This window comes from Nicotiana tomentosiformis, chromosome 5, assembly GCF_000390325.3.
Source record: "Nicotiana tomentosiformis chromosome 5, ASM39032v3, whole genome shotgun sequence".
NCBI lineage: Eukaryota > Viridiplantae > Streptophyta > Magnoliopsida > Solanales > Solanaceae > Nicotiana > Nicotiana tomentosiformis.
Genome location: NC_090816.1, coordinates 112,367,078 through 112,439,166, shown reverse-complemented (window position 1 = coordinate 112,439,166; position 72,089 = coordinate 112,367,078). Strand labels below are relative to the sequence as shown.

The window sequence follows — 72,089 nt, the reverse complement described above, 5'->3', positions numbered from 1 at the left end:
CAACCCAATCTTTACCCATTTGAACTCAACAATCTTTCCACAAACCTTATTGGTACGTGTATATATAAATAATACTCTTACACTCAAGAATCATACTTCCAATCACCCATCTTTACCCAAACTCAAAATTGAAGACTAGGGTTAGAAATTCTTACCTCTTTGAAGCCCTAGCAAGATCCTTGTGAAATCTTCATACCTTGAACAAGAATTGATGGACAAATGACTAGGTCTTTACTTTCTCTCTCTAAGATGCTCTCACCTCTCTCTAAAATATCAGATGAAACCCTTCAAAATGACCCCTAATAGTGTTTTATAAGAATGGGGTCGAATTTATAAAACCAGAAAAATGAAGCTTTGAAACACACTCTGCAGTATCATATGCGACCGCATAATACTTCTGCGGCCCACATAATGGGTCGCAAAAAGGCTCTCCGGAACTGGGCAACACTGCTTCAGTCTACGGTCATTATGTGGCCAGCATACTTGTTTTGCAGTCGCATAATGCACCGCAGAACTGGTCTGCGGTCGCACAATGCGCCTCAAACCTGATCTCCAAACTTGGCCTAACCTGCTTCACTCTGCGACCATTATGCGGTCCACAGAGTGATTCTGCGGTTGCATAGTAGGCCGCATAAATGTATTTTTTTTCCAAAATTTTCCTTTACTTACCAGCGCGATTGTCATTAGTCAATAGCTGTAGATTTTAGATTATTAATTATATAAACCTCAACTGTTGATCCTCCTGAATATCAATCTAGTTACAAACTACGATAATACTATTTAAATCCAATCCCTGTGGACACGATATTATACTATACTATCTTTGACTAGCGAGCACAATTTAAGTGTGTGTTTTGCGCTTGTCACTTCCCGACAGGGATATTGACTTTGGTATTGACGTGGTGCCGGGCACTCAACCCATTTCTATTCCTCCGTATCGTATGTCACCAGCTTAGTTGAAGGAATTGAAAGAGCAGCTTCAGGAACTTTTTGATAAGGGGTTTATTAGGCCTAGTGTGTCGCCTTGGGGTGTACCGGTTCTGTTTGTGAAGAAGAAGGATGGTACTATGCGGATGTACATCGACTATAGGCAGTTGAACAAAGTTACAATCAAGAACAAGTATCCTTTGCCGCGCATTGATGATCTATTTGACCAGCTTCAGGGAGCGAGAGTGTTCTCTAAGATTGATTTGAGGTCTGGGTATCACCAGTTGAAAATTTGGGACTCGGATATTTTAAAGACGACATTCAGGACCTGTTATGGTCATTATGAGTTCCTTGTGATGTCTTTCGTGCTGACCAACGCCCTAGTAGCATTCATGTATCTGATGAACAATGTATTTCAACCTTATCTCGACTCGTTTGTCATAGTGTTCATTGATAATATCCTGTATACTCACGTAGCCAGGAGGAGCATGCCCAACATTTGAGGATTGTGTTGCAGCGGTTGAGGGAGGAGAAGCTTTATGCCAAGTTCTCCAAGTGTGAGTTTTGGCTTAGTTCAGTGGTGTTCTTGGGGCACGTGGTGTCCAGTGAGGGGATTTAGGTGGATCCGAAGAAGATTGAGATGGTTCAAAGTTGGCCCAGACCGTCCTCAGCTACGGAGATTCGGAGATTTCTCGGCTTAGCCGGTTATTATCGTCGCTTCGTGGAGGGTTTCTCGTCTACTGCATCGCCCTTGACCAAATTGACCCAAAATGGTACTCATTTCAGGTGGTCGGATGAGTGTGAGGAGAGCTTTCAGAAGCTCAAGACTGCCTTAATCACAGCTCCAGTTCTAGTTTTGCCTTCAGCTTCAGGTTCTTATATAGTGTATTGTGATGCTTCTTGGATCGGTATTGGGTGTGTCTTGATACAGGGAGGTAGAGTGATTGCTTATACTTCGCGTCAGTTGAAACCCCATAAGAAGAACTACACTGTTCATGGTTTGGAGTTGGCTGCCATCGTTCATGCATTGAATATTTGAAGATATTATCTCTACGGTATGTCTTGTGAGGTATTTGCGGATCATCGGAGCCTTAACACTTGTTCAAACAAAAGGATCTAAATTTGAGGCAGCGGAGATGGTTGGAGCTGCTAAAAGACTATGATATCACTATTCTGTATCATCCCGGGAAGGCCAATATGGTGGCCGATGCCTTGAGTAGAAAGTCAGTGAGTATGGGTAGCCTTGCATTCATTCCTGTTGGTGAGAGACCGCTTGCAGTTGATGTTCAGGCCTTGGCCAACCAGTTCGTGAGATTAGATGTTTCGGAGCCCACCCGGGTTCTAGCTTGTGTGGTTTCTCGGTCTTCCATATATGATCGCATCAAAGAGCGCTAGTTGATGATCCCCATTTGCTTATCCTTAAGGACACAGTTCAGCACAGTGTTGCCAGAGATGTTACTATTGGGGATGATGGGGTGTTGAGGATGCAAGGTCGTTACTACTATGCCTTAGTAACATGCGGTCTTGATTATGACACATGAGGAAAGTAAGAATAGTTTTTAAAACAAATTAAATGGGAAGACCAGCATGATTAACCCTTTAAATACTCATAAGCTAACATATTTGGGCAACTAATTAATTACTCCCTCCATCCCAGTTTATGTGTCATAGTTCGAATTTCAAGAGATAAACTTCTTTATTTTGATGGTGAATTAAGAAATATAATATTTAAGTTTAAATTACATATTTAGAAAGTACATAAAAAGTAGTGTAAGTCACAATTATTAGTAGCGAATAAATCGCGGTCAAAGTTCGTATTTGACGCTCTAAAAGTGTGAGATAAACTGGGATAAAAGAAGTAAATGCTTTACTAAAATGATTTGAAGCCTTTGGTTACTATAATTAGGGGTGTACATAGGTCAGATTGGTTCGGATTTTTCAATTACCAAACCAAACTAATGGTGTTGGCTTTTTAAATCTATAAACCAAACCAAACCAAACCAACAAAACCAGGTTTTTCAATCTCGATTTTTCTCGGATTTTTCGGTTTTTTTTTCCGGAGGTTTGGATTTTTTTCCGACAAAATCTTTATAGCACAAAATATGTAACTTGTGCTCCAAATATTTCTTTAGTCCTAGTAAGATACAACTATACAATATATTTTCCAAGAAAATAACACAATAATATGAGATAAGTCATAACATTATACTAAAATATTCAATAATAAAGATAATAAAATTGCATAAAGCAAGTATTTCTAATTAATAAGTCATAATAAAAATTAACATAATCCAAAAATACTATATAGATTATGCTAAAATAAGTACTATTAATTATATAACTAAATACTAAAGAAAAAGATAAATTAAGTTATGCATTTTCATTATAAACCAATGTAAAACTAAAAAATAGATATCCAACACTATCATCATTTCGAGTGTTGAATTAAATTTGTTTTGTTAGCATTAATATTGATTTGAACTTTGATTGAGTTACTACATTTATGGATTATAAAATTTACTTACCGCTCAAGAATGTTAAGTAAATTTGAAATAATACGTTAAAAGATAAAATTGTAAAAAAGTTTAAGAAATATTTATAAATTATATTATAATAGATATTTATATGCATAAAATATATTTAAAAATTGTATAAATATATTATGGGGTTGGTTTGATTTCGGTTTGACTTTTTTAGTTAAAATCAAACCATACCAATTATGACCGGATTCTTTTTTCTAATACCAAACCAAATCAAATCAAACCGCAATCAGATTTTTTTTCCCGTTTAATTCGAATTATCGATTTGATGTAATTTATCGGTTTTATTTGTACACCCATACTATAATAAACATATACCTATGGCTAATAAGTAACTACCCATGTGACTTCACGTGATGGGCGTTTAAGATTTAAGGGGACATGAACATGAACAAAGTACATTTAATTTCATCATTATTTTAGGACGACCAGCACCTACTTCGTATTGCTTCCTTTGAAGATGCTGCTGTACTGAACCATCTTCGACAAGGATTTCGATTTCCATAGAATACAAGTTAGTAAAAAATGACTCCACCTTTTCGTTGATTTTTATTTGGTTTGGACAAAGGTGCTTATAGATACAGCAACAAGCAAACATATAGTATACCATTTGAAAACTCGTAAGGGTTGAAGTCTCTCACTCCCGCTCCCAATTAGAGGTGGCAAACGGGCGAGTCAGATCGGATATTGGAGGGTCAAAACGGATAATGCAAAAACAGATAAATTATCCGGTCCGACTCATATTTAATACGGACAAAAAACAGGTTAACCATCGGATAATATGGATATCCATATTATCCATGACTCCTTGAATATGATCACTTTTGGTAGATTTCTTAGTCTCCCAAACTTGAGGAACCCTCAATTTGAAACTTTACAAATGTAAAAGTCAAACTCATAAGTTTTCTATTTTCTAAGTGGATAATATGATTGTTATCCATATTTGATCCGTTTTTGAAAAAATTCATTATCCAACCCATTTTTTAATAAATAATATGAGTGAATAACTGTTTTCTTTTAACTATTTTGCCACTACTACTACCAATGTTTCCAGCCTTGAATCTGAAGATCAAACTTCCAAGAATTTAGCAAATGGATTATTAGTAATCTGAAGTCTGTCATCAGCTATGGACCATATAGGACAAGTCATTTGGAAACCATTTAAAGAAAAGGAAATGGTGCTTTTGACAAGGCATATAGGTAAACTGTTTATTTTAGTTTATTAATTGTATTGGTTGATTAGAAAGACCCTCTTATAATTGAATATTATTAAGATAGCTCATGTTGCCACAAGATATAATAATTATAATGTTACATCATATCTACTCTACTAACTAAAAATTATATATCTAGCTGAGACTTGTTTATCATATATCACATTGAAAATGAGGATTTGAACAGCCCTTATCTCATCTGAAAAGTGAAAACAGCCGCATCGACCCTCTCTTACTAAGATAAGTCAAAATATAAATAAGTAAATATATGAAAAAATGCCAATTGATTTGATATATATATATATATATATATATATATATATATATATATATATATATATATATATATATATATATATATATATATTTACCGATTATACTACACGGCCACCCCAGCGCTATACACGGCTTTGGCCTAGGAGCATTAAATAAGCCATCACCTTGAGCTGTCTCTTCAAACATAGTTAAGGCCAAAATCACAGCATAATAACAATTATAATTAAGGCAGAGAGATTCAATTATCAGACTGTATCAACTTGGAGTGACCAAAAGGAAAAAACGAGGGTCTGGATTTATAAAATGTCTCAATATAGCATTGCAAGAAAGAGAGGGGCCATGCTCTTGTCACGTGCCCAGCATCCCCCTTGATGTGAACTATTCATGTTGGTGAACTTAGTCAAAATCACATTAATTTCAAGTCGATTTTTGGGGTCTATTATCAAATTTTCAAATGTACATTGTTTATTGAAGGACAATTTCACTGATTCCTTATCATTTCTGATAATATTGTACGGATATATATTACATTTCTCTGCACTTACAGTGTTTAGTAATTTTACACTATCACATAAAACTGACTTTATATATATATATATATATATATATATATAACTTTTCATGTTAAGCATAATACAGTAATTACCTCTAAATTATAGTGAAAACATGCATCTATAAGAAGTTAATTACGCTGATAGTGTCAAAATACTTTAGTCGAATAATTTAAATCCTAAGTGTAAAACATATTACTACCACTTAAGCCATTGACATATAGAACTATCTTTTTTTTTAAAAAAATATCACTAAGTTAGCGATATATATGAGCAAACCTCGTTGAATAATTATTCAAGCTTCGGTTCATTTACTTTACTAACTAAACCGAAATAAACTTTCAGTAATTGTGATACTTCTTAGGTATTCACTAATTGAGATGATGAACACAAAAAAAAAATTACGTTTAGCAATTTTACACTTAATGATTAGATGTAACTTCTCCAGATACTACTAATATCCTAATATTATTACTCTAATAAAAGCAAATTTGGTGTCATTTTCACATTTTTTGGCATATTATATAATTAAATAAGAGTCTGGAAGTTTAAGTAGCCATCTTAATGAAAACTCAAGACATTAAACTGGGGCCAAAATGCAATCTCACATGGTTATGTTGGGGATGTACAACACTTTCTCTTGACAAAGCATGGCCAAGAAAACAGAAGCTAAGACACATATTATGATGGGTGATATGGATTTTGTCTTTCTTGGAGATGATATATACCCCTCAATGATGAGTCATGTCTGCTAAGTTTAGAGAAGGTCTTCTTCCTTCATTAGTTAGGTGCTAAATGCTAATCATCCTCCCGGATAAGCTATTGATTATCGTCTTAGTAAGACATTGTCTCACTAACTAACTAATTAGACACGAGCCCGGCCCCTTCTCGAGCGAATTCCGATCCACCTTTTACTCCTTAGCCAACATGGTATAAGCAGTCGTTTTCAACTATTGTTTCCCTCCCAAAGGCAAGTTAATTCTTACACGTTACTTATCCGTCCGCCACTAAAAATATCACTTCCCGTCCTACTTGTATGTGTTAAGCATGTCACCACCATTTTGTTGGAATTATTGGTGTTGGTTTTTCTGATCCTCATGCTCTCACAAGAATGATTTACAGAGCACAGGAAGAAGAAAAGAAGATGAAGGTTTCAATGGTCTCAATAGAAATAATGAGAAGCTTCCGAAAAACAGTAAAGTACAGGAGACTAGGGATTTAGTCTCTACTTCTACTATACACACTCATCAGACTGTGGAGCAGCCAGAACCATTGGATCAAATTTAAAGGATAATAATCAGAACTATTAGATTGTGTTGGGTCCAAAATGCAAGACTTCAAGCAAGACACGTGACACTGTTATTGCCAAAGGATCAGGCATTGCTGGAGTATTTCAACCGTCTGATCCTTATTCACAAACCAACAAATATTTCTGAATATTGTACACATGGTACAATAGCCGTATAAGGACTGTATAGGATACATAACAGCTGTATATAATTTGGACTATAGTATATATCCAATAGGAGATGTACAAATATATGATACAATTTTTTATTTTTTTTGGTCAGAATACTTGTATAAATACATGTCTTTACACTAATGGAAACACACAAGAAAGATTTTTCAAATCCAATCTCTGATTTCTACATGGTATCAGAGCACTAAAATCTTTCATCCTCTTGTTGATTCGTTCTCCATTATCTTATTTTCTCATTCCAAATCTGAAAAATGGTTGGATCATCTGAAGTCACTTCTGGAAGCACTGGAAATACTGTAGCCGCTGCAACAAATGCAACACCAGATCACAATCATCCCTTCTTCCTTCATGCTTCAGATTCACCAGGAATGAATCTGGTAAACTCATCCTTCAATGGAAAGGGCTATGGAGGTTGGAGGAGATCCATCTTGATTGCTCTTTCTGCAAAGAACAAAGTGGGATTCATAGATGGATCTCACAAAGCACCAGATTCAAACTCAACAGACTTCAAATTATGGAGCAGATGCAAGACACGGTCATTTCATGGCTGCTAAACTCATTGCCTAAAGAGATAGCTGATAATGTGATTTATTCAAAGACAGCTAGGGACTTATGAAATGAACTTGAGGACAAGTTTGGACAGTCCAATGGAGCAAAACTTTACCATTTTCATAAGGAACTGAGTGATTTGGAGCAAGGAATAAATGACATAGCTGGGTACTTCGCCAAAATCAAGGGTTTATGTGATGAACTTGATGCCCTAAACACTAATGTGAGCTGTTATTGTGCATGACAATGTGGAGGTATGATAAAAATGTGTAAGTCTCTCTAAGATGAAAGGCTGATCCAGTTTTTGATGGGTTTAAATGATACCTATGGTCTAGTCAAGAGTAATATTTTGATGATGTCCCCTCTTCCAAGTGTGAATCATGATTATGCACTCTTAATGCAATACAAAAAATATAGAGAGGTCTATGTGAACTCACAATACCCTGGAGATCCAGCATCTTTCTTGGCTGCAAATCACAACAACAGTTTCAGTCAGAAATTTGGAAACTATGAGGCAAAAGGAAGGAAAAACAATATGATATGTTCTAACTATAAAAATCCAGGACACTCAGTTGATAAATGTTACAGGATAATAGGGTTTCCAACTGACTTAAAGTTTACCAAAGTAAAAAAATTTTAAGGAAATATGAGAAGCGATGCAGTCTTCACAGGAGAAGGAGAGCAGAGATAGGGGCCAAACACCTTTGATGGTGGAAATGGGGGCCATCGGATTATTTAGGAACAGTATGCACAGCTCATACAACTTTTACAGAATGTTAATGCCAGCCAGCCAAATGCTTCTGCCCCTAGGCAGCAGTAAATGTTGCAAATTGCGCTGGTAATTTATTCAAAAATTTAATTTCTAGACTCATTCATTTCAAACAAAGGACTTGGATTTTGGATATAGGTGCAATGGAACAAATGTGTTTTGATTCAAAAATTTTTCTACATCTGAAACCTCTAATCTCTCATAAATATGTCAATCTTCCTAACTCTTTCAAGGTTAGGGTAACAAAAGCTGGTAGTGTCATTCTTAATCCTCATATCACTCTAAAGAATGTTCTGTTTGTTCCTAGCTTCAAATATAATTTTATTTCAGTTCAAAGATTATGTCAATAAGTAAGATGTCTGCTATTTGTTTTCTTCTATTGGTTGTTTGTTGCAGGGCCCTTTAATGAAGAGGCCTCTGGAGTTTGGTGAAGCTAAGACATGCCTTTATCTTCTAGAGTCTTTTATCCAGCACCCTAAGAAGTTCCATTCAGATTTTGTTACTTTATTATGTAGTCAAGAACAATCTAGTTGTCTTTCAGTTTCTAGTCCTTTTAAAATTACTGTAAGGAATGATTCTGATGTAAGGTTATGGAACCTTAGATTGGGGCACATGCCATTTTCAGCAATGAAGAATATTTGTTCAAAACCTTTTTGTCCTTTTCATTTTGATTCTACTTGCAATATTTGTCCAGTAGCAAGGCAATCTAGATTACCATTTACATCCAGAGAAATCAGGTCTAAGAATATTTTTGAATTAATACATATTGACACTTAGGGACCTTATAAGGCATCAACATACAATGGATAAAGATATTTCTTAACTATAGTTGATGATTATAGTAGAGGCACATGAAGTTATCTTCTGAAAACTAAAAGCAATGCATTTTTTCTTCTAAAGTATTTTCTGGCAATGGTAGAATGACAGTTCAATACAAGAGTCAAGGTAATCAGGTTTGATAATGCTTTGGATCTTGGAGGAAGTGCAGAATCCTCTGATTTCTTTGCTTCTCAAGGAATAATTCATCAAACATCATGTGTTCACACTCCATAATAAAATGGAGTTATGGAGAGAAAGCATAGACATCTACTAGAGGTTTCTAGAGTTCTGTTGCATCAATCTAAGGTACCCATATCATATTGAGGGGAATGTTTGCTGACTGCCACCTTCCTAATTAACAGATATCCATCTAGGATTCTCAGAAACAGGACACCTTATAAAATATTATTTGGCAAGGCTCCTTCTTATTCCTTCTTAAGGAGATTTGGTTGTTTATGTTATGCTTCAACAATTTCACACAACAGAGGGAAGTTTGAATCTAGAGCAAGTGCATGTGTTTTCGTAGGGTACCCTTATGGGAAAAATGGTATAAATTACTAGATTTGAAAAGCAAGAAGATGATAATTTCAAGAGATGTGCGATTCTATGAATCAATTTATCCCTTTTCAGGTTCATTCTCACATTCACAAAACTTGTCTACACCTTTCATCTTCAATCAAGAAAGTCCAGCAGATACACAAGTTGAGATCCCTCAAGCTTCAGATGTCATAGATAGTGAGCTTGATAACTTAGTTCCAGACCTGAATAATCCTGTTGCAGATGAATCCTCATCAACTAGTTTTGAATCCACATTATCTCATGTGTCACCATTTAGGGAAACTAATGATCAGATCCCTAAAATCAATTTGAAAAGATCAGATAGACATCATAACAAGCCAGGATATTTAAAGGATTACATATGTAATTATGTGTATTTGATGAATTGACTAATTCATGTTTTAGTCAACCTATTAGTACTTCAACCTATTCTTTTGCTGCATTATCAATTACAAATCAACAGGTTCTGAACTCTATTTTTAATGTGACTGAACCAACTAGTTTTTCTCAAGCAACTTTACACCCAGGATGGAAGCAAGCAATGAAGTCTGAAATTCAAGCACTGATTGACAATCAGACTTGGGAAGTTGTAAAGCTACCAGAAGGAAGGAAAGTTTTGCCATCTAAATGGGTGTATAAGGTGAAGCATAGATCAGACGGAAGTATTAAAAGACTAAAGGTAAGACTAGTCATCGGAGGAGATATTCAAAGGGAAGGAGTCGACTTCAACGAGACTTTCACCCCTGTGGTGAAAATAACTACAATAAGATGTATCTTGACAATTGCAGTCAAAAAGGGTTGGAAGATCTCCCAACTAGATATCAAATGGTAATAAATTTCTCAAAAGTCAAATCCCGCTCACATAAATATCCTTCAAATCCCGATCCCCGGGGTCGTTTACTCAAAAGTCAAACCTTGTTCATCTTTTTCAACTTAAAGCTTCCGAATTGAGAATTTCTCTTAAGAATCAACTCTGAACTTCACGAAATTTAATTCTAACCATACGTACAAGTCATAATTTTTTTAAAGTAAAGCTACTCACGGAATCAAACCGTTGAACGACGCGCTAGAGATCAATATGATCGACCGGGTCGTTACATTGTCCCCCACTCAAACTTACGTTCATCCTCGAACGTGCAAAGAACTACTCCAAAATTGCCCAAAATCACTGTTTGGCACCACACACGCCTACCCGTGGCACCACAACCCATATAAATACATTAGCTCAAGCCAGACTGAAGATCCTTCCTGTTACCTTAGCCCACAAGCCTTAGAACAAATTCTAAAATCTAAAATTATCTACGAGACCTGATTCTAACATACGAACACCGTATCAATCTCAACACACTGTACCAAATATGATCATGCACCCATGCTGAAACCACACAATGCACCATATAATTCATATGCCCATAATAACATCCTCCAGCCGTAGAAGCTATAAATTCACTAACCCGATGGCCATTGTATATCTCATCAAGCGTATAAGCCCTGATCCAACCCTCATAATATTGCAACGATGACAACGACACGTGGAAGCTCATATCCACTTACCAAATCAATACATCATGGAGTCTCTCCGCTTGCAAGAACCATTTCCTCACTCTAAACCGATTTTTGACATTTTCCTCCTAATATACATTATATAAATCCGTTTGCACTAATCTCAGGCCCGACAACCTCGTCTCACCCAGTACAAGCTGCTCGACCAAGAAGCCACATAAAAAACCATCTAAAATCTCATACGACGATAACAATGCATCAACAAACCACAACTCGAATATTACCAATTAAGGAAAAATAAACTCGGGTAAAAAACTATCCAGCCCGCATAACAAATAAAATGGCCCAACAGATGCTATGAACCTATCTCAGAGATGAGAAACAAGGCACACAAAATAAGTATAAGGAACCGTACTCAACATCTCACAGTTGCGGCGTGCAACCCGATCCACACATGATACATTGTGGCGTGCAACCCGATCCAAACATGACACCGTTGTATCATGCAACCCGATCCAAACATCATACCCGTGGCGGCGTGCCACCCGATCCACACATAATAATCAATAAGGAAATACCTATCAAGCCATAATGCGCATGCCTATGAAATGCCCGAATATCGACTACAAGCATGCCAAGGGCACAAATACAACCATGGGGAAATGGATAGCGCTACTACACTCAAGTAAGACTAAGGTGCAATAAATAACCTGCATCTCGAGAGCCATCTTGCTCATATAACACCATAAGCTATACGGAATCACAACACATGTGCGAATAATCAAGCCGCCTCGCAACCCATATGGTATAATAGAGTATTACGTAGAATAGCTGACGACAAGAATAACATCCAACGTGCGAACACTCCTCTATAAGCAATGCTATGTTGAATGAACACATCCAACCTGATGTAGAGCATACATTCACATTATATCTACCAACGGACCTCAAGACGATTCCGATCATCCCATACTGGGCCAATAACCTTTCAAGGATTCACAATGACCCTATTCATGGCACATACAAGCAGTCGTCCAATCCACAACAAACTCCCACAGTCTACAACCAAAGGAATATAGCGCCTCTCAGTCATAACCTCTCCCATGGGCGATAATATCAAAATCTTCATACTTGATTTCAATCTCTAACAATCAAATGACTAACACATCACACTTATACGATATTCCGATTGGGTGTACTCCCATAACCTTATGCACTAGGTAGTAAAATCTAAATATCAATGGACATCAACCATGCTATTTCTATAGTAATAGTCAAGCATCCGTATTTCAATACCCAACACTTCTTCCACAAAACAGACCATTCTCATCCTGCCAAAAATAGTGCCAGCATACTCTGAACATCTGAAATCCTCTCCCGCTCCTCCGAGCTCATGACATTCTTATCAAAACCGAACCACAACCTTGATCCTTAACATTTAATTTCCATACCACTCATTGCACCTATCATGTCGCTATGCGAGAGTACAAGAATTTCATCATAACCCTTGAACCACCAGTAGACAAACACTTCATTAGCTAGAACCTCTTTCACTCTACTTATTTTAGAAAAACAATTGCAACACACTATTGAATTCCCATAAACCGCAAAAATGCCAACCTTAAGTCGTGGTGTAAATCGCCATAACACTTTCGGGATCCATTTACACATAATAAGGCCACCATAATCAAATACCTCCAAATCAATCAAATTACAGTGGCTGTCAGGCCCGCACATACAACCATGAATCACCTGTATAGCCTTAACACACCAAAGGAACTGGTCATTTCAATAACTATGCTGATTCAAACCATTACTAACTAACTCAACTTCTTCCAATTTACTTTCGACTTGCCTTTGAAATAATAGTTCTATTCAAACACACAACAGACCTCAAACAACTCTCATCCCAAGTGCTCCAAATCACAAGACCACATCATCTCAATACCCATCATCTATTTCATACCCTCCTCATGCACTCAATAGTATCCCCAACTGATACACCCATTCTGAAAGGCCTCATGCGAATCTGAAGCTGTTTCTCCATTTCTCCAACTGTCACAACCCAAAATAGAGCCTGTCATGATGGAGCCTAATGTGGTACTAGGAAAGCCAACAACTCAATAAATTCCAACACTTTTAAATAAAAAATGAACTAAAACAAGTTTGAATAATTAAGGCTTTCATAAACTGGATAAAAGGTCAAGACTCAACTCAAAAATTCCCAAAACCAAGGTGCCACTGAGTAGATGAGCATCTATACAACACATGTCTGAAAATATTATCTATGAAAAGCTGAAACTAAATACATAAAGCTAAAAAATAGGGAGGGAGAGTCTAGGTCTGCGGACGCCGGGCAGCTACCTCGAAATCTCTGAATGAATAAGCTGCTCAGATAATCAGCACCCACCATGTCCGGAAACACCTGGATCTACACACAAAGTGCAGGGTTTAACGTGAGTACAACCAACTCAGTAAGTAACAAGACTATCTATTGGACTGAAAGTAGTGACGAGCTTCACGGGTGCAGTTCAATTACAGAAATACAGCACAGGAAAGTAGGCATGCTCTCAAGTTCGACATTTAAGGCCAAAATAGTTAAATCATGTCAAGTTCAATTGAAATAGGATATAGTACATCTCAGTAACTACATGACAATTATATATGCCAGCTGAAGTACAACAATAATGAAATAAGGTACAAACTCTCAGAGTAACAGTCACTTAGTCCTCCCATTCACTCCAACCTCACAATCACTCATTCCTCACAATCCCTCAATCCTCTCAGTCGCTTGGCACTTGCACTCGCACTCGCTCTCAGTAGGTACTTGCACTCACTGTGGATGTGGAGACTCAGGAGGGGCATTTCTAGCCCAAATGCTATAATAAGCCAATCATGGCATAAATCAAAATAACATGCTTCGGCGTGCAGCCCGCTCACATAAATATTCTCACAATCAGGCCCTCGGCCTCACTTAGTCATTAATCTCTACAATCTCTCGGGCTCTCAAGAATCATGATAATCAGCCCAAACAATGAAGATATAATGAATCAATAAAGGACAACAGAAATTGAGATGGAATATGTAGTAAAAGCTATGACCGAGTACAACATGATAGTTTAGCAAATAACTCAACATATAACACGACTTCTGTGGGTCCCTAAAGTACCAACACATAGCCTAAGCATGATTTATAACATGGCTGGCAGCTCAATTTCTTTAACACATGATGAAAATACGAATAACGACAAGATATATCAGCTATGTAGTTCCATGGAATCGACCAAGTCACAATTCTTATGGTGCACGCCCATACGCCCGTCACCTAGCATGTGCGTCACTCAACACCAATCACATAACATATAATTCGGGGTTTTGTACCCTCAGAACCAAGTTTAGAAGTGTTACTTACCTCAAACTGTGCAAATTCTTACTCCAACACGCCATTGCCTCGCAAAACGGCCTCCGAATGCCTTGAATCTAGCCACAAACAGTTCGATTCAATCAACACGATCTAAAGGAATCAATTCCATAAGAAAAATACTAAGTTCTTAATCAAAAGTCAAAAAGTCAACTCAAAAGACGTCCCCGAGCACACATCTCGAAATCTGATAAAAGTCACAAAATCCGAAAGCCCAACCAAATTTATCCAAATCTGACACCAATTCGATACCCAAATCCCCAATTTAAATTCTCCAAATTCCTAGCCTAAACTCCCAAAATTACACCTCAAAACCATACAATCTAGGTGGGAAATTCAATGAGAAAACATAATTATTGAATAAATTTAACCACAAGTGACTTACCTCAAGAATCCCTTCGAAATCCCTCTCAAAAATCGCCTAATCCTGTGCTTGGAATGTTCAAAATGAAGAAAATCACGGAACCCTCGATTTTAATACTTTGCCCAGGCTTTCCGCACCCGTGACAACTTAACCGTAGAAGCGACAATCCTTGCGCTTCTGCAGTGAACCACTGGAACAAGCCTTCACACCTGCGGAAAATACTCCGCTTCTGCGCAAACGTAGGTGCGGCCTTCCCCTCGCTTCTGCGCTGACCCCTCGCTTCTATGCTCAACCTCTCCGCATCTGCGACCATGCATGTGAGAAAAATCCTTCGCATCTGCGACCACAACCTTCCTCACTCCTAGCCGTACCTGCGCTTCCCAGCTTGCACTGCGACCAAAGCTCCGCAAGTGTAATTGCACCAGATGACTCTATCTACAACACCCCTTTTAACTCCAAACTTGATCCGATAATCATCCGAACTTCACCCGAGGTCCCCGAGACCTCAACCAAATATACCAACAAGTCCTAAAATACGATACGAACTTAGTCGAGCCTTCAAATCATATCAAACAACCCTAAAACCATGAATCGCGCATCAATTCACGCCTAATGAATTTTTGAACTTCTAAGTTCCACATCCGATGCCGAAACCTATCAAATCACGTCTGATTGACCCCAAAGTTTGCACATAAGTCACAAATGACACAACGGACCTACTCCAACTCCCGAAACCCAATCCGAGCCTAGTAACCACAAAGTCCACTCTCAATCAAACTTCTAAATTTCCAACTTTCATCATTTTAAGCCTAATTCAACTACGGACCTCCAAATCATAATACAGACACACTCCTAAGTCCAAAATCACCCAACGGAGCCAACAAAACCATCGAAACTCCATTCTGGAGCCATTTATAGATAAGTCAATATTCGGTCAACCTTTTTAACTTAAGCTTCCAACCTTGAGACTGTATCTCAATTCATTTTGAAACCTTCCCGGACCCGAACCAACTACCCCGGCAAGTCACATAACAATAATTAAGCAGGGAATGAGCAGTAAATGGGGGAATGGGGATACAACTCTCAAAATGACCGGCCGGATTGTTACACCAACACTGCACCACAGACCCGGTGATAACATAAAAATTACCCAAGTATCCTTCACACTCTAATGCAAAACCAAGTCCTCAGCCACATAACGAACCCAAAATTCTTAGACACCTCGCTTTAATTCTTGAACCCACTAGAACAATTGTTGAGAGTTACCCACTCTAACCTGGTCTCGAATATATAAATAAACTCTAGTACTCTGTTAGCATATGAACACTCCCAAAGAAGCAATCGAATGAGTTCTTTTCCTTGTACATCACCTACAAGAAGCATAAACTCTGATTCATCCCAAAATTTGCACATGAATCGATAAGGCAAAATGTAGCATACATTCATCAAGTCCTTTTCCCGAATTACCCTTGATGTTTTCTTACCTTAGTCATAACTAATCTACCAATATACCGATAACCCGATGCTGCCAAGGCACACAACCACATGACCCAATCGTAGATGGTGGGCTCCTCCACTTAGTTTTAAACCACAATCACATAAATTCAGAGCCAACAATGACTCCTCCTCCCAAGTTACCATGATCTCTCACTGTTAACCCACCAAATTTCTCGCTATCTCTTATTAAACTTTTCATAAAACATTTTGAGTTATCAGCCGAAATCGCACATTCGACATGTTGCTGGGTAGTAAGTAGAACTCTTCGTAGGAATTTCATCAAAATCACGCAACTGCTAACCTGCTCATAGGAGATAGCCCACATGTGGAATTCCATATCGACATCTTAAAATGGCGTTACCCCGGATTTGCCCTAGGTACAACTACCACGAAATTAGTAAACCCTCCTGAGCCCATGCTCGTCCACCAGCTATACAAGTCAGTTCATTCTCCATTAGTATCAACTGAAGGTCCAACTATACTTTCCAAAACTCGAAGACATATTGTATCCCAAAATGATAACCCATCTTTCACACCCCTCTTCATTACCAGCAAACTCCTTTCCGTCATATTTAAACTTTCTCAGTATAGAATCCACCATCCCAAACAAAATTCATAGACTTAGTCCCTTGTTCACGATGACCATAATCACACCATGCTTTCTCAAAACATGTGGCTATATCACCATAAAAATCCATACGATATGCTAACATTCTCACTTTGAATTAACCATCTTCCGAAGAGAACTACTCGACCTCGTACTCGACCTACTAACCATTCAACCACCGCGACACACCTCCCACCATGTCTTTCCTCCTCCTTCCCTACCAAAATGCTGCCTCAAATCATAATCCATCTATGTTGCACCCGAATGGATAAATTGCCACTAACTCTGAGCCTCCATAAAGATCATCTCTCTCGAGCCATCAATATTAGAAACACCGATTCGACTCTAAAGCTTCCATACACCTCCATCTCTGATAACTGCTTCTTAGGTACCATTCCATAGCACTCTGTACCAAAGGCAATTCAAATGAGACCATAATCCTCATTTCGAGTCATTCACTGCCGCGACACATAAATAAGCACCCTACCATTACACTAACACTCCATGATAACAATGCATGAACATTATAATACACTGTGCGTAGCCTCTAACCGTAGACAACACTACCTTTGAAATGAGACGATAGGGCACCCTTCCAAAAGGCGACGATGATAGCTCGCCTGAATGCGTAGGGAAAAACTTCCTAGACTATATCTGTAGCGTCTTCATAACTCGTTGGTACCCAACTGATAACAAATGACCAACGTCGCGTACGAATGAGTAGGAAGGAACCGAAAGCATAAGATTCAATGAAATCATATCGCACGATGAGGAATTAAGGAAAGGGATTTCTCCTAACAGCCATGTAGCCTCTCCAAGATAATTACAGACGTCTCCGTACCGATCCACAAGACTCGCTCATGACCCATGAGACCTAAGTGAACCTAGTGCTCTGATACAATACTGTCACGGTCCAATTTCTGCTATAGGCCGTGATGGCACCCAACGTCGCCGTTAGGCAAGCCAACGGTGAACTACCAACTTAATTATTCATTCTATTATTTTTGAAATCATGAATTTTATTATATAAAGAAATTGATGCATTAAAAATTATAGATACATACAATTTAAATAAAATATAAAGTGTGTCAATATTATGCAAAAACCACAAAAAAACTTTGGAACATCCCAAAATCCGGTGTCACAAGTGCATGAGCATCTACTAGGAAGTGCAATAATAATACAACACCTATATGGAATACAAGATAGACATGATAAAGTAAATAATTATGATGGAGGCTCTGTGTGCTGCGAATCGTAGCATGAAATATAACTCACCATAAAATCCCCTCAGCAGCTGGGCCTACGCGCCCAAATAACCACCAAATGAACATGTCAGATCCTGCACATTTAGGGCACAAGTGCAGCATGAGTACGTAATTCAATGCGTACCCAGTAAGTATCTAGCCTAACCCTGGAGAAGTGGTGATGAGGGGTCGACATCGACACTTACTAGTAGTCCAATAAAATAATATAATAAATTATAAACAAATATGAAACATAACAACATCCATGAGGTAAAACTGAAACTCACATAATTCTCCAACATTTCTTTTGACAATATAAACCTCTTGAATCTCGTATTCTATATCCACAGATCAGAAATATCAAGTGCAATCTCAAACGAATAAAGAATACTATATAAATGCCGAGTCTTAATCAAATGGGGGTCTTATGAATATTCAGACTCCTAGCGGTATCATGCATGATTATGTCGAGGTCGTACGATCCGATCCAGAGTGGTGTGTACACTGCCGAGGGTCGACCATCGCGAACTAGAGATGCATCTCAATATACTGCCGAGACGTTCGGCCCGATCCACAGGAAATGAAGAAACTTATCGAATTACGGCCATTATTAACAACATAGGTATCAAGGCATGAGGTAAGCATGACTTGCATAAAGTAAATATGACTTTTACTGTCTATCAAATATCTCGCCAAACAGCTCAAGGCGATAAGGCTCAGCCTAATATATTTCCAAATCAATTTTAATCATAAGTTCAAGTATCTAAACTAGCAAATTGAGTTCAAGTAAGTCAATTACTACATGATAAAGTCCTAAGTCTACCCGAACATAAAAATGCTTTTAGCTACGTACAGACTCTCGTTACCTTATGCATACGTAGCACCCACAACTAATAGCATATAACAATGTGATACCTACGGGATAGTTTCCCCTTCACAAGGTTAGACAAGAGACTTACCTTGCTCCAAAGTTGAATAACTGTCTCTAAGACCTCTCTAACACCTCAAACCAATGCCAAATGATTTGACACTAATCAAACAATGTACGAATCAATCAAAATATACTCCAATACTCATAATTTAACAATTTATAACAATTCTCAACTCTACTCGAAAAGTCAACAAAGTCAACCATCGGGGCCACGTGCCTAGATTCTTAATATTTCAAAACTAAACATTACTCATAGCACCACAAACTCAAACATATAATTTATTCTAAATTTCATGTCCAATTTCGTGGTCAAAATCCAAAATTACCAATTCTAGGTTTTCTTCCAAAATCTCACAATTTCTACAATATCTCATGTTTAAATTCATATATAAACCGTGTATTTAACTTACAATAAGTGAAAATCACTTACCTCATTATAGATGATGAATGTGGCACTCCAAAATCGCTCCCAAGGTCGGCTCCAATGAGAAAAATGAGATGAAATAAACCAAAACCCAATTTTTAAGAAGTGTTCTGCCCAACGACCCTTCTTCCTTATCGTGAAATTATCCTCACGATCGCGAAGGCCAGCCAGCCTCGCCTAAGAAATTACTCCACGCGAACGCAAGCCCACTAAAGCGAACACGAAGGCCAAACATAGCCTTAACATACTCCTCTTTACGGTTGCATGATCACATCCGCGATCACATAGAACAACTATCCCCAAACAGGCCAGTCTCAACAACCCATCACGTTAGCCATTGCTCCCACACGAACGCGAAAAATAGCCTGCTCCAGCTCTGCAATCGTGATACCCTTTTCGCGATCGTGATATCCTTTTCGTGGTTGCAATGAACAAAATTCCACCAGTCCAGTTAACCTTTCGCAATTTCGACCCTACTTCTGCGATCGCGATGAACACCAAACACACCAGAAACTAGCAGTTGCAAAGCATAGAGAAATGATCTCAAACCATCCTGAAACACACCCGAGACCCTCAGGACCCCGTGCAAACACACAAACAAGTCCCAATACCTTATCAAAACTTATTCAAAGGTTCAAAATGCCATGAATAACATCAAAACTAGGAATCGATGGTCAAAACTTTCTTTCAACTTTTAAACTTTCAAACTTCGGCGAACGCGTCCGTATCATACTTAAACATTTTGGAATGACGCCAACTTTTGCGTACAAATCACAAATCATAATACAAACCTATTTCAAGGCTCAGAATCTTAAACGCTGGGTTGTGCATCGGTCGGATCGAATTTAGCATATTTCGGATTGAAAGTTCGGATTTCAAATTCTACAAAAATGCAATCCGAATCCAATTCGAATTAGCATCGGATCAGATCGAATTTTAATGTTTAGATCGAGTAAATATTTCAGACTTTTCGAATTGGATTGTACACATTATTAAGACTTATTGCTAATCTAATAAGCTACTGCACTTTGTAGTTAATGTATCCCGTGGACTTAGAAGCTATTGCTAATCTAAGATTCTAATAAGCATTCTTAGTTATTTCCAGGTAGTAAATCTTGGAAACCAATTTTTGTCATTTAGAAAGTTCAGATATTACCTTCTTTTTCATAGATATTACTACTAATAGTAACATATGAATTTCCAAAGACCAGGCAACAACGTTTCAAATGTTGCTTAATCATTCCACCAGTAAGATTGCTGTTTAGGAGAAATTCAATTGCTCTTTAAAAAGAGTATGGCAGTTGTTCAGTGAGATATTATCTGAAGCATCGCCTAAAGAATGCTCGATTGGAATAGAGTGATAAACTACTTTATACTTAAAAGTTAAAAGACCTGAAACAGGATACAACACAAGAAGGCATTAAAATTTAAAAGCATTAGAAACTTTCTGTGCAGTGACGGCTTAAGCCAAATCATGTCTTCAGTTATTCTCATATGATTGATTCCCAAGGGGAAAAATATTCAGTGAATATGATGAAAACACAATCTGAATTAACAAAAAATATTAAATGAATATGATGAAAACTCCATTCTTCTCCTTCAACAGTTCAACGACTTCTTCTTGGAATAAACAAAACACAATATGAATTATATTAAAAGGAAACAATTATCTTTCATTGTAATAAATAAAACACAATCTTCATAGCAAAATAAAACAAATCAAATCCCCAACAGTTATCTAATAAACTGAATCATCAACACGAATTCTTTAACAAATTACACAAAAGAGTTTCAAGTTTCACAAAAGAGTTCTTCACCCAAATATTTACACAAAAGAGTTCCTCAACATCTTCACCCAAATATTTATCTAACTCTATTTTAGAGTCAACTCCTCCATACTTCTTATGCTTCTTTAAATCTAGCATGAATTTTGAGAGCGATGATGAAGAAGTAGATGAAGATGGAGAGATAGACATGAACCAAGAGAAGATGGACATGAACCAAAAGATGGAGAAGATTGAAATAAAGCAGAACCACCATTTTTCTTTGCATACACATTGAACAAAGATTCCATATATGTTTTCACCTCCTCTTGTATTTTCACACCTATTGTTTCTCCAAACATAGTAGCAAGCGCAAATGAAAGAGTATGAAACTTGTGGCATGGATCCAACAAACATGAAATAAAAATTATTTTGTTCATCTTTTGTGGATCCCCCCAATACTTGTCAAATTTTTCTTTCATATTCTTTGCCATTTCTCTCAAGAAAGCATCTTCATTTTGCATCAACTCTTTCAAAGAAGAATCAACAACACATATTTTAAGAAAGTTCACATTAGATGTAATATAAAGTGTACCTGATACTTTCAAGGTGAGTTCATAAAAAATTTTCAGAAACTTCAAAATACGTCTTACACTATCCCAATCACTACTTAAAAGTGGACCTGCAGGTTGTCCATCCTCACAAAGGCAGTTAGAAATACATGACATCAAACCATAACCAATACCACAATATTTTGTAAAGGCTTCCTCATAAACTGTAGCAACCTTCAACATCAAGTATGCGGAGTTCCACCTAGTAGGAACATCCAAGCACAATAATTTTTTAGAAGTTATCTTATCATGACCACAACATTCTTTAAACTTATTCCATCTTGCGGGAGATTGTCTTATGTACCTAACATCTTGTCTTATTCGTTCAACAGACACACTCCCTTCTCTCAACCCATCTTGAACAACTAGATTGATGGTGTGAGCCATACATCTCACATGAACATGCTTACCTTCCATCAAGTTAGTGTTCCATCTAGTAAATTATTTGAATAATTCTTTAACCATCACATCGTTAGAACTCACATTATCAACTATCACAATAAATACTTTATCTACTCCCATTTCAAGTAAACACTTAGCAATACCATTGCTAAATCTTGACCTTTATGACTAGTAATTAAACAAAAAATTAATATCTTTTTATGCAATTTCTAATTCTGGTCAATTTAATGTGATGTAACACACATATAGTTAAATCTTTGAATTGAAGTCCATATCAGGTTTAATACAAATTCTCTATTTTGATTCTTTAAGAATTGACTTCAAAGCAAGTCTCTCTTCATGGTGCATCTCAAGACAATCCCTAGTCATAGTAGTACGAGATAGAATATGAAATAAAGGCTGAAGAGTTCTCACAAAGTCTCAAAATCCATCTTTTACAACAGAAATAAAAGGTTGTTCATCTTCAATTATCATATGAGCTAAAGCCCTCCTACGTGCCTCTTGATCAAATTTCTAAGAGATAAGTGAAACATCACCAGTTTGACCTTTCTGTTGAAAAGCTAATGTTGTCTGGCTTGTTTCCGCCTTGTTGGGATTGTTCGGACACTTGAGAATATGCGATAACAAATTGCTTGTGCCGTTATTTTTTTATCAGCTACATATTTTTCGGGACAATACTTGCATTTCACTTTTTTCACACCATTGACATTAGTGAACTTGTTGAAGTGGCGCCAAGCAACTGATCTTTCTTTAACGATTTTTTATTTCTTCGAACCAGATTGAGATTCATTGTTGGTTGCGTAATCATTTGAAGCACCACTTTTACCATATTTTTCAATAATTTGAAGTTCATTCCCCGTCTTTGCCTCGTTTTCCATCTACAAAAACAAAAAAATTCAAAGTAAAATCAGACGTGGAAGAACAGAACATGAAAGTGACATAAAAGTGTAACGACCCGGCTGGTCGTTTTGAGAGTAGTAGCCCCGTTCCCTAGTTTACTGTTCATTCCTTGCTTAATTATTGTTATGGGACTTACCGGGGTTATTGGTTCGGGTCCGAAAAGGTTTCAGAATGAATTGAGACACTTAGACTCAAGGTTGGAAGCTTAAGTTGAAAAGGTTGATCGGATATTGACTTATATGTAGATGATTCCGGAATGGAGTTTTGATGGTTTATTTAGTTCCGTTGGGTGATTTTGGACTTAGGAGTGTGTCCGGATTGTGAATTAGAGATTCGTAATTGTATTAGGCTTGAAGTGGCAAAAGTTGGAAATTTAGAAGTTTGACCGAGAGTGGACTTTATCGTTACCGGGATCAGATTGGGGTTTCAGGAGTTGGAGTAGGTCCGCGGTGTCATTTGTGACTAGTGTGCAAATTTTGAGGTCAATCGGACGTGATTTGATAGGTTTCGGCGTCGAATGTGAAAATTAGAAGTTCAAAAGTTCATTAGGTTTGAATCGATGCGCGATTCATGGTTTTAGGGTTATTTGATGTGATGTGAAGGCTCAACTAAGTTCATATCGTGTGTTAGAACTTGTTGGTATTTTTAGTTGAGGTTCCGGGGGCCTCGGGTGGAGTTCGGATGATTTTCGGATCAAGTTTGGAGTTAAAAGGGGTGTTGTACCTGAAGTCTTCTGGTGCAATCGAACCTGCAGAGCTTTGGTCGCAGGTGCGTGCTGGGAAATGCAGGTGCGACCTGGAAGGGATTGGGCAGTGGCCGCAGGAGCGGCAGAAGCGGAAAGGGGCAGGCTGTGTTGGAGTTGTAGAAGCGGAAGAGGTCTCGCAGGAGTGCACCCATAGATGCGGAAGTTTGGCCGCAGGTGCGCGAGGTCGGGAGTGGAGTGTTCTTCCGCATAAGTGGAGTATTGACCGCAAAAGCGGTACCGTATAAGCAGATTTTTGAACCGCAGAAGCGGGATAGCTGGGCAGTGTTTAAATCCGAAGGGTTTCGTGATTTCTCTCATTTTAGACTTTGCAAACTCGGTCTAAGGCGATATTTGAGAGAATTTCAAGGGGTTTCTTGAGGTAAGTCACTTGTGGTTATTTTTATTCAATAATTATGTTTCCCCATTGAATTTACCACCTAGTTGGTATGTTTTTGAGGTGTAAGTTTTGGGAGTTGAGACTAGGGATTTGGAGAGTTAAATTGGGGATTTGGTTATCGAATTGGTGTCGGATTTTGATAAATTTAGTATGGTTAGAATCGTGGTTGGATGGGCTTTTGAATTTTGTGTCTTTTATCGGATTTCGAAACGTGGGTCTGGGGGCCAACTTTTGAATTGACTTTTGATTAATAACTTTGTGTTTTCTTATGGAAAATTGATTCCTTTATCTCATGTTGATTGTACCGAATTGTTTGTGGCTATATTTGAGGCGTTCAAAGACCGATTCACGAGGCAAGGGCTTATTGGAGTAGGGACTTACACAGTTTGAGGTAAGTAATACTTCTAAACTTGGTTATGAGGGTAGGAAACCACGAATTTTGTGCTAGGTGGCGGGCATGTAGGCATGCGCCATAAGAATTGTGACTTGGTTGATTCTACGAAACTGAATAGTTGATTAATCTTGCTTATACCCATATTTTTACCGTGTGTTAGAGCTATTGAGCTGTCAATCATGTTAGAAATACTGCTTAGGCTATATGTTGGTACTGTTGGGCCCTCAGAGGTCGTGTTACATGTTGAATTATTTGCGCTAATTGCCATTTGTACTCGGTCACAATTATTATTTGCATATTCTATCTCGGTCTCTGTTGTCCTTTATTTGATACATCATATCATCATTGTTTGGGATGAATAACATGACTCTGGTGAGCCCGAGAGACTGAGGAGATTAGTGTCTGAGTGAGACTGAGGGTCTATTGTGAGTGATGTTTATGGGATCGGGCTGAACGCCGCAACAGAGATTTATTGACTCATGCCAGGATTTGGCTTATTATAGCGCTTGGGCTGGATCGATCCCTCCGTAGTCTGCACATCCACAGTGGGCACAATTGCTAGCTGTTATTTACATTTGGGCTGGATATGCACTGGTTTACTTGCATTTGGGATGGATCTGCCCTGTTTTACTTGCATTTGGGCTGGATCTGCCCTGTTCGGTGTGAAGTTTTATTGCAAATATGAAAGCATGTCTAAATTCACTTACCTCTACTTGTTAAATTATGAATTTCTGAGTTATCGCTGTCATATTTTCTGTAACTTTTCGTACTGTTAAATGTTGAAAGTGGGATGTAATATTTGACTCGTCACTACTTTTAGTCCAAAGATTAGATTTGTTACTTATTGAGTTGGTTGTACTCACACTACACCATGCACCTCGTATGCAGATCTAAGTATTTCGGTCACGACAGTTACTGATTTACTGAGTCCAGACCTTCGGAGATCATCAAGGTAGCTGCTTGGTGTCTGCAGACCTTGACTCTCCTATCTTTCTGTTCACTTGTTCAGATTTACTTTCTAATCAGTGTACTGGACTATGTCATTATGTAGATACTCATGTACTCAGTGACACCTCGATTTTGGGAAGACTTTATGTATTGAGTATTGATATTCTATCCTGTTTTTATGAGATTTTTCCTTTATTTAGACTGGTTTAGCGTATTTCAAAAATTAAAGTGTTGGAAATATATGAGCAGTCGGCTTGCCTAGTACTATGATAGGCGATATCACAACAAGTTGGGTTTTGGATCGTGACAAAAAGAAAGAACATAAAACCAAATTGATGCATTCACCCAAAAATTAGAAAAAGACAACATGAAAGTTCAAAAAAAAAAGACACAAAAACAAAAGAGAACTAAGTTCTTGGAGTATACTTATGTTTTGATCTTGGGTAAACGGTGAGTTAGTCAATGGTGGGCTAAGCACTGATCCTGTAATCTCTCTCTAACTCACACACAAAAAAAGACACAAAAAATACACACAAAAATACCTCTGTTTTGATTTCTTTTGTGAAATAAAAGGAGAAAAACACCACCTTTAAGCTGTAAGAAAGAAGGAGAAAGCAACCATAGAACCAATAATAATTAATAGTTAGAGAGAGACGACAGTCTTACCGTCGATTAGGGTTGTGCGTCGTCTGGTCGTGACTGAGAATGGAAATCGAATAGAGAGTTAGAGTCTTGGAGAAGAGAGGCAAAACAGAGATGTGTGTGAGAGAGTATCGATATAACCTAAGTGGCTAAGTCTAAAAAATGAAATAAGAAAGAAGACCTAACCCTAAAATTTTAGTCTATTATTTATATAGGTCCATATAATTTTAGATTTCGTGTCGGATTGGATTAAAACTATACCAATCCGGATATCCGAACTTTTAAAATACATAATCCATATCCAATCCAAAAATTCGAAATCCGAAATCCAAAAATCCAAATAAAATGGATCGGTTCGGATTTTTGAATATCCGATCCAGATGCACAGCCCTACCCAAACGGACATCAATAATACCAAATTTCACTCCAAATCAAACTTAGTAAATTATAAAACCTTCAAAATGCCAATTTTTCACAATAAGTGCCGAAATGCTTCCGAACCATCCGATACTCAATCCGAGCATACGCTCAAGTCCGAAATCATCATACGAACCTATTGGAACTTTCAAATCTCGATTCCGAGGTCATTTACTTAAAAGCCAAACCTTGGTAAACTTTTCCAACTTAAAGCTTCTGAATTGAGAATTTCTCTTCCGAATCAACTCCGAACTTTTCGAAATTCAATTCCGACCACACGTACAAGTCATAAAATATGAAGTGAAGCTACTCAAAGTCTCAAACCATCGAACGACATGCTAGGACTCAAAACGACCGGTCAAGTCGTTACAACAAAAGAAAATTAACGATAACTAATGAGAAAACGGTATTTTCATAGAAGGTAGTTTTTTATTGTTTAATTTGTGTAATAATTATTAAGATCATGAGACTGCTTTCCAATCAGGCCTTTTGGTTGAGTTTATAGAAGATGAACATAATGTATATGATAAAGTATTTCTTGAGAAAGTGTTTTGATGAATGCATTACCATTTACCAGTTTAAAATATGCTAATAAAGAGGCTTAGACTAAAGGATGTGACATGTAATTAATAATTTTGCTAATACGTGGTATAATTTGATCATAAATAGTAAACAATTCACAGAATCAATGAACTTTTTGAGCTTATATGTGTATTTAATGTGGTTTATTTGGTTAGCAAGAAATAGTTGGCCCTTTAATAGCATGGAATGCTTCTAATGTTGTGTCAAAAGCGTAATTTGATTGTTTGAGTTTGATGAACTTGGTTTTCCTATTGCTTCTGAAAATGATATATCTGTTGTTGCGGAGAAACTAACCTTTTGCCAAGATGATTTTTTCTTCTACTGATACAAGTGTGCAAAAGGAAAATGAGAAGGCAAGTATTGATGTGGTGGCAATTGATGCTCGTGGGTACAGTGCTTCATGTTTTTGTCTCTCCAATCTAGTCGATTGAAAAGCCAAGCAAGATGTGGTTCGCTTCTCCGTTATTAGAAGGAATAAGAGCTCGTTTGGCCAAATTGACAAAAAATGTTTATTTTGAAAAGTGATTTTCGAAAAGATTTTTTTTTCAAAAGTGTAAAATAACGGTTGGCCAATTCATTTGAGTAGTGCTTTTTTGCAAGCTCATTATGTTTGACCAATTTTTACAAAAAAATACTTTTAAGTATCAAATTACGAATAAGGACATTAAATGTTCAGTTTGCAATAACATTGAATATCTAGTATTAGTACTTATTATTTATATCAAGATATATTATTTAATATAATTTAAAATCTACTCATAGGAATAGGAGAAAGAGAATAAAAATATGATTGAGGTAAAAAAGAGAAGAAAGGTATGGTAGAAATAAAACGGAAAAGGGAACGAAAAATGTTAAATTGATGAGGAATAATTTAAAAAATATAAATTTATTGTAAGGTTATTTTTGTTTTGAACAAATTAATTTTCTGCTTCTACTTCTAGGAAGAAGCTAGAATTTGTAGCTTCTCCCAAAAAGCAGAAAAACTGCTTCTATTGTTGTATGTTGCTCAAAAGTATTATTTTTATCTTGGCCAAACACTTCAAATTTTTTAAAAAGTACTTTTTTGACAAAAAATTAGTTTTGACCACCCAGAAGCTCGACCAAACATGCTCTAAAAATAGTGTTGTTACCTTCTATATTATCAGTTAAAGAAAAGAGAGAACTACAAAAAAAAAGCCAAGAATAGACATTACTTACCAATAATTAGTCATTAATTTATACTACACATGGAAAGCCAAAAATTGGAAGCTGTTCAGGAATACAAATATAAATACAAGTTTTGTCATGGTAATTAGTACAGATTCAGAAAGAGATAAGAGAAAAGCTAGGTTTACTACAATACTCAAAAAAGCTAGTAGGTGTCAATGTTTTGTTCAAAAGTTATGTAACTAGTTTGGATATTTCTTTGATAGTTTGAGGTCTGGATGTTAATAGCACCCTTCCTAGAAGGTGGCTATGATACTAGATGCTCTTGAGATTGTATAATTTTTTTTGTTAATGGTAATTTCACAGCTTATTACCAAAAAACGTTATACTACCAAAAATAGTCTAAAAAGCTACCAATGATTTATGACATTCAAAAAATTTAGGTAATTATTTTTTCAATGGGTATAATTAAATTGAAAACGCATAGATGAGGCAGTATACAATATTCGAGAAAGATTTGAGGTGTTTGGAGTTAAATTAGATTTTTATTCCTCTCACGTTGCATCCACTATTTTCTTTTAACCGGGAAAGTTTAACTTATCTTCTCTATTTGATAGAGAGCTTTTGCATTGCTCCTTAAATTGCTGGAACAATGGACTCGAAGAAGGGACAAGCAAATTATCACATCCCCGTCTAGAGAATTGTTTCACGATTGCAGGAAATAATATAGAATTCGAGAATCACAACATTGCTTCAGGAATAAGCTCGCGAAAGCAGTTGACAGAGAGAATTGCAGAAGAAAAAGAAGAGGAGGAGATTTAGGATAGAATTATATGTATTGACAGATGAATCGAAAATGTAGCTTACAATCCTATTTGTACTGATTACATTGTATCAAAATGCTAATGCTACAACAGATTCTCTTCTAACTGAATTCTGTTATTCTAACTACTTTAACTAACTCTCCAACTGTGTAACTAACTTTTGAACTTCACGACTTCTTCCTCTATTACTTGAGCTGCTCGATCCTTCCTTCTATAATTGTGTATCAGTACTCCTCCCAATCGAAGATCCTTGCCCACAAGGATCAAATAAAGAAAATCTAATTTGCAAGACTGTAACAAAACTCTCAAGTAGCAGCATCAACAGGTAGTCCTTGCCACTTAACTAAGACTTATGCAATAACTTTATTTCCTTTCTTCACCATTCGTCTTTGCAAGACTAGTCCAGGATCAGGGCAATAGGGACTGGCTAAATCAATCACAGGAGGATAAGAAATTTGAGATGAAACTTCATAACACTTTTTCAATAATGAAACGTGAATTGTGGGATGAATCTTAACTCTAGCAGGAAGTAAGAGTGTATATGCAACTGGACCCACTCGTTTAGTAATCTGAAAAAGGTCCATAGTACTTAACAGCCAATTTGTGTGAGGAGTGATTTGAAATGGTCACTTGTTGATAAGGTTGGACCTTCAAATAGCTATATAGACACAATCAACTACAGCAAAGTGCCTATCACTTCTATGTGAGTTTGCCTGTTGGTCCATTCTGAGTTGAGCTCTTCTTAAATGATGTTTAAGAACCTATAGATTCATCTCCCTATTGATCAACGAGTTATCAACTTTAGCTGAAGCTGATTCTCCTGGCATGCAAGGAAGATGTAAGGGTGGTGGTCGACTGTAAGCTTCATAAGAAGTGGTCTGTATGGCCGAGTGAAATGAGGAGGTTATACCAGTACTCAGCCATAGGCAAGCATGAGTTCCGGTTACCAACATCTTTATTGCAGTAGCATCTGAGTAGGTCTCAAGGCTTCTATTCAATACCTCAATATGTCCATCAGATTGAGGATGGTATGCAGAAGAAGAGTTTAATTGAACTCCTTGTAGTGAAAACAATTCTTTCCAGAAGGTGCTCAGGAAGACAGAATCTCTGTCACTAGTAATAGTATCAGGTAGACCATATAGTCCAACTACAGTGTCTAATAATACATTGGCAACTGATTGAGCAGTGTAAGGATGCTTCAATGGAATAAAATAGCCATACTTTCTCAGCTTGTTTACCACTACTAGTATCACCTCCCAACCATTAGATTTAGTGAGATTATTAATGAAGTCCATATTGAATTGAGGCCATACAACATCTGGTATAGGTAGTGGTTGTAATAACCTAGGGTAGGCAGCTAAGTCAGATTTGTTCTTTTGGTACTCATCACACTTCTGAACAAATTACCTTACCTCCTTTCTCATGTTTTTTTAACAGAACAGTGTTAGTAATCTCTTTAGTGTAGCTTCAACACCTGAATGGCCACCCTGAGGAGTTGCATGCCATAGAGTCATAATTGCTTTTCTTAATTCTGGTACTTTGCCTATCACTAATCTGCCCCTTCTTCTTAGTTGACCTTGAACCCATGTAAACTACTTGTGAGTATGTGGATCAACTTTGAGTTCTTCAATGAGGTGTTTCAGTTCCTGGTCAGAATTCCAACTATCAATTATGTCTTAGAAAAGATCAGTGTCAGTAGTTCTTCAATGAGGTGCATCAACTACTTTGTTCTCCACTCCGTTTTGTACTCTATGGAATAGTCAAATGGCATCAGTTTGGTTAGCCATAACAGCTGAGAGGTAGTATGTAGATTTTTCTCCATAAGAAATTTTAAAGCATTCTGATCAGTCCTGATGATAAATTTCTGCCCCAATAGATATTGTGACCATTTTGTTACTGCATGTACAATGGCTAGTAGCTCTCTATCATAGACAAATAATGTTGCATGTCTAGGTGATAGAGCTTTGTTAATAAAAGCTATTGGATGTCCTTCATACATAAGTATTGCTTCTATACCATAGCCACATGCATCAATTTCTACAATGAATGTTTTGTTAGCATCTTGTAAAGCTAGCACAGGAGCTTGAGTGCGTCCTTCTTTCAAATCTACAAATGTTGCATTAGCTGATGGTGACCATTTGAAATTATCTTTCTTGGTCCGATCAGTTGAAGGTTTGCAAATCACTCTAAAGCCTTTGATAAACCTCCTGTAATAACCAGCTAGGTCGAGGAATCCTCTAAGCTGTTTGAGTGTTGTTAGAGTGGGCCAGTTCCTTATAGTTTCTATCTTTTGAGAATCAGTGGACACACCTTTAGCTGTGATGAAATATACTAAGTACTCAATCCTTTGAACACCAAATAAGAATTTACCCTTTTTAGCAAAGAGCTTATGCTTCCTCATCTCCACAAAAATAGACTTAAATGAATTAATGATCCATCATAGTGCTGTTGTAGATGAGGATATCATCAAAGAAGACTAATTCATGCTTTCTGAGAAACTTCTGAAAAACAAAGTCCATCAATCCTTGAAAGGTTGCAGGAGCGTTGGACATGCCAAATGGCAATAGTCCACAAAAAGTCTCATGTGCCATATTTCTTTCCTACTAGAACAACTGGTGAAGCAAATGGACTGCAGCTAGGTTGGATAATTCCTTGGTCCAACATTTACTACAGAAGACACTCAATAATATCTTTCTTAACTGAAGGATACCTATAAGGCCTTTTATTCATAAGCTCAGTTCTATTTTGCAATACAATTGTGTGATCAAAAACACCTCTAGAAGGAGGTAATTCAACAGGTTATTCAAATAGTCTAGAGTACTCAGCTAGTAATTGTACCAATCTAGCATCTGTCTCATGCTCCTCTTTAGCTTTAATTGCATGCCATTGCTCCCCTGCACTTCCCATGGGTACTACTTGTATCATGCATAATTGAGACAAATCACCTGCATATTTGACTAATTTTCTCCTTGAACTTTAACCTGACTGCCAACACCCCTGAGAAGGTGCTTCCTCCCTTTGTACCAAAATTCTATAGTTAGCTTTTTGAAGTTCATCTTAATGTCTCCAAGTGTTTGCAGCTATTGCACTCCTAAAACCACCTCACATGAACCTAAAAGCATAAGTAAAAACAATGCTGAAAATTTAGCACCCTGTAACAGCCAAGTAATTGTGCACACCTTGTCTACCATCATGTTCCCATTAGCAGCAACCACTAATTAGGGATTTGTAGATCTAATCTTGCACCCTAAATGCTTAACCAATTCAGGGTCTATGAAATTATGAGAGATCTTAGTGTCAATCAATATACTAAAAGCCTTCTTTGCATGATAACCAGTAACCTTTAAGATTCTATATCGCAATGAACCATCCAGAGCATGGATAGAAATTTTCATCTACTCCATTCATTGAGATGTTTCCTGCTGATCAAATCCTTTTTTTTTTGTATTACTAACTCCTGTTCTTCATCTGTATTTGTCACTTCTTTTATTTCTTCCAATTCCAGCAGATATTTTTTTTTGAATTTTTACACCTATGTCATGGTATATATTTCAAATTACAGAAATGATACAACTCTTTTGCCCTTCTTTTCATTCTTCTCGTCTAAACTCAATGTTCTTTTAGTGAACCCTCTAGTATAAGAAGAACTACCAGAATTAGGGGTTAGTAGTAAGGGTTTACCATTGATGCCTTGTCCTGCATATCTTTTAGTTGAAGGGTTAGCTGTGTAAGAAGGTTGTTTAGTTGCAGCTAGGTATGCTTATTGCAACCTTGCAGTCTTGTATACTTGTGATAAAGTTCTTGGATTGGTGAGCTTGACAGCAATGTTCATCTCATGCTTCAGACCTCCCAGAAAGTAGCTGATTGCATTCTTTTGAGATAGCCTTACTCTATTCAAATTCCTCTCAAAGATGGCTTGATACTCCTTCACACTTCTAGTTTGTTTATTCTTTTTGATTTCTTCCATTGGATCATCGAAATCAGCCCCAAACCTTTCAACTAATGCTATCACATATTCATTTCAAGTAGCTGGTTGGAGGTACTGTCTATATCTCATAAATGATAGATGCCATTGAATAGCTTTCCCTTCCAACTGTATAGTAGTTTCTTCCACCTTTTTCTCAGCAACAACCTTCTCCATGGCAAAGAATTTTTTAATTTTGAACAACCACAGCCTCAAATCTTCTCCTGTAAATCTCAAAAATTCCATCCTTGACCCCTAGAAAAATTAGAATTGTGCTGATGATAACTACCCGGGCTTCTTTCTCATTGAGATCTTCCTTCAGATGGTTCATACTCGTTTTGCAGTGATGATTTATCTTTATGAAGATCCCTAGAATTTTTCATTTGTTTCTTCAATTCGTGGATTGTTTGATCCAGATGTTTCAAATTGGAAACTTCCCCAGACAAAGCTCCCACGTCTACTATTAGTTTATACATTAACTCATGTTAGTCCACTGATTCTTCAATTTAATTTTTATTTGATCGAGTACCCTTCACCGTGATTCTAAGGATTGTAGGCTCTGATACCAATGTTACACGATTTCAGGAATTCAGATTGAATTCAAGGATCGCAACACTGCTTTAGGAATAAGTTCGAGAAAGCAGTTGACAGAGAGAATTGCAAAAGAAGAAGATGAGGAGATTTAGGATAGAATTATATGTATTGATAGATGATTCGAAAATGTAGCTTACAATCCTATTTATATTGATTACATTGTATCAAAATGCTAATGCTACACCAGATTCTCTTCTAACTGAATTCTGTTATTCTAATTACCTCAACTAACTTTAACTAACTCTCCAACTATGTAACTAACTTTTGAACTTCACGACTTCTTCCTCTATTACTTGAGCTACTCGATCCTTCCTTCTATAATTATGTATCAAGAATAAACTGGTTAACTCAATGAGCTTCTTCGTAACTTAACCTCCATAGAGCTCCACCTATACTTTGATGTTTTGAGGGGGTTTATCAAACTTCTCGAGTCCGATTCGAGACAGGAATTTCACTGCTTATACATCTAGAACTTGTTTAAGTGTAATGAAGTTTAAACAAACTTGAGAGCTCCGAAAAAGGCTAAACTGGACTTTACCTTATATTCAATTATATATACCATTTTAAAAACCAAGACAAAAAAAGCTTTTTATTCAATGAGCATGGTTGGAATTTGTTGAAATATATGAGGTAATATACAAAATTAAGGGGATTTGGACACCCACTGCCACTAAATCACCACCCCCCAAGTTAAACTAGTACTTGTTGTTGCACCAGGAACCGTTGGTTTGGAGTCAAAATTCAGAGTTGACATTGAGTTTACAAATTTCTCCGGGACATATATATGTAGCATGTATCTCATATGTATATCATACACATATGTATACATGAATATATATGGGATACATATTTGATACATGTGGGATATACAAATATTACACGGGGATACAAACAAGTTATACATCTCATTTTCTTCCATGTTCATCTTCTACTTCGAATTTAGCTTAAATTTCAATTCAAACCATTTCAAATCTCTATTAAATAGTCCCAAAATTGAGATTTAAATTTTTTAACATGTAAACAATCTATTCCAATAACACTTATTTGAGACAAATTTCAATTTAGAAAACTCGAATTTACAAACTCAAGTTTAAGCGAGCTTCAATAACTTTAAATGAAGTTTTAGCTATTAATGTAAAGAATTTGTAGATATGTCAATGTAAAATAATAATTTATTCTCAGCAATTGTGAAGATTGCTTGATTGAGATTAGGGTCCACATAAATTGAGAGGAATTAGGGATTCTACAAGTAGAGAAGAGATAGGAAATTTATAATATTTTTTTCTTATTTCATTCACACGTGTGGGTCTCTCTCTCTCTCTCTCTCTCTCTATATATATATATATATATATATATATATATATATATATATACCTCGCATGTAAATCTTTAGTCAATTATTTTCATATGAAAAGGCAAAAATTAAAAAGTTTAGTTATATATGAAAGAACAAGGAATTAAATTTATTTAAAATTATCTACAGGAAGGAAAAATTATTAAAAAATTGTCTTGGTAAAATTACAACAATCTTTTAAATGTTGAAAGCCAATGATATTAGGAACATAATAGTTGAATTTAAAAAGAACAGACATCATATTAAAAGCATGCTTTAAAAATCAATCATACCTTTTTTAGGAATAAGGTATAAAAAACTATGCAAATCCCGACGATGCTCATTCGACTAAGGGTTTGATATATGAAAAGAAAAGAGTTTGGAAAAGTTTTAGCTTACATACTACTCCATCCGTTCCAATTTATGTGAACTTGTTTGACAAGGCATGAAGTTTAAGAAAAAATGAAAACTTTTGGAATTTGTGGTCCTAAACAAGTCAAAAATGGGCCTAGAGTATTTGTGTGGTTGTAAAAGCTTCTCATTAAGGGTAGAATTGTAAGTTTAAGCTAAATTATTACCAAATTTAGAAATGGGTCATTCTTTTTTGAACCGACTAAAAAGAAAATAGGTTCACATAAACTGGAACAGAGAAAGTAATATACTTACTAATTCACTTATTAATTCACATCTGATCGTAATATGTGTAATATAATTTGTTGCTTTTTATTCTTTAATAAGTTCGCCCTGTTTCTAAAAAAGCCTTCCAACAATTGCCGATAACACAAACTTTTTATTGCTCATATTGATTATTTCTCCTTGTGTATCATAGTAAAAGAATAGTTTAGTCTCTACGTGTTAGATGACCATCGTATCTCCTAGATATATCATATAAGATTTAGATGTGTATCTTTTAAATATATTAGATAAGGATTCAGATTATATTGTAAATTCAAATTCCTTGTGCATAGGTCATAAGCCAGTTAGGCTACTGTTGTACATTTATTGCTATATATAATCTATCTACAACCTTGGTGAAAACTCAACTAAAAGGCTTTACATTTCCACTTCCTCTTCAATCTTAATTTGGTATCAAGAACCAAATTATTTTTTCTTTTTCTGGCACCATGACTATCTCCAACCAGTCCACTGCTAATTCCGCTACAGTTCATCTATCTTCTTCCACATCAACAGACCTTTCCATTATTGATTCCTGCTCTTAAACTGTAAGTCATCCCAGTTTACCAATAAAACTTGATTGGGACAACTATTACCCTTTGGCAATCCACTATTTACTCTGTGTTTGAAGCCTTCGATTTGGAGGCTCATCTAGATGGATCTGACATTCCTTCTCCCACCATTGCTACTTCAAATGCAACCACTTTCAAACTCACAACTAATCTGGCTTTCAAAGCATGGAAGAAAAGATACAAAATTCTCCTCCTTTGTCTCAAAACCACCATTACCCAATTCATCCTACCACATATCATGCACATCCGCACCACTTATGAGGCTTGGTCCTACCTTTCCAACCTTTATCAATCCCAATCTCTTTCCCGAGTTATGCAACTTTGCCATCAACTTCAAACCATGACTAAGGGATCTTCCTCTATCATGGAATATGTTGACAAGAAACGCACCATTTCCCATAGCCTAGCCCTTGCTGCACGTCCTATCATGGACGAAGAACTCATGAGCTCTATTTTGTTCGGTATAGACTCTTCATCTGGCCCTTGTAACGACCCAACCGGTCATTTTGAGCATTTACACCCCTTTCAACTATTGTAAGTTTTGAATAGCTTCATATATTATATTATGACATGTATGAATCGTCGATTTTCTTTTCAGGTGTTTCGAAATAGGTTCGGAAGAATGAATTCCATGTTGGAAGCTTTAAGTTGAAAGAGTTGACCAAATTTGACTTTTTAATATTCGACCTCAGATCGAAATTTTGATGATTCCGTTAGGTCCGGATGGTGATTTTGTACTTGGGCGTATGCCTGAAATTTATTTTGGATATTTTTAGAATGTTTCGACGTCGTTCCTTCAAGCACAAATGGTACCATATTAGGCAAATGAACTCCAAATTCAGATTTGATTGAAGCATTAGATCCATATTGAAAATACGGGGCCACATCAAAGAATCGTCGAATTCAGACATCGTATGAGAGAGTTATGCTTATTTCCGTGTTGGAAAATATTGTTGTTATCTGGGGCAGAAGCAAATCGCAGGTATCAAATGCGATTTATAAGTCTCAGGTGTCAAATGCGACTTGCCTGGACAGATTTTAAAACGGGAGTTTCGGCCATTTCTAACACATTTGGAGCTAGGGAGCTCGGATTGAAATATTTTTTGAGACGATTTTCACCATATGGATTGAGGTAAGTGATTCTAATTCGGTTTTGGTTAAATTACACGAATCTATTGTTATTTTTATCAACAAATTAGTGTTTTGGGTTGAAAATAGTAGAAAATTTCATAGACTTTAATTGAGGATTTAAAGGCCGACTTGTGGTCAAATTTGAGTAATTTTGGTATGGTTGGACTCGTGGTTGAATGGAGGTTCGGATTTTATAATTTTTGTCGGATTCCGAGACGTGGGCCCCACTGTCAATTTTTGGGTGGATTTTCGGATTAATGGAAAAATTTAGTACTTTTATATGGAATTGATTCCTATAATTTGTGTTGACTGTATCGAATTAATTGTGACTAGATTCGAGGCGTTCGGAGGCCGATTCGCGAGGCAAGGGCATATTGGAATAGAGAATTACACAGTTTGAGGTAAGTAATATTTCTAAACTTGGAGCTTAGGGTATGAACCCTGAATATACGTGTTATGTGATTTGTTTGGAGGTGATGCACATGCTAGGTGACGAGCATGTGGGCGTGCACCGTAGAAATTATGACGTAATTGATTCCGTGAAATTGTGTAGTTAAATAATCTTGGAATTTTCCATGTACTTTCATGTGTTAGAGAAATTGAGCTGAGAATTATGTTAAAAATCATGTTAAGGCTATATGCCGGTATTTTTGTGACCCACAGAGGTCGTATTGTTGTTGAATTATTTGTTTAAATTGTAATTTCATACTCATTCATGTTCATTCATTTCATGTCATCTCTCAGTCTCTGTTGCTATTTATTGATTCATCATATCATCATTTTGGGCTAGTTTCATGACATTGTGAGCCCGAGAGACTAGAGAGATTGGTGACTGAGTGAGGCTGGGGGTCTGATTGTGAGGATATTTTTGGGATCGGGCTGCACGCCGCAGAAGACCATATTGGATTTATATATGTTATTATTATATGGATCGGGGCTGCACGCTGCAACAAACCTTATAGGTTTTATTATTATGGGATTGGGTTGTACGCCACAGCAGGCCAGATTGGCTTATTATAGTGCTTGGGCTGAAGGAGACCCTCCGGAGTCTGCACCCCCCCACAGTGCACAGTGAGCGCATATGATATTATATTTGGCATGGATTTCCTAGGGCATGGAGTTGCCTTATTTATTTATATTTGGGATGGAATTCCCAGGGCATGGAGTTGCCTTATTTATTTATTTAAATTTTTATTTATTTATATTAGGGATGGATCTTCCCTGGGTATGGATCTTGCCCGAATCATTTATATTTTTGGGATGGATTTTCCCCTAGCATGGATCTTTCCTAATTATCTATATTAAGGGATGAATCTTCCCTGGGTTGGATTGGCCCTATACAGTACTAAGTGACTGAATGTCAGTTATTATGTATATATATTTGGGATGGATCTTCCCTGGGCTAGATTGGCCATATACAATACTGAGTGACTATGCGCGAGTTGTTATTATATTTGGGTTGGATCTGCCCGGTACATTGCCGAGTGACTGAGTGTGCTGAATAGTAAGCGTGATGGGTGGAAATGCGAGACAATGAGATTGAGTACTCTGAGAGTGTGAGTACATGAGTTCATCATTGTGCTGCATTGCATTAGACATGCATACTTGATATATATGCATAAAGAAGTATTTTTTCTCATACCATCTGATAATAAAATTTCTTATCTATCGTTAAAGTTTTTTTTGAAAAAACAAAAATTACAGATTTCAGACTTACTCATATTTTTGGTGATTTTCGGCAAAGGATTTGAGTTTTACTGTTATACTTGAAAAGAAAATATTTTTTTCTGGAATTGTGTACGAGCTGAGCATTTTATTGTTGAGTTATTACTTGTGCTGCTTTAAATTGTATTATTATGAGATGTTATTGGTTATTGGCGTAAACTCTAACCTTGGTACAAGCTCGTCATTACTTTTAACCTAAGGTTAGGGTTGTTACTTATTGAGTACATGGGGTCGGTTATACTCATACTATACTTCTGCACCTTGTGTGCAGATTTTGGATGCTGATGTTCCTGTGTATGGCGGGAGCTGGCATTGGAGATGTACCTGTATTCCGGTCATATCTACTTCTTGATCTTGGTAGCTTTAGATTTAAAAATCTGTTCATGTATTTTCAAACAGATGATGTATTTTATTTCACACCAACTTTGTAAATTCTGAATCTTAGAAGCTCATGATTTGTACTACCAGTCCTTGGGGAGTGTATTGGAGTAAGTTAAATATTAATTGAATCAGATATTTGTAAATTGGCTTACCTAACGGGTTGGGTTAGGTGCCATCACGGCTAATTGGATTTTGGGTCGTGACAAGTTGGTATCAGAGCTCTAGGTTCATAGGTTCTACAAGTCATGAGCAAGTGTCTAGTAGAGTCTTGCGGATCGGTATGATGACGTCGATACTTATCTTCGAGAGGCTACAGGGCATTTAGGATAATTTTTCATCTTTCTTTCCTTATCGTGCGAAATTAGTTCAGCTTGAAATATAACTCTTTGAATTCCTTCCACGCATTCATGTGAGCGCTCGGTATCAGCTGTGCATCGCCGACTTGTGATTCCATGAACGAGGTTCAAGATGAGTATTCTGTGTTTTGGTGATGGTCCAGTCTGGAGGACTTGAGGCCAGGGTTAGACCGCAGCTTAAGCTCGGTAGTTTCGATTGTGAGAACTTGTGCATTTAGACTCATGTGTCCGGTAGTGTCCCTATGAGTGGAATTTATGGCTCGATGAGCGGTGGAATGGCTATATGATGAGTATGATATGACTGCAGGATGTGTTCAGATGGTTTGAATGTGATGAAAAGAGTTTGCTTGAGAGGTAAAAAGGGCTATTGGGTGCTTGATGTCTGTCTCGATTTGACGTATAGTCTCGAGTTATGAGTGTATTGAAAGATTTTTCACGTTGTCAAATTGTAGGACAAATTAAATTCTCATGTCTTGTTAATGAGTTTGGACTCAGAAAGATTAAGTGATTGCATAGTAATTGTTGTTGCTAAAGGGTATATCAAGATGCCAATTTTAGGCTAAGCAGGTGGGTTATCTCATGCGGAGTAATCTACGGAGGTGTGCTCCTTATAATGTTGAGTGGAGAGTTTCTTTTCTACCGGCGGGCTGTATGTGTTGAGATTTAAATTTGAATCTGGTTGAGAAAGTTGACTTGACTATCAAGAGAATAAATGCGAGCTTAGTGGATGATTGAGGTATTTTATGGTTGTTGTTGCATGAGCTTAAGAAGAATTTTTGTTGAACTGACTGAGATATTATGGTAGTAATAGAGTAGGAGTATTGTGAATTACCGAATGTTTTGATCTATGGCTTTGAGCCAAGTGGGGGAGTCTGCTACCTACGATTTGATTGCGCGGTTATGTGTTGTATTGGTTTTGGTCTGAGGCATACTTATGGATCAGTTATGACTTGCAGAGTTTGAGATCGAGGATGACTCGAGTAAGGAAATTCTTGGACACAAGTTATATTGCACTTTATGAGTATATGAAAATCATTAGATGGGCGAGTTGTTATTTGCGAAGTATGTAGTGTGCACGGAGTATGAACTTGATCGGTGGTGTTAAAGTAGAGTTAATTCTTTGAGTGTTGTTGCGCTAATGAGGCACGTGTCTTTCGGCTCGTTTGGGCAGTGCAATTTAGATTTAGCAGAGTGGATGACTTTCGAAAGAGTTCTAATAGATTCAAAATGTATATGTGTCAATTGAATTTTTTTTGGATTTTTTATATTGTGAGAATCGGTTAATTACACTGGATGGTGCCGGGACTTGCGGTAATTCTATATGACTATGAATTCTACATTTTAGTATAAGAAAGGTAAAAGGAACAATTTTAAATTCACATAAGGTCTTTTTAGAGTGGGTGTCTCGGTTGTGGTACTTTTGTGGTGCTTAAGAGGGAATACATTAGCTTATGGGCCTTAGGGCGATGTGGTTTATGCTAGGATCTCTGGTGGTGAACTTTGAGTAAGGATCGTGGTGTTCTGACAAGGAGAAGTGTCAACTTGAGGGTAATTCAGAAGAAACTCGGAGAAAATAGGACAAATAGGTAACATGCTAGATCAGTATGGTAATGGTATGCTCGGTTCTTATGATGAGGTGAGGCTTTACGGGTGTTTTGTGGCAATACTCTTGGATTTGGCAACCTGTATGGCTTGGTCAAGTTAGAGGAATTCAGTCCTGATAGCTTGGTTATGTGCAAATGGGTTTCAAAGAGTTCTCGATGGTTTCTATAACGGTTTGAGATGGATATGTCCTACCGGCATGGGGAACATGTTGTGTATTGTGATTTCCTCTTATATGGGAGAAAATGGAAGGTTTCTAACTAACCAGGTATGTATTTTGCTTGTGACTCAAAATGTTAATAAGGTTCTCGTACTTTCATACGATGGCCTAATAGAGGCGGTGCGTGGAGTGAGATTGGGATTTACATGTTCAAGTATACGATTCAGTTTCAAAAGGAAGGTCATGAGTTTATGGAGCACAAACGATTTCAGATATTGGCACTAGTGGTATTACCTGAGAAGAGTGTACATTCAAAAGGGCACAATGTGTTTTGACTTACGGATATTTCGTTGGTATTGCGGTATTCGCTTGGTTGATCGACCACTGATATTCAGATTTTTGCTATGTGGCACGGGAGAATTATAGAAATATTTCTCGTGGGATGATCGTGCATGAAATATGTGTTAGTCATTCTAGTGCTAGAGTTGGTATCAGTTACGGTGATTCATGTGTTCGATGAATTTGGAGACTGGGAGTTCTCACAAGCATATTGTTTCAGGTTGCGACCTGTTTGGGGTGAGTATCTTGTTTAAACTCGGTTGAGGCACTAGTTGCGTGAATTATTTGTGATAGCTACGCATTAGGAGTGCTCATAGGTGTGGGGTTTGAGCCCATGTGCGAGCACCAGGGCAATTATTCATGCTCGGGAAAATGCTTAGGCTATGATATGCCAAGAGTTGATGGTTAAGCATAAAGTTATAGCGTTCTCGTATTCGTACCTTTTTTGAGAACTATCTGGTACGAAGAAGCTAATTCCCTGAAAAAACTTGGTAGTTACTATTTCTGCGATAACTTGCCGATTTGAGCTGTGTAGCACACTTTGCATGCCTACACTATAGCGTGTTATTTATACCAGTCCAGGAGCATGAGAATCTTATTTCATTTATCATATACATGTGTACTTGTTTAATTGATCCTGTATAATATGCTTGGACTGGAGGCCTGTAACCATGCCAGACGGATTATATTATTGGCACGTGAGTTATCCGTGCGGATCCATATACTGATATTATTGGCACGTGAGTTATCCGCGCGGTTGATGTTAATGTGAGCTATAGGAGAGATGGTTACCGTCTTTTTTTTTGTGTGTCTTGGTTCTACTATGTATGACGAGCTTATAGCATTACGGTTATGGTGGTGCTAGTTGAACTTGCGAAATGGTTCTCTTCTTTGAGATATTTTTCATTTTTGGGTGCACGGATTGCGCAGTTTGTGGCATGAGTTATATTGGTGTGGCGTGAATGTGGAATAGTTGTGTTTGATAATATAAGGTCACTGGACCTAGAAAGGGTACTATCAGATTTGATTACGGTATATTTGGGAGGATGATATCGAAAGTCGGCTTAGACAGTTCCGGTTGGGGCGAGAGAGCTCCATGACTAGTTGATCTTATGAGTGGTTATGATTTTTTGAGTGTTTCTTTCATCATCAGCAGTGCACAATGGTTTTGAATGAGGTTTTATCTAATATGGGGTTTAATACCAGTGCCTGGATGGTTTTGAGTAGTTACTGTGATCGAGAATGGTGTTGCGAGTATGCGAGTTGTGTAGTATGTTATGTGATTATATATGGGGTTATGGCTAAGGCTTGATACAGCTTGATCAAACTTATACAGTGTGTAGATGTGAGACTCGGGTCTTGTAAAAATTCTGGGTGTTGGAAATTGGGTTCTAAGTTTTACAGACTAAGGTTAAGGTAATGAACTTCAATTATGTTGTGTTGTCACGACTATATGGAATAGGGTGCGTGGGATCACACCCAGGTACGTGCGTGGTAAGATGGCATAGTAATTTGAAGGCTTAGTAACAACTCCTGGCACGTTCGAGGACGAACGTATGTTTAAGTGGGGGAGAATGTAACGACCCAACTGGTCGTTTTGAGCATTTACGCCCCTTTCAATTATTTGAAGTCTTGAATAGCTTCATATGATGTATTATGACGTGTATGAATCATCGGTTTTGTTTTCAGGTGTTTTGGAATATGTTCGGAAGAATGAATTCCATGTTGGAAGCCTTAAGTTGAAAGAGTTGACCAAATTTGACTTTTTAGTATTCGACCTTGGATCGGAGTTTTGATGATTCAGTGGGCTGAAACATCGCCATATTGTCCGAAGGCATCATAGTCTGAGGGCATCATCCTCATAGCCCGAAGACATCATGCCATGGCCTGAGGATCTCTCAAAATTGCATATCATTATTCAAAGGCGTGATAGTCTAGAGGCACCATCCTCATGGCCCGAGGACACCATTCCATGGCTGGCGAATCCCTTATCATATACTTCATGGCCTAAGACATCATAGCCTAAGGACAGCATCCTCATAGCCCAAGGACAACTCTCATGGTCTGAAGGGAATCTGCATCATGTTTAAATTACGCAATAACCCCATATATTCGCGCACATCATGTTTTAAGTTTTGAAGGTAACCCGGGAGGTAACCGTTATACAAACATGAGAAATTCTCACTCCGGTTTCCGTTCACAACGTTCACAACCTTTAAATGTAACCTATGATCAGCAGTTGATTACCTTTTAACCGTTCAAATATCTGCCTCATACATCAGTAACGTCCAATTTGCATTCATGGGCCCACCTAAAATTATCCGTCACTTACGACACTACCCTATTCAAAAGATACTTTTGAAACATACGACCACTCTTATAATATCTCCATCGGTTTCGTTCACCATTGGATCCAGAACTACACATGGCCCATTTGCATCCACATATGTTCCGTGATATTTTACCTTACTTTATATAATTATATTTGTGGTCAAAGCTACTTTGCACAATTTTGCAATAATAGCCTATATTCTATACATAATTATATTTATTATATTATTCATACTAAAATAGCATTTCTCATATTTTTATAATGTTAAGATATTACTTCCAAATATTTTACTACATGAACAATATTTTTTATTTATTTATTAGTCATTTTTATAATTTATTTTTAATGAATTTCGTGTATTTAAATTCCAGCCCAACACAGGGCTGATTTTAGGACCAAAAATCTTTGCTCAATACCCTTTAACCCTGCACCAGCAGCCCATTATCCAATACCCATCTCCTGATCCACCCTACTTCTCTTTAATCATGGCCGTTAATCTCAGATGATCAACGACCCACAATAGCTTTCTCCCTTTCCTTATATCCCCTTCACCCCAAACCCTAGAGACCATTTCCCCCTACCCAGCCGCATTTATATTCTCTCATCTCTCCACTCTCACACTAAACCCTAGCCGACCATGGAGATCCTTTCTTATTCTTTCCTTATACGCATTCATACGCGAGTTATACTTACCTTTCCTGCTACTACCACTCATTTATGGTAACTTTCGTTACCATTGCACTAATGGAAAGTTCGATTCTCACGAATCCGGCTTTGATTCTATGGTTCTGGGTGCGATTGTGGCTTTATACACTAGAGAAGAGAAAAATATCTCTTATGTATGGTATATCTCCGTTGATTCCACCGGGATTAGGGCTTCTGAACGATTTGCCCTAAGTTCGATTCCAACTAGGGTTTGGATTCTGATTCTTCTTTTAATGGTTCTATTATTGATTGCATGCGATATTTTCTTTACTTATTTGTGCTTGATTGATTGTTTTCTATGTTTGTTTATTCAATTTCTACCACTATATAACCCCTCCCCAATTTTCCCTTTGGACGGACCTCATTACTGCTATTACTCTCACTGTTCTCCTCCTTCACTTATTCACTTACTCTGTTACACTCGAATATTTTCTGAAACTGTTGAAATCTTGGTCGGCTGAAAGACAAGGCCACAATACCATTAAACGACCTCCTCTGGTGCAAGCACTACGCGTAGCCCTTCTCGAGGCTCTTGTGAACTCTGAAGCACTGGGATTTGGGGTTCCACTATCTTCCTTCAATTGCTGCTACTGAATCACTACTGATATTCTAAGTTCCTCACTCTTTTGCTCGTTTAACTTTGCAACTGACTTGTGTTCTCTCCATTTACAATTCAACTTACTTCCCTCTTGTATGATGGTGCCTATGTGAATTGTGTGTGCCACTATTGTTTGACTCAGTTTCCTTGTTGTTTATGAATTTCTAATGTTGTATGATTACACATGTTCTACTGACTGTTAGTCTCGATGATGTTTCTTCTACAATTCTGTGTGTTCTGATATTACCTAAGTACAAAGCTTCTAGATGGGTATCTTGTTCTTTTCTAGGTGCAGTAAAGTTCTGGCCCTCTTAAATGTTACTTGAACTTCTGTGATCCTTCTATTGTGCTACTTTTGTTTTCAATCCGGTTCTCCTTAATGTCTTTCTGCAGTTTTAATGTCCCAATTCTATTTAGCTTCTAATCTTAGAATCGTGAGTAGTTAACTAAGGTTATTCCTGCTCTTTGTATATTTGCCTAATTCGAATGTTAAACCTAATCAATGCCTGGTGTGAGTGTATCTTCATACTCTATTTTGGATTCTTGTGTTAAAACTTACTAGTAATTCATATTTGCTGAGAAATTATTCCAAATTATACTTCCCTCTTCATGCTAAGTCACTCATATATACAACATTCCACCTGCTCACTTTCTTAAAAATGATCATGCCTATGTGAATCCTGAACATTTTAGAATGCATATTTCTATGCTACTTGCAAACCTCAACACTATACTATAGTTGCATATCTTACTACCATTTTGGTTGCCACAATACTGTCCTATTGGCCATGCTTGCTAGTGCTAGTTTGCTCAGTTTCATGCCTAGTGTTATCCTTGGTATGTATGACCCTGCTTGCTTTGAACTCTCATGCTTAACTCCTTTGTTTTGCAGATTCTTGTATGCTAGATTTCTGCAATCAAATCATGTGTATCCCAAGAAACTTGTTACCTGGAACTTGTTTTCTAATCTGAAAACCCATGTATATGTCCAATCTATGTATTCTACATACTCTCTACATCTTATGTGTGCTTATGTTATATTCAAGTGTGTGACCTATCCCTGAGATGTTTAGAATTCTTTCTTTTGTTAGTTGTGGTATTAGGGTTCAAATGAGCATATGCTACACCTTAGAATTTGAGTTATCTTAAATGATTTGGGGTTTGTATGAGTTGCCATTCGCGCTTTAATTATCTATAAATGGTAATGGATGGGCAAGAGAATTATTTTATTATTGGGCCTGGACTGCTGAATCTGGTTCTTGGTACTGTAGTTTTGAGCACACCATCTACGCCTGGGATATGGGCCTGCCTGAATTTTAAAGCCATTTGAAGGCCCAGATGCATCGCTGGGTTGTTTTACATTTATTAATAAGCATGTATTTATTCTATATGGGCATTAATAATTTGTATAATGAATGATTGGGAATTAATACAAAGGGGGCTGGGGTATTCTAATACTTGCATGAAAGGGTAGAAAGCATGTCTATAGGGTCTACATGCTTTGTTTGCTATTTTTGTTTGACATGCTCTATTTTTACACACTCATAGAAAGCATGCTTATAGGAAATCGCACACACTTCACTCAATTTTCTAAAACATGTTTGAGTATTTGCTATACTTGTTTCTAGGTCTACTATTGTGCACACTTAGACAACACGCCTATAGGATACAATAACGCATGTTTTGCTTTGTCAACCTAGAAATCATGCCTATAGGACTTCAAATAATCAATCGGTCTATTATTTCTATTATATTTAGTGGACTGCCCATCTAGATATCATGACTATAGGACCCTAATCTTTTTATCAACTACTTCTGTCTTCATTACACTGCCCCGCCTAGATGACATGCCTATAGGAGTAAATTGTTATAAAATCAAGAATAGTTATCAACTATTCGAAATCCTGTCTATAGGATACCGTCACCTTCTCGAGACACATGTCTATAAAATCAGCACTGATGATTTGGAATTCTGAGATCGTTTCACTGTCTTAAACCATATAGATATCATGCATATAGGTTTGTAATACCTTTAATATGCAAATTTATTAGTTTAAAGCTGCAATGTTGCCTATACAACGCTGGACATCAGAATCACATAGAAACTATGCCTATAGGACTTAATGACTCTAATGTGTCTGAAATCGTCTGCTGCCTAACTGACCGCATGCATTTGTTGTTTATGTGGGGAGGTTAACTTGAGCCTTTTATTGTACTTATGTGTAGTCCTATATTTTTTTTGAATGTGCGCTAATTTTATCATTTTGAGCATCCTAAGAAAAGTCTAGAACCACCCAAATTGAGGTCCAAAGCCTCTTGGGCCATAGGTATGGGACGGGTAGTGCACGCATAGGGTACGACCTTGAATTGAATTAGAGCGCCTTTAAGTAAAGAACTATAACATAGTAATCGGTTGGCTGGAGATGATAGTCTGTGCCCGCTGAATAATACGAGCAACCCCCACCTTAAGGGAGTTACAAAGTATTATTTATGTTGCACGGGGTGATCCTTTAGGCTAAATAACTTAGGACCCCTCCCTCCTTTCTTTATGAACTCGTTATTTAACATAGATAAATGTAGTTGTATCCTTGTAGTCATTAAGATTTTGCATCAATTCTCATGAGTTATAATAAGACTCTCTGACTTCTAATTTTCCTTTTATTTATTTGATCATCTAGTCTAATTACATAATCCACATAGTTTAAAGTTCGACCGGGACCCACAGTTGTGGACCTCGAAGAGTGCCTAACACATTCTCTTTGAGGTAATTTGAGTTCTTACCTGATCTTTGGTGACATAGACTAGTCAAATAGAATTATTTGCAATTAGGTGCCCTAACATACCTCAAAAATCGTTAGGTGGCGACTTTTCTCTTTTAATACCCATTTAAAAGAGTTGTCACACGTCGAAACCCTCTTTCGCGAGAAAATGGGGCGCGATAACATAGCGACTCTGCTGGGAATATACTTAGGCTTTTACCATAATGAACTTGACTTATGTGGATTACTTTCTTTGTCTTAAACTGCTATTACATGCACACCCCTTTCCTTGTTTCTCCCTACTTGTCTTAAACTACTATTACATGCACATCCCCTTCCCTATTCGCCTTTATTTGTTTTAAAATGCTACTACATGCACCTCCCCTTCCTCATTCACCTTTATTTTGCTATGACATGCACATCCCTTCCCTTATTCTCCTTTATTTACTGTGACATGTACGACCTATCTTCATCTCCTTCATCTTGTCTAAGACTGCTATATTATGACTCTTGCACTATTTCCCTACCTGCTTCATTATGTTCTCGCACATTTTTTTATGAGCTAAACTAACTTCTCTCTTTTGTCTTTCTTCTCTTTTCTCTTCATGTTCACTTTGCTATTTTATTTACTGCTTTTACGTACTTTTATCATGCAAATACTTGGCAATGTGTTATTATTTTGCATAAAGCATGCTCCGTATCATACTCCACTCATTCCAATTATCAACATAGCGGCGCTTGATGAGTGTCCGCACTTTCCTGAAATCACCCTTTTTAAATCGAAAAGGCTTATTTGTGGTAGACTAATCGATCAGCGGTGCAGTCGACGGTCTCGTGCCTTTCCCTCACAAGTTGTCCACTTGGGAGTACCAGTCTAGACCCTTCTAGAAACCCTACTCCAATTTGAAATGTACATGCATCATGCAAAACCTAGTATGGGTTGAAGCGTTGTTAATGTAACAACCCGCTAAGATAAGCCTTGGCCAAAGTCCGACGGGATTTCCACAGTCCCAATGGACACTATTATATTATGTGCATTACTTGGAGAAAATGTGCCAACGTGTTGATCAATATTGCGTAAGTAGTCAAATATGGAGGGGAAAAGGACTAACCTTTGTTTGTTTGTAGAAAATGAAGCATGAAATCCCCAGGTTCGGTATGGTCTAGGATATCCCGCCTTTGCTACTTGACTAGTGGAAATACCTTGCGCCTTGTGACAAGAATCATGTGAGGAGAGTACTTGGTAAACTGCCATCTTTGTTGAATATTCAACCAAACAGGGAGCTGATCGAGGCTGCCACCATGTTTTGGGACGAGAAAAGAGCTGTTTTTCGATTTGGCAATATAGAAATGACTCCTCTCCTAGAAGAAATAGGAGGTTTTGCCAAGTTTCTATGGGATAGTCCAGGATTACTGGTACGAGAGAATCGTACTCCCCGTGGTTTTCTAAAAATGTTGGGTTTTAAGAAGAATGACGAACTACTCTGTCTAAAGAAATCATACATCCCTTTTGAGTTTCTCTACGAGCGATATGGGCATAGCAAGTCATATCGTCTTCACCATGACGAACTAGCCATTACTTCCTTAAGATGGGTGCACTGCCGGGTTTATGTGTTCATTGTCTGCTTCTTGGGGTTGTTGATATTTCAAATGAAAGGAGGAAGTATTCATACTCTATTATCCATGGTTGCCAGGACCTTAATGGATGGAATGAAAGGACAAACTAATACTATCATCCCAATGATCCTAGCTGAAATGTATCGCGCTCTAGATCGGTGCAAGTAGGGATTCGGACACTTTGAGGGTTGTAATCTATTGCTACAAGTCTGGCTGCTGGAATATTTTCAGAGGGGCGAGTATCGTCAACAGCTTATACGAAGGCCACTAAATGACTACATAGCCAACCATCACCCAAAGAAAATGACGTTTATTCCAGACAGGTTTGCAAATCCTGGAAATGCTGTAAGTTAGGTGCGTTTCTTCAGCAATCTGACAAACGAGCAGGTGTATTGGATGTTTGAATGGTTTCCTAGTAGTGAGTTTATCATCAGATCAAAGGGGACTACTCACTTGGTGTTGATCGGGCTGCGAGGTATCTACCCTTACGCTCCAATAAGGGTAATGAGACAAGCTGGAAGAAAATAAGTCATACCTCGGATTTCCAATATGGTCCAGTACAAGGCAGATTTCAAGGGAGATGTCATTCCGTTCAAGTTCAAAGCGCAACACATGTGGAACCAAAAGATCATTGTGGAAGGGGAAACTATTGAGCCAGACAGGTATCACGTCGGTCATGTATACTACTATCTGTCATGGCTATAAGATGATGTAGCGGGGGACATCAAGCCAGGAGTCAATCTGAAAGATAGGGTCATAGATGAAGTGGTTGAGGCACAAGTTAAGTACAAGAGGCTACACAAAAGTGTGTTCGAGTCCAAAGCTAAACATCTGCAGCAACACAAAGGAAACATGGAAAGAATAAGGGAATGGAAGGAGATTGCCACTAAGTCAACAGAAAGATTGGAATACCTGGAACAAGGACTGATAGAGCTAGAAGGGAAGATGAGAAAGAGACTCTCGGATTGTCAAGGCATGGACGACGATGAAGGAGGAAATTTGGCAAAAGCTTACTTACTGTTGGATATACGCGATCTGGAAAATCTAATTGATGGGGTCAAAAGAGCCAAGCATAAAGAAGGTCCTTCAGGGACCCAGTAGATTAGGAGATGATGTTCTTTACTGCTTTCTAGCTTAGAATAGATTTCGATGTAATAAGGCTAAATTCCATTAGTAACATTATTATATTATCGTCGATTTAGTAAAAGTTTGTTTTGACTCATTTTCGCATTAATGAAATGAAGCAAATGCTGGCACTAATTTTCTCCAAGTCTATGTGTCGCTTAAGCTTACCTCAGGCGCAATGATGCCCCTAAATTAGGATGTGAATTATTGCATGACTTTGTGAGACATGTTTAAATATTGCGAACACTCTTTCATTTCACCTTACTGACTTGGTTACCTTTTGCTTTTTCTTTCTTTTTGAATACTCCCGTTCCCAAAGGTTGATTCGTGCATACTGGCATCATCATCATACCATACTAGATCCAGAGGTCCTCCACCTCCTCCACCACCTAGCGACCTGAAAAGTAAAAGTAAGGGCAAAGAGAAAATGGATGATTTAAGCGGTATCAGGAAAGACAATGTTGTTGTGGCAGCAAACGTTGAAACTTCAGATAGCAGAAGTACACCGGGGTAAAATAAGTTGGTCTTACGTTAGAGCAGAAAATCCTGGAACTATAGGGCGAGCTTGAGCAGGTCCGAAATCTGGCAAATCTCTCTCTTACTCTCATTGTTACCGACATCAACCAGCAAAACCCGACTACCCAGAACCAAACACCACCACAAAATGCACAAAATTAGAATCCACCACCCATAGTTCCGAATCCTCCCGCACAACACCAGTATCATAATCCCACACCTCCCCAGAACCTTAACCTGCCTCCAGTGCCGACCCCTCAATAACACCACCATCATCCAACTCAATACCCGCAAACCTCTACTTATCACACTCCCCAAAACGCACCACAACCTACTCCCGATCCCCAAAACTAGACCAACGACCACTCGTATACCCAAGTTCTAGGAACTCATCAAAGCAATCCGATATATGTTGAAACCTTACCCCATACCATGTAGCAAACCCTATACATACCCGAACCAACTGAGAATGACCTGCTCATTAGAAACATGGCAGAGGAACTCAAGAAGCTCACAGGAAAAGTCCAGAGTATTGAAGGTGGGAAAGGCGTTGAAAGTGTAAACTATGAGGACCTGTGTATTTAGCTGGATGTGGAACTTCCGGAGGGTTACAAACCTCCCAAGTTCAAAATGTTCGATGGTACTGGTGATTCAAAGGTACATCTGATAACATACTGCGACAAGCTTGTAGCAGTGGGTAAGAATGAACAAATCCGCATGAAACTATTCATGCAAAGCCTTACAGGAGATGTTTTGTCTTGGTATATCAGTCAAAACCCAAAGAAGTGGGTTAATTGGGTGAATATGGCATCAGATTTCATGGATAGGTTCAGGTTCAACACAGATTATGCGCTGGACATTTTCAACATTTAGAACCTAAAGAAGAAGCCGATAGAAACCTTCCGCGAGTATGCTACTTGTTGGATATCAGAGGCCGCAAAGGTAAGGTCAGCACTTGAATAAGAACAAATGAACAAGTTCTTTGTTAGGGCTCAAGATCCGCAGTATTACAAAAGGTTGATGGTCATCGATCACAAGTTCTCCGACATCATCAAGTTAGGAGGAAGACTAGAAGAAGGAATCAAGAGCGGGATGGTAACTAATTTCGAGGTGCTGCAAGCCACGAATAAAGCCTTGCAATCAGGAGGTATTTCAAAGAAGAAAGAAGTGGGTACCGTGATGGTAGCCCAGGTCCCTAAGTCTCCCATCACATACCAAAAACCTTCACCCACATATCAGCCCTCACCACCAAAATAACAATACCCCACCACCACCTACCATACCTATAACACTAAACCTGCATATTACCATTCACCTCCACCCGCCCACCAAAACTACCCAAAGCCAAGTCCAAATTTTGACTACAGACCATCTAGACAATACACCCCAATTACTGAACCCATAGCCCAACTATATGCGAGACTGAAGGCCGCTGGTTACGTCACCCCTATTCCTGCTGTTGTTGTGGAAAATCCCTCCCAATGGATCAACCCCAACAAAACATGTACTTATCATTCAGGCATGAAGGATCATACCATTGAGAAGTGTCGCACATTGAAAGACAAGATTCAGACGTTGATTGACACTAAGGTTATACAAGCAAAGGAAGCTGCACCAAATGTTCGCAATAACCCTCTCCCGGATCACAGAGGTGAGGGAGTGAACGTGATAGAAACTGATGAAGAGTGGGATCAGGAAGGGTCCATTGGACTCATTCGAGAGGGAGACGCTTCTAAAACATCTCCAATCACCCTCACGCCAGTTGTTGTACAAAACCAGGCGCCATTTGAAGTTGACATAGCTACGCCCTTCCCTGTAATGGTAGTTCCCACACCATCTTACGAGTCTGATTCCATCCCGTGGGATTATGTTGCGGAAGCAAGGAGAAAGGGAAAAGCCAAAATGGAAGAAATAGTGTCGCGCAAGGTACGACTAGGACTGGCAGGGTTTACACACCTGAGAATTTGGGAGGAACAAGCAAGGAAGTTGCACCTAAGCCGCATATTATTGAGACTGGCACTGACGATCTCTGGAGGAAGATACAAGCAGGGGAGTACTCTGTTGTTGATCACCTGAACAAGACTCCTGCTCAGATATCCATCTTATCACTGTTGCAAAACTCAGACGCGCACAAGAATGCTTTGATGAAGGTGTTAAGTGAAGCTTATGTACCCGCCGACAGCACTAGTGGAGAGATGGATAACATGGTCGGACACGTACTGGAGAGCCACAAAATCATTTTCCACAATGATGAGTTACCACCAGAAGGACTGAGTCACAACAGGTCGTTGCACATCACAGTTCAATTCGAGGATAAGTTCATCGCCAGAGATTAGGTAAAGGCTTGCATGAGATACGAATAGGAAGCATGAATGTGAAGGCATTCGATAGATCTCAAAGAGCCACTATCGGAGAGATCAACCTCGATCTACAGATGGGTCCAACTTGGTTTGATGTTGAGTTCCCAGTGCTAGATATATCTGCTACTTACAATCTACTATTGGGACGGCCATAGATATATGCAGCCGGGGCAGTGGCTTCAACTCTGCACCAGGCTGTGATGTTTGAGTGGAATCATCAGGAGGTAATCACTCATGGAGATGGAAGCAACCCCATCTACACTAATTAGACCGTTCTAGTCATCGAAAACAAGAGAAAGTTGGGCGGAGAAACATATCACTGCATTGAACGGGTGAACGCAATTGAAAATGAGCGATGGTAGAGCAAGAAGATAGAAAGCATATTATTGTGGATGAGATATAAACTAGGCAAGGGTCTTGGCAAAAGGCTTTAGGGGATCATCAAACTCGTGCAACCACAATACAATGGCACGACCTTTGGACTCGGATATGAATATACATAACAAGAATATCAGGATTGGAAACCACTATGGCGTGCCCCTTATTATCCACTGGAACAACCCGTACCACCGTTGCACCAGACATTCCATCAGGCTCACATGATGTGGGGATCTGAGGAAGATGAGGTTTTGGCCTGCATGAGGAAGTTGTTTCTAGATGAAGAAGGCATGAACTACAGTGCAATCGTTAAGGAGGAGGAGGAGGAGGAAGACCTTACCATTCAGACAAAGGAAGAGGGAGTTGTTCTAAAAAATTGGACCGCTGCACCGTCCCGGGCTCGCCGAGTTCCTGGGTAGCCTGGCAAATTAGGATGAATTACTTTCAAATAGTTTTGGGCATTTAAGACATTTTCAGTATTTTGTTTTGAAATAATTACTCGAGCCATCGATTCGTATTTGTTGACATTTTAAAATTTTACTGCTTTTCATATTTATTATTATCTTTCAACATTCTTTTCAGCATAATTATTACATATCCCGATGAACCTACAACTGTGACATGTAATGAGACAACGCGACATAAGGACACTGATTCGGAAGGTCTGGAAGATGATATAATACCTAAGAAAATCATCAAAGAAGTAGAGAATTTTGAAAATAAATTGAAGTCTAATTTGGAAGAAAATGTGGTCGTTAACTTAGGGGATTCTGAAACAGTCAAGGAAACTCATATAAGCATTCATCTATCACCGTCAGAGAAAGAAGGGTATATCAGGTTCCTAAAGAAGTATAAGGATATCTTTGCATGGTCCTACGACGATATGACTGGTTTGAGCACATCCATAGTAGCTCACAAGCTACCCATCAATCCCATGTGTCCACCGGTAAAGTAGAAGCTCAAAAGGTTCAAACCAGATATGAGTTTGAAGATAAAAGAGGAGGTCACCAAGCAAATCAAAGCCAAGGTTCTCCGAGTGGTCGAATACCCGACATGATTAGCCAACATTGTGCCGGTTCCAAAGAAAGATGGGAAGGTTAGGGTATGTGTCGATTATCGAGATCTAAACAGAGCAAGTCCTAAGGATGATTTCTCGTTGCCCAACATACACATACTGATTGACAACTGCACCAAGCATGAACTCCGATCCTTTCTAGATTGTTTCGCAGGGTACCACCAGATTTGGATGGATGAAAAGGATGCCGAAAAGACCCTTTTATCACACCATGGGGAATATGTTGCTATAAAATAATGCTGTTTGGTTTGAAGAATGCTGGGGCCACCTATATGAGGGCCATGATGACTATCTTCCACAACATGATACACAAGGAAATAGAGGTGTACGTAGATGATGTTATCATCAAATCTAAAAGGAGTTCGGATCACATAGCAGACCTGAAGAAATTTTACGATCAGCTTTGAAAGTACAACTTGAAATTGAACCCTACAAAATGTGCCTACGGAGTCCCTGCTGGAAAATTATTAGGTTTCATCGTCAGTCACCGAGGTATCGAGTTAGACCTGTCAAAAATCAAAGCTATCCAGGACTTGTCGCCGCCAAAGAATAAAAAAGATGTGATGAGTTTTCTAGGGCGCCTCAATTATATCAGCCGTTTTATAGCACAATCGACGGTGATATGTGAGCCAATCTTCAGAATACTGAGGAAAGATGCTTCAACAAGCTGGACTAAAGAATTCCAAAAAGCCATCGACAAAATCAAAGAGTATTTATCCAAACCGCCTGTGTTGGTACCACTAGAACCAGGAAGACCCCTGCTGCTTTATCTGTCTATGTTGGATGGGGCCTTTGGGCCTGTGTTGGTACCACTAGAACCAGGAAGACCCCTGCTGCTTTATCTGTCTATGTTGGATGGGGCCTTTGGTTGAGTTCTAGGACAACATGATGAAACTGGAAGGAAGGAGCAGGCGATATATTATCTGAGCAAGAAGTTCACGCCTTATGAAGCCCGATATTCTTTATTGGAACGCACCTGCTGTGCTCTGACATGGATATATTATCTGAGGCATTATTTATGTGCACACACTACATATCTCATATCGAGTATGGATCCGCTAAAATACATCTTTCAGAAACCCATGCCTACGGGCAAACTAGCAAAGTGGCAGATATTACTGAGTGAGTTCGATATCATCTATGTAACCTAGAAGGTAGTCAAAGGGCAAGCATTGGCGGATCACTTGGCACAAAATCCTGTAGACGAAGAATACGAACCATTGAAAACGTATTTTCCCGACGAGGAGGTATCGTTTGTAGGAGAAGAAATTACCGAGACATACGATGGTTGGAGGATGTTCTTTGACGAAGCAGAAAACTTCAAAGGAGTGGGTATCGGAGCTGTCTTAGTGTTAGAAACCGGTCAACACTATCCGGTATCCGCAAACCTCAGGTTTCCATGCACCAACAATATGGAGAAATATGAGGCATGCATCCTGGGACTCAAGTTGGCCATTTACATGAACGTTCAGGAGTTGTTGGTAATCAGAGATTTAGATCTATTGGTGTACCAGGTTCTAGGAGAATGGGCTATGAAGAACACCAAAATATTTCCATACTTGCATTGTGTACAAGAGCTGATCAAGAGGTTCACAAAGATAGAGTTCAAACATGTTCCAAGGATTCAGAATGAGTTTGCAGATGCATTAGCCACTTTGTCTTCCATGATATAACACCCAGACAAGAATTTCATCGATCCTATCCCAATAGTAATTTAGAAGCAGCCAGCTTATTGTGCTCATGTTAAAGAAGAGATTGACGGAAATCCATGGTTCCATGACATCAAGGAATACTTGGAAAAGGGAGAATATCCAGATCACGCTACACACACTCAAAAGCGCACGCTTCGAAGATTGGCCAACAATTTCTTTCAAAGCGGAGGAATTCTGTATAGAAGGACTCCTGACTTGGGATTGTTGCGATGCGTCGATACCAAAGAGGTGTCTGGATTGATCGAGGAAATACATGTCGGAACTTGCAGACCCCACATGAATGGTTTCATTCTGGCCAAGAAGATATTAAGAGCAGGATATTTCTGGATGACTATAGAAACATACTGCATCAAATATATTCAAAAGTGTCACCAATGCCAGATATATGCTGATATGATACGAGTGTCGCCCAACGAACTCAATGCAACGAGTTTGCCCTGGCCTTTCTCTGCTTAGGGTATGGATGTCATCGGACCAATTGAACACGCCGCTTCAAACGAGTATAGGTTCATTCTCGTGGCTATAGACTACTTCACAAAATGGGTTGAAGTCGCATCCTATAAGGCTGTAACTAAGTAGGTCGTAGCAGATTTTGTTTGGGACTGCATCATTTGTCGATTTGGAGTACCTGAGTCAATCATTACTGACAATGCCTCCAATCTCAACAGTGACTTAATAAAAGCCATGTGTGAAACATTCAAGATCAAGCATCAGAACTCTACAGCATACAGGCCGCAAATGAATGGAGCCATAGAAGCCGCCAACAAGAACATCAAGAAGATATTGAGGAAAATGGTAGACAATTACAAACAATGGTACGAGAAGATACCGTTTGATGTGCTCGAGTATCGCATCACAGTTCGTGCATCCACTAGGGCAACCCCCTATGTATTGGTTTACGGTACTGAAGCTGTTATTCCCGCCAAAGTAGAAATCCCTTCCTTAAGAATCATACAGGAAGCCGAGCTCAGCGAAGCAGAATAGATACGGAGCCGGTATGAACAACTAGCTCTCATTGATGAAAAAATAATGAACGCAGTATGTAACGGTCAACTCTACCATAATATAATGGCAAGGGATTTTAATAAAAAGGTCAGGTCAAGACAATTCACACCACAACAATTGGTGTTGAAACGGATCTTCCCATATCAGGATGAAGCAAAGCGGAAATTCTCACCCAACTGGAAAGGCCCTTACATGGTTCACCGAGTATTAACAGGAGGAGCACTTATACTTGCAAAAATTGATGGAGAGATTTGGCCAAAACTCATCAATTCGGATGCAGTCAAGAGATACTATGTTTAAGATAATGTTTGCACTTTATATTTGATGTAACCGAACTACGCTTGACCCGATTCCCGTTTAAGAGGGGATATGTAGGCAGCCCTGTGGGTTCGGTCACATCATAATAAAATTTTCATTCCCCCTATGGTCAAAAATAGGGGCAAGAATTCGAGTTTTCCCGATTTCATCATGTTTGAAACTGCCAAGGAATGTACCGCCAGACGTATGCATTTAAACTGGGGAAGAATTTTGAGGAAGATCCTCAAAATTCCGAGATAAGGAGGTTGCAATGTCTCAAAAGCGTGTCACAGTCATAAATTCAACAAATTATTTGCTCTCGTGCATTATCACATATTTCAAACAACTACATTTTCATAAATAATTGATCAAACACATGTTTTTCAAACTTTATTTTTTTCTATAGCAGCCAGACGTTACTCGGGGTAACTCAAGCAGGGACTTCAGATAAAAGCAAAGGCAAAGCAAGAAATCGAGAGCATGAACCAACCTTTCCCCCGCAAAACTCACGATTTTTCTTTGGATGCTGCCACAATGAACATAACAGGAACGTCCGCAAATACATACACACAGCAAGATCACTATCTTCACACCGATAAAGGTCACCAGACGCAAACACATCAAGCTAAGAAATGCTTTATTCTCTGGCATTCAATCATTGCTTTTCTTGCATAGGGCTAATCACTGCCCTCATCATTTCATAAGGCTAAGCACTGCCTTCTTTTGCATGATACTAAATATTGTCTCTACTCCTTGCATAGGGCTAAATGCTGCCTTCACATTTCATGAGGCTAAGAACTGCCTCCACGCTGCATAAGGCTAAGCACTGCCTTTCCTTGCACGAGACTAAGCACTGTCTCCATTCTTTGCATAAGACTAAGCATTGTCTCTGCATTGCATAAGGCTAAGCATTGCCTTTCTTTGCATGAGACTAAACATTGTCTTTATTTCTTGCATGAGGCTAAGCATTGCCTCCATTATTGCATAAGGCTAAGCATTGTCTTTCCTTGCCAGAGACTAAGCAATGTCTCCTTTCCTTGCATGAGACTAAGCACTGTCTCCATTCCTTGCACGAGGCTAAGCATTGCCTCCATTGTTACATAAGGCTAGGAATTGCCTTTCCTTGCATGAGACTAAATATTATCTCCGCTCTTTGCATCGGGCTAAGCATTGCCCCCATCTCATACAAGACTAAACCTTGTCTGTCTCATTCTCACATATGACTAAGCATTATCTGTTTCCTCTATCGCATCTTTGCATCTCATAGGCTGAAACATCGCCATATTGTCCGAAGGCGTCATAGTTTGAGGGCATCATCCTAATAGCCCGAAGACATCATGCCATGGCCTAAGGATCTCTCGAAATTGCATATCATTATTCAAAGGCATCATAGTCCGGAGGTACCATCCTCATGGCCCGAGGACACCATTCCATGGCCGGCGAATCCACTATCATATACTTCATTGCCCAAGACATCATAGTCTAAGGACATCATCATCATAATCCAAGGACAACTCTCATGGTCCGAAGGGAATCTGCATCATGTTTAAATTATGCAATAACCCCATATATTAGTGCGTATTGTGTTTTAAGTTTTGCAGGTAACCTGGGAGGTAACCGTTCTACAAACAGGAACAATTCTTGCTCCGGTTTCCGTTCACAACGTTCACATCCTTTAAACGTAACCGATGATCAACAGTTGATTACCTTTTAACCGTTCAAATATCTGCCTCATACATCAGTAACGTCCAATTTGCATTCATGACCCCACCTAAAATCATCCATCACTTACGACACTACCCTACCCAAAAGATCCTTTTGAAACATACGACCACTCTTATAACATCTCCATCGGCTTCGTTCGTCGTTGGATCCAGAACTACATACGGCCTGATTCCCGTAACACCATGGATATGTAGGCAACTCAAGAACCAGGGTTCGCCCCCCCATTTTTTCAAATACATCATTCCTCACTCACTTCGGACAAAATTGGTCATCATTTTCTTTACCCGACAACTCTTTCATCATTCCCAGGTAAAGAGGGGCAGCTATTGATACCCAATTTTGCCCTCATATTTTTAAAATAGTATATATACTTTCAAAATATCATTTTTTGCATCATTACTTAATTGAAAATAGTTATACAAATATTTTCTATAATTTTTAAAGTTTTAAAATTGATTTTTCTTGCATTTTAATCACCTAAATATGTATTAATTACCCCTTTTAAATTATTTTGTGATGACTTAATAGTCCAAACTTATTATTTGCATCCACATATGTTCCATGATATTTTACCTTACTTTATATAATTATATTTGTGGTCAAAGCTATTTTGCATAATTTTTCAATAATAGCCTATATTTTATACATAATTGTATTTATTATATTATTCATACTAAAATAGCATTTCTCTTATTTTATAATGTTAAGATATTACTTTGAAACATTTTACTACAGGAACAATAATTTTTTTATTTATTTATTAGTCATTTTTATAATTTATTTTTAATGAATTTCGTGTATTTAAATTCCAGCCCAACACGAGGCTGATTTTCGGACCAAAAATCTTGGCCCAATACCCTTTAACCAAGCACCAACAACCCACTATCCTATACCCATCTCCTGATCCACCCCATTCCCTTTAATCATGGTCATTGATCTCAGATGATCAACGACCCACAATAACATTCCCGTTTTCCTTATATCCCCTTCACCCCAAACCCTAAAGACCATTTCCCCCCACCCAGCCGCCTCTGTATTCTCTCATCTCTTAACTGTCACACTAAACCTTAGCCGACCATGGAGATCCTTTCTTATTCTTTCCTTATACGCGTTCATACGTGGGTTATACTTATCGTTCCTTCTACTACCACTCATTTATGGTAACTTCAGTTACCATTGCACTTGTGGCAAATTCGATTCTCACGAATCCGGCTTTGATTCCATGACTCTTGGTGTGATTGTGGCTTTATACACTAGAGAAGAGAAAAATCTCTCTTGTATATGGTATATCTCTATTGATTCCACCATGATTAGGGCTTCTGAACGATTTGCCCTGAGTTCGATTCCAACTAGGGTTTGGATTCTGATTCTTCTTTTACTGGTTTTATTATTGATTGCATGCGATATTTTCTTTCTTTATTTGTGCTTGATTGATTGTTTTCCATGTTTGTTTGTTCAATTTCTACCACTATATAACCCCTCCGCAATTTTCCCTTTGGACGAACCTCATTACTGTTATTACTCTCACTGTTCTCCTCCTTCACTCATTAAATTACTCTGTTACACTCAAATATTTTCTGAAACTGTTGAATTCTTGGCCGGCTGAAAGCCAAGGCCACAATACCATTAAACGACCTCCTCTGATGCAAGCACTGCTCGGAGCCCTTCTCGAGGCTCTTGTGCACTCTGAAGCACTAGGGATTTGGGGTTCCACTATCTTCCTTCAATTGCTGCTACTGAAACACTACTGATATTCTAAGTTCATCACTCTTTTGCTAGTTTAACTTTGCAACTGGTTAGTATTCTCTAACTTTATAATTCAACTTACTTCCCTCTTGTATGATGGTGCCTATGTGAATTGTGTGTGCCACTATTGTTTGACTCAGTTTCCCTGTTGTTTATAAATTTCTAATGTTGTATGATTATCACATGTTATACTGACTGTCGGTCTCGATGATGTTTCTTCTATAATTCTGTGTGTTCTGATATTACATAAGTATAAAGCTTCTAGATTGGCAGCTTGTTCTTTTCTAGGTGCAGTAAAGTTCTGGCCCTCTTAAATGTTACTTGAACTTCTGTGATCCTTCTACTGTGCTACTTTTATTTTCAATCATGTTTGCCTTAATGTCTTTTTACAGTTTTAATACCCCAATTCTATTTAGGTTCTAATCTTAGAATCATGAGTAGTTACCTAAGGTTATTCCTGCCCTTTGTATATTTGCCTGATTCGAATGTTAAACCTGATCAATGCCTGGTGTGAGTGTCTCTTCATACTCTGTTTTGGATTCTTGTGTTAAAACTTACTAGTAATTCATATTTGCTCAAAAATTATTCCAAATTATTCTTCCCTCTTCATGCTAAGTCACTCTTATATACAACATTCTGCCTGCTCACTTTCTTAAAAATGATCATGCTTATGTGAATCCTGAACCTTTCAGAATGCATATTTCTATGCTACTTGCAAAACTCAATACTATACTATAGTTGCATATCTTACTACCATTATGGTTGCCACAACACTGTTCTATAGACCATGCTTGCTAGTGCTAGTTTGCTCAGTTTCATGCCTAGTGTTATCCTTAGTATATATAATGGAACTTGTTATAGACTTACATTCCCATAATTAGATACATGCCTTCTAATTAGCCGTTCAGCTGAGTTTTCAATATTGTTGACCTTTAATTTCTTAATAGGTTTTCTTATAAATACTTTCTGCTTGTCACAAACTGACTTACAAATCTTAGTTATGCTTTACCCCCATATGCTTATGTTAAGATTTTCTTGTGAAGTTCACTGTCGGTCCTTGTCTCTCGAGTATGTCATTGCTACTTGTTAACCTTCTGGAAACTAATTCATGACCCAGCTTGCTTTGAACTCTCATGCTTAACTCCTTTGTTTTGTAGATTCTTGTATGCTAGATTTCTGCAATCAAATCATGTGTATCCCAAGAAATCTGTTACCTGGAACTTGTTTGCTAATCTGAAAACCCATGTATATGTCTAATCTATGTATTCTACATACTCTCTACATCTTATGTGTGCTTATGTGATGTTCAAGTGTGTGACCTATCCCTGGGACGTTTAGAATTCTTTCTTTTGTTAGTTGTGGTATTAGGGTTCAAATGAGCATATGCTACACCTTAGAATTTGAGTTATCTTAAATGATTTGGGGCTTGCATGAATTGCCATTCGCGCTTTAATTATCTATAACTGGTAATGGATGGGCAAGAGTATTTTTTTGTTGTTGGGCCTAGACTGTTGAATCTGGTTCTTGGTACTGTGGTTTTGAGCACACCATCTACGCCTGGGATATGAGCCTACCTGAATTTTAAAGCCATTTGAAGGCCCAGATGCATCGCTGGGTTGGTTTACATTTATGGTTAGGCATGTATTTATTCCATTTGGGCTGTAATAATTTGTATAATAAATGATTGGGAATTAATACAAAGGGGGTCAGGGTATTCTAATACTTTCATGTAAGGGTAGAAAACATGTTTATAGGGTCTACATGCTTTGTTTGCTATTTTTGTTTGACATGCTCTATTTTTACACACTCATAAAAAGCATGCTTATAGGAAATCGCACACACTTCACTCAATTGTCCAAAGCATGTTTGAGTATTTGCTATACTTGTTTCCAGGTCTACTATTGTGCACACTTTGACAACACACCTATAGAATACAATAACGCATGTTTTGCTTTGTCAACCTAGAAACCATGCCTATATGACTTCAAATAATCAATCGGTCTATTGCTTCTATTATTTTTAGTGGACTGCCCATCTAGATATCATGACTATAGGACCCTAATATTTTAATCAACTACTTCTGTCTTCATTACACTGCCCTGCCTATATGACATGACTATAAGAGTAAAGTGTTATAAAATCAAGAATAGTTATCAACTATTAGAAATCCTGTCTATAGGATACTGTCACCTTCTAGAGACATATGTCTATAAACCAGCACTGATAATTCGGAATTCTGAGATTGTTTCACTGTCTTAAACCATATAGATGTCATGCCTATAGGTTTGTAATACCTTTAATCTGCAAAATCGTTAGTTTAAAGTTGCAATGTTGCCTATACAACGCTGGAGATCATAATCACATAGAAACTATGCCTATAGGACTTAATGACTCTAATGCTTCTGAAATCGTCTACTGCCTAACTGCCCGTATGCATTTGTTGTTTATGTGGGGAGGTTAACTTGATCATTTAATTGTACTTATGTATAGTCCTAAATATTTTTTGAATGTGCACTAGTTTTATTATTTTGAGCATCCTAAGAAGAGTCTAGAACTACCCAAATAGAGGTCCAAAGCCTCCTGGGCCATAGGTATGGGACGGGTAGTGCACGCATAGGGTACGACCTTGAATTAAATTAGAGCGCCTTTAAGTAAACTACTTTAACATAGTAATCGGGTAGTAGGAGATGATAGTCTGTGCCCGCTGAATAATATGAGCAACCCCCACCTTAAGGGAGTTATGAAGTATTATTTGTGTTGCACGGGGTGATCCTTTAGGCTAAAAAACTTAGGACCCCTCCCTCATTTCTTTTTGAACTCGTTATTTAACATAGATCAATGTAGTTGTATCCTTGTAGTCCTTAAGATTTTGTATCAATTCTCATGAGTTATAATAAGATTCTCCGACTTCTAAATTTCCTTTTATTTATTTGATCATCTAGTCTAATTACATAATTCACATAGTTTAAAGTTCGGCTAGGACCCACAGTTGTGGACCTCGAAGAGTGCCTAACACCTTCTCTTTGAGGTAATTTGAGCCCTAACACGATCTTTGGTGACATGGACTAGTCAAACAGAATTATTTGCAAATAGGTGCCCTAACGCACCTCAAAAATCGTTAGGTGGCGACTCTTCTCTTTTAATACCCATTTAAAAGAGTTGTTATACGTTGAAACCCACTTTCGCAAGAAAATAGGGCGCGACAGCATGTCCGAAATTTAATTTGGATATTTCTAGAATGTTTTGATGTCGTTTCTTAAGAATAAATGGTAGAACATTAAGAAAATGAGCTCCAAATTCAGTTTTGATTGAATCATTAGATCCGTATATCAATTATGGAGCCACAACAAAATAAATCGTTGAATTCGGACATCGTATGAGAGATTTATGTCCATTTTCATGTCGGCAAAGATTGTTGTTTTTCTGGGGCAGAGGCAAATCGCAGATATCAAATGTGATTTATAAGTCTTAGGTGTCAAATGCGACTTGCCTGGACAGATTTTAAAACGGGGTTTCGGTCATTTTAACACATTTGGAGCTAGGGAGCTCGGATTTAAGCGATGTTTTAGGCCATTTTCACTATATAGATTGGGATAAGTGATTTAAACTCGGTTTTGGTTAAATTACACGAATCTATTGTTGTTTTTATCAACAAATTAATGTTTTGGGTTGAAAATGGTAGAAAATTTCATAGTCTTTAATTGAGGATTTGAAGGCCGAGTTGTGGTCGAATTTGAGTAATTTTGGTATGGTTGGACTTGTGATTGAATGGGGGTTCGAATTTTGTAATTTTGTTGGATTCCGAGACGTGGGCCACACTGTCGATTTTTGGGTGGATTTTCGGATTTAATGGAAAAATTTTGTATTTTCATATGGAATTTATTCCTATAATTTGTGTTGACTGTATCGAATTAATTGTGACTAGATTCGAGGCATTCTGAGGCCGATTTGCGAGGCAAGGGCATATTGGAATAGAGAATTGCACGGTTTGAGGTAAGTAATATTTCTAAACTTTGAACTGAGGGTGTGAACCCTGAATATATGTGTTATTTGATTTGTTTGGAGGTGACGCACATGCTAGGTGACGAGAGTGTGGGCATGCACCGTAGAAATTGTGGCGTAATTGATTCTGTGAAATTGTGTAGTCAAATAATCTTGGCATTTTCCATGTACTTTCATGTGTTAGAGAAATTGAGCTGAGAATCATGTTAAAAATTATGCTGAGGCTATATGCCGGTATTATTGAGACCCACAGTGGTCGTATTGTTGTTGAATTATTTGTTTAAATTATAATTTCATACTTAGTCATGTTCATTCATTTGATATCATCTCTCAGTCTCTGTTGCTATTTATTAATTCATCATATCATCATTTTGGGCTAGTTTCATGACATTGTGAGCCCGAGAGACTAGAGATATTGGTGACTAAGTGAGGCCAAGGGTCTGATTGTGAGGATTTTTATGGGATCAGGTTGCACGCCGCAGCAGGCCATATTGGCTTTATATATGTTATTATTATATAGATCGGGGTTGCACGCCGTAACAGACCTTATAGGCTTTATTATTATGGGATCGGGTTGCACGCCGCAGCAGGCCAGATTGGTTTATTATAGCGCTTGGGCTGAAGGAGCCCCTCTGGAGTCTGCACCCCCCACAGTGAGCGCAGATGATGTTATATTTGGGATGGATTTCTTAGGGCATGGAGTTGCCTTATTTATTTATGTTTGGGATGGACTTCCCAGGGCATGGAGTTGCCTTATTTATTTATTTATTTATTTATATTAGGGATGGATCTTCCCTGGGTATGGATCTTACCCGAATCATTTATATTTGTGTGATGGATTTTCCCCTAGCATGGATCTTGCCTAATTATCTATATTGAGGGATGGATCTTCCCTGGGATGGATTAGTCCCATACAGTACTAAGTGGCTGAACGTTAGTTATTATGTATATATATATATTTGGGATGAATCTTTCCTGGGCTGGATTGACCATATACAGTACTGAGTGACTATGCACGAGTTGTTATTATATTTGGGCTGGATCTGCCCGGTACAGTGTCGAGTGACTGAGTGTGCTGAATAGTGAGCGTGATGGGGTGGAAATGCGAGACAGTGAGATTGAGTACTCTCAGAGTGTGAGTACATGAGTTCATCATTGTGTTGCATTGCATTAGACATGCATACTTGATATGTAGGCATAGAGAAGTATTTTTCCTCATGCCATCTGATAATGAAATTTCTTATTTGTCGTTAATGTTTTTTTGAAAAAAAAAAAATCACAGATTTCAGACTTACTCATATTTTCAGTGATTTTCGGCAAAGGAATTGAGTTTTACTGTTATACTTGAAAAGAAAATATTTATTTTTCGGAATTGTATACGAGCTGAGCATTTTATTGTTGAGTTATTACTTGTGCTGCTTTAAATTGTATTTTTATGAGATGTTATTGGTTATTGGCGTGGACTCTGACCTTGGTACAAACTCGTCACTACTTTCAACCTAAGGTTAGGGTTGTTACTTGTTGAGTACATGAGGTCGGTTGTACTCATACTATCTTCTGCACCTTGCGTGGAGATTTTAGATGCTGATATTGTTGTGTATGGCCGGATATGGTATTGGAGATGTACTTGCGTTCCGGTCATAGATGCCTCTTGATCTTGGTAGCTTTAGATTTAAAAATTTGTTCAGGTATTTTCAAACATATGATATATTTTATTTCACACCAGCTTTGTAAATTCTGAATCATAGAAGCTCATGATTTGTACTACCAGTCCTTGAGGAGTGTATTAGAGTCAGTTAAATATTAATTGAATAGGATATTTGTAAATTGGTTTACCTAACGGGTTGGGTTAGGTTTCATCACGGCTAGTTGGATTTGGGATTGTGACAGCACCTTTCGCTCAGCTATTAATGCTCAACTTGAAATCCTCACAACTGATTCTCTTCTTGGTTTACTTCTCAGGAAGAAGAAAAACTTGCAGAGGAACACAAAGCTTTTAAACTTCAGGCCAATGTCCTCTCTCGCCAATATCCTAGTCCTCCTCTATCCACCGGACAATCCAACCAGTAGCCGCGACCAAACAATGCATAAAGATCCTTTACTCGGCCAAATAACAACCCTTCTAGTCCTAATAGTCGTTTCTCTCCTCGCATTATCTGTCAGATTGGTGAGAAGCCTAACCACCATGCCCGAAATTGCTACAATAGTAGCAACACTGATGCTTATCCTCCAAACAGATCCTCTAACCGCCCATAAGCCAATATGGTCACTCCCTCAGCTAATATGGTCTCTCCTTCTGCTATTGTTTACAATTCATGGTTTATTGATTCCGGTGCAACTAATCATGCTATGTCAGATTTGTCTCAACTCTCTATTCACACGCGCTATGATGGTGACGAGCAATTTGCTGTAGGTAATGGTCATAATGGCATTCTCCATTTTCTTTCCATCACCAAAAGTTTATTAAGTGTCTCTCACTTTACTAGAGATAATAATGTTATTTTGGAATTTCACCCTTTTTGTTGTCTTGTGAAGGATCTTCAGGGCAAAATATTGCTTTGATGGACAATTGATCATGGCTTATACCGCTTGAATGGTGGGGTTCCTGTTGTCTCCTCCAAGTCCTCCTCACCAAATAAAATGTCCAGTGTATGTGGATCATGTCAATTAGGAAAGAGTCATAGGCTCCCTTTGTCTTCTTCGTCATGTCGTAGTTCATCTCCCTTTGATTTGGTGTACTCTGATGTGTGGGGACCTTCTCTGCATCTCTCAATTAATGGAAATACGTATTTTGTTCAATTTCTTGATGACACCACAAAATTCGTTTGGATATTTTTCCTGGCAACTAAATCTCAAGTTCTTGATGTCTTCAAATACTTTCATAAAATGGTTGAAACTCAATTTGGTAATAAAATCAAAAATTTGCAAACTGATTGGGGTGGGAAGTATCGCAATGTGTCTTCCTATACTCAATCTATTGTCATTACTCATCGTCTCTATTGTCCCCATACACATGAACAAAACGGGGCTCCTGAAAGACGCAATCGCACCATTGTTGAAAAAGGGCTTACTTTGCTTGCTCATTCATGTCTTCCCTGCCAGTACTGGGAACATGCTTTTGCCACTGCTACATACTTAAATAACAGAACAATCACTCCCACATGATTCTTCAAGTCTCCCTACCAAGCTTTATACCACCGTCCTCCAGACTACCTCCTTCTCCGAAAATTTGGTTGTCTGTGCCATCCTTTTCTTCGTCTTTATAATAATCATAAACTTGACTTTCGGTCTCTTCCATGCGTTTTCTTAGGTTACAGTTCGAAGCACAAAGGTTACTTGTGTCACTATCCCCCACCAATCGAACATACATTGCTCGCCATATAATATTTGACGATAACAAATTTCCTTATCCTCACTACAACACCTCCACTTCCAGTTCCAGTGAAGATTCACAGCTACCATCCTTAACAATTTTACAGTCCATTTCAAATTCCATTGACTCAAATGTCAACACACCATCTCAGATCCTTCCTCCACACCCTCCCTCCTATCTCACACTACCTACTGAAGCATTGCCTACAACTTCTCTACCAGTAGCTTCCCCAACAGCTTCTCCCGTGCCAAGCACCTCTACTGCTATCTCAACTCACCTTCCTCTACCGAACCCTCCTCTCACGTATTTCCGGCCAGCAACCTCTTCTACTCACCATATGACTACATGAGCTCAAACAAATTCACTCAAACCTAAAGCTCTTGATGCATCTCGTCACCCTATTCCAGCCTCATATTCCCTCCCCAATGACCCAAAAACTTACAAGCAAGTTGTTTTCTCCCCTAAGTGGCTTCGTGCCATGGATACAGAATATCAAGCATCATTCCATAACCGCAACTGGACACTCACTCCTTGCCCTCCCCCCCCCTCCCCAATATTTTAAAAGGCATTTTCGGGGAGAGCCCTGGGGCGAGGCGCACCAAAAACTCCCTGAGGCGATGGTATGGGGCGAAAGTCTCAAGAGGCGTACGCCCAGCAATTCGGGGCATACGCCCGGGCATTCGAGGAGCATTTGTTTAGTGAGGCGTATGCCCCAAAGACTTTTTCAAATTAAAATAAAATTTGTTGAATAAGTTCTTCATATAATACCCAAATTCTCAAAATTCAGCTTGGTAATTACTCAAAAGTTTTAAAAAGGAACTGAAATGTATTAAATTTAAAAGTCAAGACCTTTTTTATTGATTGAAGCCCTAATTCATAGTCTTTCCCAATGCTTTATCGTGTCCATTAGTCTGCTAATATCTCCTAAAAGCAATGAATATTCAATTTTTTTTACAAATACAAAGAGAATTACATTCTCCTTCATAGCAGCAAGTTCAAAGTTCAAATTGTAGGTTAGTCATCATTTTTGTTCCTCCATATAGAAAACTTTATTCTTTTCAACTCAAGTTACTTATGCTTCTGAGTAGCGTATGATAGATTATTTTGACTAGTTTTTTATGGGTATGGAGCAAATCTCTCTCTCTCTCTCTTTCTCTCTCTCTCTCTCTCTCTCTCTCTCTCTATATATATATATATATATATATATATATATATATATATATATATTTCACATATTTATAGTTTTCTTTAATTTTTATGCAATTTTACCTGTTTATAAATATTTACTATAACCAGAGGGTACAAATGGGTTTGTAATATATTGTAATGCTTCGAGAATCGGATTTGGGTGTGTATTAATGCAACATGGCAAGGTGATAGCTTATGCTTCTAGGCAACTCAAGAATCATGAAAAGAATTATCCAACATATAATTTAGAACTTGCGGCGGTGGAATTTGCATTGAAAATTTGGCGTCATTATTTATATGGGGTCCATGTGGATATATTCACGGACCATAAGAGCCTTCAATATATTTTCAAGCAGAAGGAATTGAATCTGAGGCAGAGAAGATGGCTTGAGTTACTCAAGGACTATGACATTGATATTTTATATCATCTAGGGAAGGCTAATGTTGTGGCGGATGCTCTTAGCCGAAAATCTATGGGTAGTTTAGCACACTTGGAGGCATATCAAAGGCCATTGGCCAAGAAAGTTCACTGATTGGCTAGTTTGTGAGTTCGTCTTACGGACTCTAGTGAAGGAGGGGTAATTGTGTAAAATAGGGCTGAATCATCACTTGTTGTGGAAGTTAAGGAGAAGCAATACAACGATCCATTGTTGGCACAATTGAAAGAGGGGATTCATAAACACAAGACCATGGCCTTTTCTCTTGGCATGGGTGATGGTACACTAAGGTACCAAGGGCGTCTATGTGTTCCAAATATAGATGGTCTCCGGGAGAGAATCATGACCGAGTCTCACACCTCTAAGTATTTTGTACACCTGGGCTCTACAAAAATGTATCATGATCTTAAGGAAGTCTATTGGTGGAATGATATGAAGAGGAATGTAGCGGACTCAATAACATATTTTCTCCCGTGCTTTCTCACAATTCTGTTACGGCGTGTAACCCGATCCAACAATATAAATTATATCTATTGCGGCGCGCAACCCGATCCTCAAGCAACACAAATTAAGCAATCAATATACAACCAACTACGGTATACCACAAAATCAAAAGGAATAATGAGGCTACACAAAGGTGTCACAACTAATGAAAAAGGTTACACGATAGCTCACGAAATCAAATAGCAAGGAAATGACAATCCATAAGTCAAGGCACAATTTATGAGCATCAATTGACAATTAAGACATGTAGCAGGTAAAGCATGAGTTCAACAAGTGGTTACAATCAACAATTGGCATATAAGGTGATCTTGACAACGAAGATGGAACATGTGCTAACAATTTCAAGTAAAGCACA

General features: G+C 38.1%; 1 protein-coding gene and 1 long non-coding RNA gene across 4 annotated transcripts; one reads left to right on the top strand and one right to left on the bottom strand.

The window, feature by feature from the left end:
• Nucleotides 1-31,168: 31,168 nt before the first annotated feature.
• Nucleotides 31,169-31,849, bottom strand: LOC138893009 (uncharacterized mitochondrial protein AtMg00860-like). The gene has a single exon (XM_070176772.1). The coding sequence runs from the start codon at nucleotides 31,847-31,849 to the stop codon at nucleotides 31,169-31,171; it is 681 nt and encodes a 226-aa protein (XP_070032873.1).
• Nucleotides 31,850-36,378: 4,529 nt separating this feature from the next.
• On the top strand, nucleotides 36,379-44,769 carry LOC138891613 (uncharacterized). 3 transcript variants are annotated; one of them, XR_011407985.1, is made up of 4 exons: nucleotides 36,379-37,047; nucleotides 37,185-37,718; nucleotides 38,051-38,118; nucleotides 39,714-44,769. It is a non-coding gene; the product is annotated as an uncharacterized lncRNA (long non-coding RNA). The 3 variants fall into 3 exon arrangements; XR_011407984.1 differs by having other exon boundaries at nucleotides 36,379-37,120; XR_011407983.1 differs by having other exon boundaries at nucleotides 36,379-37,718.
• The last annotated feature ends 27,320 nt before the right edge of the window (nucleotides 44,770-72,089 follow it).

Excerpts from the sequence above, each read along its gene's own strand:
- LOC138893009 (XM_070176772.1), bottom strand. The coding sequence starts at position 31,849 with ATGAGGAAGCATAAGCTCTTTGCTAAAAAGGGTAAATTCTTATTTGGT.